Below are 65028 nucleotides of genomic sequence, written 5' to 3'. Positions count from 1 at the left end.
ACAGCAAACACTGAATATTTTATGTAGGTAAACCTTGTCCATGTTGTATTTTTTAATTCTGTTCATGTTGTTGTTTATAGAAACCTCCAAATTACAACACCACCGCTTTCTGAAAAGCCCCGCCCACTCACATGATGCCCCGCCCCCTCGACTGATGGATTTCACCTTTAAGAACTAGTTTGATGAACATGTCTTCTACTCTGATGTGATAAATTGTTGTTTCTTGTTTTAAATACTATGTTCTCACTGAGTCACTGCTTATAAATATTCCTTAACGTCATTATTGTCGTGTTCTGCAGCCGCTGTTTTCATGTCAAATGCTTGTTAACTGTTAAACATGGTCTCAGTTTAAAGACATATTTTGGTTTTTAGTTTGCAGATATTTTATATTAAATGTGGCCACAGATTAAATCCTGAGATGAATGTCTGTAATTTTTTTTTTTCCTGAGACAAAAGTCACATACATTAACACTTCATTCATGCACTCATTACATCAGGGATAACTTACATTGAACCAATTGTCACTACAGAATAAACCCCAAAGCACTAATTAATGCACATCTCACAGCACATTATCTCTATTTACCAATGAAATACAATATGAATAAAAAGAGCAATTTGACCAGCTTTAAAATAATTTAACTACATAACATAGCGCATCAAATCCTACAATGTAATGTGTTTATTGAAAGAATAGATGTAGTTGAGGGTTAAATTGTTAAATCAACCATTATGTAATAATATAACATATTAGGAGGGAAAAGAGTGAAAAACTGACTTGAAAGACAAGATTAATAAACTGTAAATAATTATCAGTTAACTAATAATGTTCAATGTAACTAATCAATAACATAATCTATAGTTCATAAAGAAGCTATTAACAGGTAATATGGTAATAACCATTAATAATGACCAGTTAAATAACACAATAATACGCATGGAGTAAAATGATTTATTAGTAATTGGTTGATAAAAAAATTTCATTAGTAAAATAATAAGCATTAAGTAACTGTTAACAGAGGTCTCCTTTTTACTTTTAAGAAGGGATAACATTTTCCTGAATGGTACTGTTATATTAGTGCGTTTTTGATAATGTTAATAAACATTTATGTGTTATAGTTCACAAAGGTAAGGAATTTAATTAAGAGATCAAGAGATTACTCTTGTATTTTATTCTTTTATTTTAGTTTTTATTTCTTTTCTGTACAGCACTTTGGTCCACTGTGGTTGTTTCAAAGTGCTTTACAAATGAAGTTGGATTGGATTGGAAGAGATAACTAAAATTTTAAAAGATGTTTATTTTCAATGCTAATAGTTGTGATTTTAGACTTTAGACTGGCGCACATGTGTGGTCAAATTAAAGAACGTGTGGAATGTACATATGGTAAAAAGTTTTCACATAAAATTTTAGCATTTCTGGAACTTAGTTACCCACTAAAACATTATATTACTCTCCATGCATCACTGACAGAGAAAAAACATTGGCAAATGTGTTCAGGATAATTATTAGTTGGTAATTGTGTAGCACATTCATTATTCATTAAAAATGCTATTATTTGATTGAGAGGACACTTTTGTTCAATTCAAAAATTCAATTCAAAACATTACAAAATTATTACAAACAGTTATTGAAATTAACAATTGATCAACAAAATATTTTTTTTAATAAAACACCCCTGAAGCAGTCCTCAGCTTATAAATGGGGGCCCTTTAATAGGTAATGATTAAGTTATGTAGATTAACTTGAACAATTACTTGACTAGTTACAGCTACTTTATGTTCCCCTTGGTCACTGTGATAATATATAATATCATCAGTGTGTTCAAGGTGATGATAGCAGACGTGTTCTTTTTAGTCATAGTGGAAGCTCTGAGGTGAACTGGTATAATTACCTCCGCCAAGGAGGTTATGTTTTTGCCAGGGTTTGTTTGTTTGTTTGTTTGTTTGTCTGTCTGTCTGTCTGTTTGTCTGTCCGTTAGTGTGCAACATAACTCAAAAAGTTATGGACAGATTTTGATGAAATGTTCAGGGTTTGTTGGAAATGGGATAAGGAAGAAATGATTAAATTTTGGTGGTGATCGGGGGTGGGGGGACCCACGGGGGGGGCCCGTTTCCAACAAACCCTGAAAATTTCATCAAAATCTGTCCATAACTTTTTGAGTTATGTTGCACACTAACGGACAGACAAACAAACAGACAGACAGACAAACAAGCAAACCCTGGCAAAAACATAACCTCCTTGGCGTGGGGGGGGGGCCCACGGGGGGGCACTGATCAGCCTTGGCGGAGGTCTGCGCTCTCCGAGTGCTTCTAGTTTCATGAAGTTTCATTTGTTGTTTATATTCAGCTGATCATAAAAATCTATTTGGACACTTGTACATGTTCAGTAAATGAAATCACTGAAAAACACCAGGAGAACACTTTTTCTTTAAATGCTCTAAACTGACTTCAGTGTAGGTTTGATGTAGACTAAAAACATTATCATCCATCCTCATTTAGAAAAAAAAAATACTTTGGGAGGAACAGACACAATAAAAAAAAAAGTCCAATTTTACAGCCACTGTTTTATGGATTTCAGTAAATTTGTAAAATGCAAAACTGTGTCAGTCAGGTGTTCCTAAAACTATTCCAGGTCTGTTAAAGTTAATGTTAACTCAGATTCACCTGATGACCAGCTTCACCCAGTTTTTACAACTTTATCCTGGCATCATATGACTCCTCCTGCTCCTCCTCAGTGATCCACATCTGACTTTATTAGCTGATCTCATAGCTCAGTTCAACATCTGCGGTGTCGTTCTACTCTCAGACATGGATTCGAGGTACGGAGATACGGTAGTGGTTCACTCCACGGTGCTAGGAGATCAGACGATTGTCACCGTCAGACGACAGTCAGTGGCAGGAGCTGCGGTAAGAAAAGAGTCAAGCTGTGTTTCAATCCACTGCTGATGAATGACTGCATCTGTGTTTGATATGATAATAGTAGTTATCAGGTTCATACGACAGCGAATTAGGGCTACATAAGAAAAAAAACAAAACAAAACGCTTGTCACTACGAGAATAAAGTCATTATTTAACGAGAATAAAGTCGTACTTTTATGAGATTAAACTCGTAATACTTTGAAAATTCGACAGTTTCCGGTTTTACAGCAAAGGCAACAAGCAAAGCAGCAGCTAGTGATGGGACTTTTGGCTCTTTGAATGGAGCTGTTCACTGAAAAGAGCCGTTCAAAAGACTGGCTCTTTTATGTTTTTTGCATTATTTTGAAACACCAATGTTTTAATGACTAAATAGGCTACATGTGATGATTGACATTACATTTGAACCCTTTCATGCTTAGTGGTCACTACAGTGGACAGTTACTCCACAGCTTTAATCTTGTATATTCATGGGTTTTGTTGTTTTAGTCCCATATCAACCAACACAGTGGACACTTATGCATCATCTCATAAACTGCAATTCATACCATTATTGTAACTTTGCTGTTCTTGATTGGTTCTTGAGTGGAAATCAATTGTTAATATTTATTTGTTGCATATTATCTCCATGAAGTGAGTAATAACTAGTATTAGAATATGTTAAGATGTGAGAAAACATCAGATTAGCTGCATTAAACATGGTTTCATTTTATTGTTTTCTTATCACTTTATGATATTGGGTTTTAAATACATGTTTCTTTGCTTCAAGAATAAAATTCATGGTGTAGCTGAGTGGAAATTTTTTGTAACTGTTACGACACTTCACAAGGTGTGGACCCAAATGCATCGAGACGAAGGGATCAGTGGTCAAAAAAAGATTTATTTTACAAAAAAAATCTCAAAATCACAAAAAGGTTAACAAAAGGAGAAGCACAACGTGCTCTAAAAAACCAAATGAACTAAAAGAGAAGTACAACGTACTCTGTATTAACTAAAGCCTGAGGAAGATAACAAAAGGGTCAAGATTCAAGGTTCAAGATACTTAACAGAGGTTGGTCTTCACAAGATCACAGAAACGACACACTGACAAGAGACAAAGGGAGCAGGGAGAATATATAAGGGAGGCAGGGATCAAAAACAGGTGTGGACAATAACGAGGGAGACACCAGGTGCAGACAATGAAGGGGAAGGGCAGACAAGACAAGACTGATAGAGTGCAGACTAAACAGGAAGGAGACTACCATCACCAAAATAAAACTGGAAGAAACAAAAACCCAGAACTAAATTAACACAAACGACGACGCATGACAGTAACTCCTTGAAAAACAGGTTGATTTTTAAAAAAAAAATTTAATCACATTGTTTTTCTGTTTTTTTTTTTTTCATGCCTAAAGAGGAATAAAAACACTCAGGAAAAAAAAATCTTGATTAAGGTTCTCATAATTCATGCATGAAAGGGTTAAAGGTGTTTAATTGGCGCAGCAGTAAATATTATCTTACTGTAAAAAAAAGAATAGTTAGTTCAAATGTGTGGGTAAATACATAACATGGGAGGTGACATTAGGCAAATGATGGAATTTGACCAAAAACATCACAGTACATTATGTGGACTAGTCTGTAGCCTAAAATGAAGAAGAAAATAAAACATTTTCTTAAGAAATAACATTTTATTCTCCTCAAAACAAGAACAATAAATGTGTGTAAGCATACAGAAAAAAATTGCACAAAACACAACAGTGATTAATCACTGCAATTACTTAAATACCTGAACTGTAGTGCAATTCTCCTCAGAACACTCTCAAACTTCTCTCTGGTTTCGACCAGTCTTCCAGCTCCGCCTCGTCCAGTATGCTCACCTCACTATTCAAACTGTTGTTTTTTTGCTAACTTCTTGCCTTCTTGCAGTGCACAAGCACTCTTTTTTTTTCTGCTTGAACATTCTCCTCCTGCCCAATGCCTCCCTAGTGACGCTAAATTGACAGGCAATCAGACACTCCCTCCTTAAAAAAAAAAAAAAAAAAAATGGCTCTTTACAAAGACTCGGTTCCCATCGTTCATTTCAAAGAACCGTTCAAAAGATTCAATTTGTTTGTGACATCACATCGCTAGCAGCAACTTTCCCTTCTGTTGGACTCCAAAACTTGGAGTAGAATCCCCACAGTTTGTTCAGAAACACCAAACCCTCTCTGTATTGTTCTCTTGTGTTACCACTGATAGCCCTACAGCTGAACACTTCATCAGTTTCTCTTCCACAAAAGAGGCAATTTGCTACAAATCAGATCGGTTCTTACAACAAATCCAAATGTGTGCAAACTCACTTCAAAGTCCTTAGACTGATGTGTTAATGGGAGGATAGACTCAGTATTTAGCCTTTGTGCCAAACCCCAAATGAAAGAAGAACTGCACTAAATGTTCCAAGTTCTACATCAATGAGTAGGCACAACTTCTATTATGACTTTATTCTCGAAATATAACAACTTTATTATCATTAATTAACGACTTCATTCTCGTTAAATAACGACTTTATTCTCGTTAAATAATGAGTTTTTTTTAAAACTACAACTTTATTCTCGTTAAATAACGACTTTATTCTCGTAGTGAAAAGTGGTTTCCTGTTTCATGTTGTCGTCGTCATCTTCTTTAAAACCACATACCACTAGTTTCTTCAACTTTCATTCATGAAAGAAATAGTGACTTTACATTTATTGTGATAATTATCCTTATTGACTGATAACTTGTTTGACTGTATTGCCCAGGCCTAGATGTGAATGCTATTTCAAAAATATGTTACTGAATAAATCCATTCCACACACATCTTTTTAACAGTCTTCATGAGTGAATAACATAACATAACATAACATAACATAACATAACATAACATAACATAACATAACATAACATAACATAACATAACATAACTGTTTTCTTCTCATTGCATCTTGTATATTTTTATGTTCTTTCCTGTTTTATGTTGTCGTCAGCTTCTTCAACTATTCATTCTGTGAATAGTTTAAAACCATATACAACTAATTTCTTTAACTTTCAACTTTCATTCATTAAAGAAATAGTGGCTTTACATTTGTGATAATTATCTTTACTGACTGATAACTTGTTTGACTGTATTACCCAGGCCTCCGTGTGAATGCTATTTCAGTGGTTGATCAGCATTAGTAGCACAGTCATATTGTAACTATTGATTTAAATTCAAGACTAAAGCTGTAATTAATCACAAATTCAGTGATAATCTATTGCATTATTTCATCTTGTTTACTCCCAGTGTGTTTGTTTGTGAAATCTGTTTTTCCGTCTGCAGGGAGCGATGATAGTGGTTGCTTTCTTGCCCTTCACTTTCGGATGCATCATCGCCACAAAGGAGATCACTTTGGCTGTTCAGTATGGACTGTTTGTCATATCACCTGTGTGTGTGAGTTTGAAATGTTCATTACATTTTAATCCAAAACCCTACATCATCACGTTGAATCAGCATCATGTGTTTAAACAGAGACAGAGCTGTTGGGATATTGACATCTGTGACTGTAAGCCACAACTCTATCAGTCTATTAATGTTTTACATAAATAATATTACACATTTTAATAAAACCCTGAACATGTTACATCCTTAACATTAATTAAATACATAAAGAAGAAGCAGAGGAAGTGGATAAAATTGAAAAGTAAAGTTCAGTGGGAATGAAACTAAGATTTCTTTCCACTCCATTTGTTAAACCAGATCTTTATGGATTCACTTTGCTCTTGATGTTTCGTATGTCAGACCTTTATTAGTGTTGTCCAGTTCAGAGGAAAGAATATAAATTAATACTTCATGTCAACACACAACTGAGTATGAAGTGAAGTGACACGCATAGGAGCAAAATAGGATTTAAGACACTTAAACAATCTACTGCAGTTATATCGCTGTATGTGGTGGAAATAGATTAAATTAGCCCATTCTGGAGACTAACTGGTACCTCATTTAAGAAATAAGTTGAAGTAAGTGAGCATGCAGGCACCACTGTAACTGACTGGACCAGGAAATGAGTTTTATAGCACTATGAAGTGAGACTTAACAAGCAGAATGTGACTGACCTGAGGAAGGCGGCTCTATGCTGGTCTGAGGATCAGGAGGGCAGCTTGAAACCAGTAATGAAGGCCAGAACACCGTGGAAGTCAATCAGGAGGCTGGCAGCAAGGACATGACCCTCTGGAAGAATGACAATTATCATTTGATTGGAATAGAAAAGGAAAAGGAGTTGACGGGTGTGGGATTTCTAGTAAAAATCAGTATTTTAATGTATATTTAAAAACATACAATTCTAAAATGAAAAGTACAAATAAGATAAAATGAAAAGCAGTTGAAAATGAGCTCATATGCAAATTGTGAGATGTCTGGAAAAATACTATATGCAACCTCATACAGCCTCCTAAACATTTAATCACAGCCTGGAGCAGGACAAGACAGGGATGAAGATTCATCAGCCTCTTTAATGCTGACAAGATCTGCCTCCTAAACACCTCCATATTCCTAATGTCCTCAGTTTGTTCTTGTGTCGTGGGGAGGGAGACTGACATCTAAATGAAGTAAAATAAATAAAAAATAAATCAAACATGAAGTCTCTCTCTCTCTAAATATATATATATATATATATATATATATATATATATATATATATATATATATATATATATATATATATATATATATATTCTCATCTGTATTTATATCTGTGATGTTGTAGAGAGGCAAGGGGTATTGTTTTTGGTTCGGTTTGTTACCTCCGCCAAGGAGGTTATGTTTTTGCCAGGGTTTGTTGCTTGGTTTCTTGGTTGCTTGGTTAGCAAGATAACTCAAAAAGTTATGGACAGATTTTTATGAAATTTTCAGGAAATGTTGTGTTGTTGGCACAATGAACAAATGATTAAATTTTGGTGGTGATCGGGGGGGACAGATCTGCCTTGGTGGAGGTCTGCGCTCTCTGAGTGCTTTTCTAGTTTGTTTCTTTATTTGTTTGCTTAACACTCTAGCAGCAAAACTATATACAAATATATACACTATATAATATACACAAATATACCAAATTGGGCTAATAGATTGCCAGTGACCCAGAAGAGATGTGATTACATTTTGGGAAAAGTAGGTCAAAGTATGAATTTTTTATGAATTTTTTCAATCGTTTTTTTCCTCCCATTTACTTACAGTGGGTGGAATTTCACACGTCTATAAAAACATCCATTTTGTTTCAATTTACTTCAGACTTGGCACATATATAGAGGCAATTGATATGCTGACATCAGCACATGCATAGACATGATGACATCAGCTGAATGGATGCCAAAGCTACAATATGTGCGAGAGGTGGGGTTAATTGTGCCAGGCACCACTTGTTTACCCTTATTGAGCTTTCATATTCTTTTTATTTTAAGCTTCAGAAAGAGAAAATACCAAGTGTGAAGTAGATCTGAGGAAGTTAAAGTCTGCATGTGCTTTTGAAGAACTTCATTAAATACAAAGACATGTCTAAATATAAATCTATAATAGTAATAATCCATAATAATCAGTAACACATCCAGCTTTTGGTTTGTTACATGTGGTCAGTCCTCATCTCAGGTGATCTCTGATGTTCAGTTCTAATCTGTTCAGCTGTTTCATATGTTAAAGTATCATCTAATGTTTATGTGACAGCTGTTTTGTCTGTGGTTTCCCACAGTGCATCATAACAGGAGCTCTGACACTCATTGCTCGTTCAAGACAGGACACCACTCTGGTCAGTAACTCATCAACACCATGACAACACTGTCAGTCAGCTGGTTCAGGACACTGACATGTCTCTGTTCCACAGATGGACAAAGTGACGATTGTCGGTGCTGTGTCAGCTCTGGCTTCCTGTGTTGCCGCCATTCTCTACATCTGCGACCTTATTAATTATATGGGTAACTGGGTGAGTCTATTTAGTTCATCTGTCTTTGAGCATGTCATCACCTTGGAAAAGTCACTTTAAAGTGTGAGTTTGTATTTTTCTTTGTGTTTCTATGCCTGTATTACATACATTGGATGGATCAGTATCTGTGAAAATGTGTCTGACAGCCTCAAACTACATAGAGACACAGAAGGGAAACAACCAACTGTTTTTATCCGAGAGCCAACACTGAGCTGAACAAACTAAAACCTTCTGCACTATGGACCCATTTATTTCAATGTACAATACAGGGACATCAGGGCAATTGCCGTTTTGCTGTTTTATGGTTATTTTACATTGTTATTTTGCATGATTTTGTTGTGTTGTGTATGTGTGGTTTTAAGTAATTATTACTGATTACTTTTTATGTTGGGTATGGTACAGTAAATTTTGTAGCATGATTATTCCTAATTATGCAATGACAATAAAGCTTCTATTCTATTCTATTCTATTGTGTGGGATATGTTGAAAGCTTCATGTTACTCTTAGACTTTTGTGATGGACCGACAATCTGAAGCTGTTAAACTTATCTCTTATAAACCACCTTTTATCATGAACTTAGAGATCGCCTGAACTTTTCTTATGGTTTTGGTTTAAAGAGACTTAGAGGCAGAAATTCACACTGTACTTAAAGCTTTGTTTTGTTGTTTTTCTCAGGACGTTGACGAAAAAGTCCCAATTTTATCTGGGTTCTCCTTCATTCTTTCTTTGTTTGAAATGATTCTGTCCCTGGCCATTTCCCCAAGATGCTGGACGATGAACCAAAACTCTGCAAATGTGAGTTAAACTCAAACAGAACCATGCATAACTCTAGATATCAGTCAAAAGAACTTTTACATGTAAGTTCATGTGGAACTGAAAGAGCTGCAACTGTGTAAATGAGACCAAGAACCAAAACTGCATAAATGTGAGTTAAGTCCTATTTGTACAGGACTGGTACTACCTATGGACCATTTATTTGTAATAATTTATGGAGGTCATTCATCTGTGATCTTAAAACCTCTATGAGAAAAATTCCACCACAAATGACCTCCCTATTAGTCCTATGGGAATCAACATGTCTGTGATTTATTCAACCCATTTCTAGGTCACACTGGCTGATGATGATGACAAAATAAAGTTTTACGTGATCTGGGTGTAAATCAGAAAGTTCATATCACAATATGGCGTAGATTTTGACTGAAAGCATAAATTTAAATCTGCCAGAAGATGATGTGGATGACCTGTAGACCAGTTATCTGTACATGATGTACCAGCCCTTCACAACAGAATCACTGAATAATATCAGCAAATTTGAAGGAAAAAAACAGGTTTAGCTCATCCTGTACATATGTACTGCATGAAACACAGAAGTAGGGAGTTAATTTTCAAATCAGTGGTCAACAGATTAAAGTACCCCTGTACAAATAGGGCTTAAGACTAAAAATAAGAAACGTGACTGTAAATATGATTCTCAGCAGAGGTGTCAAAAATATTCACTTTCATTTTTCAGGTAGAAGTATAGATACTAGGGTTTAAAAAGACTTCTGTAGAAGTGGAAGTATCAACTCCAGTGAAAGTGTAAAGGTAGTGGTTTCAAAACTACTTAAAGTATAAAAGTAAGTGTGAGGGGAAAAAAATGCCGTTAGGACAAAAGCTTAGGTGGCACCACAGAGGCCTACAGTGCACAACCCCCCCCCCCCAAAAAAAAAAAAAATTCTAAAAGGCATAATGACTATAATGTTATATTAAAATGTTAATGTTGAAAAGTGTGGGATGCACTACTCTACCTGTTTCAGCTGCATATATGCCCATTGAAAATGAACGCATTTGAGTCCAATTCAAATGTATTAAAGAACCATATATATGTACTACTGAGCATTAACGTGTTTGATGGAGCAGAAGATATAATGACTAGTTGAATATAAGTATTGGAATGGTGCAAAAAGTCAGGTGTGATGGATCGCGTACAAACCAACAGGGTGTCAGAATGGTATATGTTTATACTCCTCATCCAACCACACTCAAATTCACTCTATTCAGATGGTGCCATTTATCTGGATTTTTTTTTTTTTTTTTTTTTGAACGATGACAAGCCGGAATGAAAACGAGCCAAAATGAAATAGGAGTAACCAGGCTATTTTTAAAATGTAACAAGCAGAAAGTACATATAATACCGTGAAAAAGTGTAAAGTATAGTTAAGTATAGATAACCAAAATTATTACTTAAGTAAGGTAACAAAGTATTTGTACTTTGTCACTTGACACCTCTGATTCTCAGTCATATTCACAGCAGTTACCATATAAATGTGAATTAGCATAAAATCAAGAATTGTCATCATGTAACTGTGTTAAACTGAAAATATGAACCATAACTTTGTAAATGTGACCCTAAAACTGTAACTCTGAAAATGTGAATTACTCTAAAACCAAGACCTGTTACTCTGGAAATCTGTTCAGCTAAAATAAGAAGCGTACCTTTGTAAATGTGAGAAAGACTAAAACTATTAAACAAAACTCTGTAAATGTGCATTCAGGTTAGTTTGTAATTTTTATACCAGGTTTGTTCATATTTATTTGTCAGGCTTTCACCGCTGCTCGATTATTCGGCGCTCCAACAGTAATAACTACACAGACTCAGCCTACACACCAGACTCCACCCACTACACAACTGCCTCCACCCACTGACCTGTGGTCAACGCCCAGTGCATCATGGTCTCCACCACCTCCACCTGTGGCTCCGCCCCCTCCATATGAGGTCTGTGATGTCATGTGATCGTCCTTATCTTAGACATATTCACAGGCACTGGTCACTGTCATTATCTGATCTGTGTGTGAACATAATAGTTCCTGCCAACAGTATCTCAAAATGCATATTTAGATTTATTTGCAGAGGTTTGTTGAATATTAGCACAGACATTGAGTATGTAGTGATAATACAGGACTTCAGATGGAGCCTTGATGTTATATTTGTTTTTACTAGTGGTGAAACAGATTAATAACATGATTTCTCATCAAATTCTTGTTTTTCTGTTATGTATTTTAATTATGATCATGTTGTTGTTTACAGAAACCTCCAAATTACGACAGTATCGTCACATAAACAGCCCTGCCTCCTGCTCCTGATGCCCCGCCTCTTCTTTGTGATGGTTTTAATGTTCAAGAGTAACATGTGTTCTGTCTGTAATAGATGTTGTTCACATTCACATGCACTTGTAAATGTTCCTCAGTGTCTTACAATCAGCATCCAACATTATCCTTAAGTTTTGTATCCTATGTTTTCATTTCAGATATTTGTATTAAATATGGTTAAAGATCCAGTGTATCAGATTCACAAGCATCTAAATGTAAAAATGACATATAACGTTTGTCAGTTCAGAGTAGACTTCTTTTTCCTGTCTTACATCATGTGTCATCCAACATTAGGGTTTTTAACTGTGTCACCAGTTATCATCCTCTGAACTAAAAAGACTCCTATGGACAAAATACACTCAAAAGAGAACTTTTAGAGGGAAGAGTCAGCTGTTTGGAATCTGTAACCTTTACAAAGTTGACAATCACATACATAAATATATTAATAAATGATTTCAACGGGTTATTAAACAGTAATGTGTACTGGTGTAAAACTTTCCAAACCATACAACAAACACCAAACCAAGACCAAAGAACCAAACAAGCGCTTACTTTTGTCACCACTATGCATTTGACTCAGCACACACTCATAAGTGAAACAAAAGGAGATTGAGTCATGAATGAATGCAGTGATCACAGTCCACATGGTGGCAATAATGCATCTCTAAACTAGTTTGACATCAACCTATAAACACTAGACAGTCCCTCCAGGAATTTGCAATGTTGTGATTGCAACTATTAACGCAAATTCAACCAATCACCACGAATTCTGCACGGCGCTGCAATTTTGTCCAATCACCGTGAATTTTCCGCAAATCTGACTAATCACCTTAGCCCCCTTTCACCCACCCCTGTATACGTGACATGTACGTCATCACATTCACTTCTTTGTTAACGGTTGAGAAGATGAAGACATGTGCGATTCAAAAAACTCATATTTACCAACAAATATCACTGCCAAAGTTCGTGCAAGTCAGTTTCCAGATGTGTTACACAAAAACCGAAGTGTACTGTTCTGCACTGCCTGCAATATTGTGGTGGAACACGAACAAAAGTGGCTGCTCCACAGATACTTTTCAACTGCAAAACATGCAGGAGAACAGCTGAAACTGGAAGAGGAAAGATGAGACAAGTCCCAATGACAGAGGCTGTTGGATCCAGAACAACAGCAGGAGCTGAAACGGTCAAGGTTAGCACAGATATACTCTATAAGGCAATAGAAGAGAAGAAGAAAGAACCTGTAGAGGCATGCTTTCCTTTCTGTGTATTATGCGTGTGTGTGTGTGTGTGTGTGTGAGTGCATGAGGGAGTGCGAGCACAAGTCTGTGTGTGGAGTTAAAAAACAAGCTCACAAACGAAAATAGTCATTAAACTTGGTGTTAATATTAATGTTTACTCTTATGTGTTTGAAAGCAACCCAAGTTTGGCTGCCCTGTGTGCCTGTCTGTCTTTGTGTGTGCATGTGTGTGTGTGTCTGTGTGTTGTACAAAATAAAATAATGTAAATAATGTAGAGGGATACACTGTTTAGATAATGTAAATAATGTAGAGAGATACTCTGTTTGGAGAAGGCCCTGCACGTGTTTTTTTTTTTCCATGGAGAAGGCCCTGCACGTGCAAGCTTATGTAACTAATAGTAAACGATTTGGGATAGAAGGATTCTCTGCTGTTTGTCATATGAAGTTTAGTGACCAGCTGCAAACTTATGCATCTGATCTTAGAAGGTTTGTAACTCTTGGGCAGTGTGTCCAAGGCCACTGGCAGTACACCCAGACCAACTAGTGGCTCATCTGGCACGTGTCTGGGCATGTGACCGCACAGCTGCACTACCTAATTGAGAAGAAACAAAAGAAGTGATAAGAAGACCAAAAATGACCTAGTGTGTATGCAGCAAGTAGGATAAACAACACGGATGTGCCTGACCAAAGATGGTTTTAATGGAAGGAGCTTCCAGGGGTGATAGAAACCGTGGGAGGGTTTCTGCCAGTGGAAAAACACCCCGAACCTTCTAGAAGGATGGGAAAAAGGGTATAAAAGCTTGTGAATTCAGAACGACGTCGGCTCTTCTCCGGAGAACCGTCCCGTGTGTTTACTTTGTGTGCTTCATGAAAAAACACATGTAAGGCTCTGAAGACTGACTGGCTTGGCTCATCTTTGATACAGATGTGTCTGTATCAGATCACCACTTAGGAATAGTGTATAGTTAAGTTAAGTTTTTTAACTTCTATTAAAATAGGACTTAGTGTTCAGTTACGGTAAATTAGTGTCAGAATATAGTCTTCATCTGATTTTGACTGACGGGAAACTCCCACAACAGTGTGTACGTGTGTCTCTGTGTGTGCATGTGTGTCACTGTGTGCATGTCTGTCTGTGTGTGTATGTGTGTCTGTGTGTGTATGTGTGTCTCTGTGTGTGCATGTAACCCATCTAACCCTAACCCTAAATATACTACTATATCATTAAGGAAGCAAAAGTCACGTGTTGTGTTGTATAAATGTGAGATGGGGGTGGGATTTAATCAGTTTTCTTCTTCCCACTCCTTTTTGAGCAGTACATGTTGAATTTATTTTGTTATTACATGGCAATTGTTATTTTGTCTTGATCATCTTTATTAATGTATTTGCTCTGATATTAGTTCCTTGTACACAAAAAATGTTTAAATTTTTCTTCTGCTCAAAACAAATAAATGAATGAATGAAAAAAAGCCTGTTTTGTTTAAAATCATTGCTTCCTGGTGCTTTTTAAGGCTAAAAACTCAAAAAAGACTGTTCTAGGTAATGTGTAAATGTCCATGTTCCTGAGACTTTAATAAAAGAAGCCTCAAATCATCGCAACTTTTACTGCAATTTTTTTGGAAAAGCTGCCACAAAGTCAGGCATTTTAGGCCGCAACAATCAAAAAGAAATCCTGCAAAATCCTGGAGGGACTGACTCGAGGAAGCTGCAGGAGGGATTCAAACAGTACCATAAGTTATGACATTTTTCTGCAGTGTTTATATACCACCTCTTCTGAGCTTCAAATCTGACACTTGTGTGTTTCCACACCATAAAGTACAAACCAAGCTTGATTTATTTTTGTTCAGGTAGTTTTTCTTTCACACAATAGTATTCGGATCAAACTAGGGATGTCCCGATCCGATCTAATAATGGGTATCGGCTGCCGATAGGGCATTTTTTAGAAGATCGGATTGGATCGAATTTAGTCACGAGATCGGTCTGATCTGGGTGTCCGTCTGTACTCGGACCCAAAGCAGACGTCTGCTGGACACATCTGTGCAAAGCTGTATTCTCATTCATTTTCTGAACCCGCTTTATCCTCACTAGGGTCACGGGGGTTGCTTGGAGCCTATCCCAGCTACACAGGGGCGAAGGCGGGGTACACCCTGGACAAGTCGCCAGTTCATCGCAGCTGTATTCTGTTGTCACCATTTACATGGCTTTGTATGAACATGACAATGAAGGTTCCCTGCCACACGAAACTGTTTTTACTCTTATTTTTTAAAATATGTTCGGTCCATAGGTGTTTGTGTTCTGTAGTAAATTTGAAAATGAACCACTACCTCCTCTGTCTGCTATTGACACTGAAAAAGAAATAAGTGGAGAAATCAGGTCAATTATTAAAGCTGGTCAGTGTGACGTGTTAATACCTGAGCTCATTACTATTCATGAAGTCGCCCAGATGAGACTACGCCCACAGAATTCATCTAGCTCAGTGAGAGTTTTCATATACAGCAAGCTGGGGAGCTGTGGTGGTGGTGGTGGGGGGTGAACATGACAAATTCATGGGGCACATAGAGCAGTGGAGGGAGCCCAGTGGATACAGGTTAGAGGGTGTGAAAATTCCATGTAACTTCCACCGTACAAGAGAGGCATAGAAGCCAGTAGTCAGACGTTCAAAGCATGTTAAGGTTCATTTTTGGTTTTAGGCCAGATCGTCTCTGGTTCCTCTACTTGTTGCACAGGATAAAGCCCGCTTTGATTTTACCTAGTATTTGGCTAGTTTTTGATACAGTATTTAGTCTAGGTGAGCCCACTTCTTGACCTATTTTGTACCTGGTATTTGAGCAGAAACTCTTCCATCTCGACCCCCAGGAATCGAGCTTTTACACTGAAGCTTCCTTTCTCTGGTTCAGGGACAATATCAAACACCATATTTTTAAACCTGGAATGGAGCAGAACAGATCAGATCAGATTGGATTTGTCTTTACAGATGTATATAATATGTGTATACTCTCACTGTGTACTCAGCAGTATATGTGTGCCTATATGTGTGATGTGTATAATATGTGTGGAATAAGTGTATATGTGCATGCTCATACTATGTGCTGGACAGCAGTACTCCCTTTTCCTGCAGCCAGGTGGCGCTGTAGCTCACAGCAGCCTTCTTATTGTTGGGTTTACCTGCAGTGTGGTTGTCCAGACAGGAAGTGATATAATATCTGTAGCAGTCGAGTTACTTTAGTTACCCACTAAAACATTATACTACTTTCCTTGCATCGCCGACAGAAAAAAAAAAAAGGCAAATGTGTTCAGGATAATCATTAGTCGGTAACTGTGTGACACACATTTCATTATTCATTAAAAATGCTACTTTTTGATTGAGGGGATGCTTTTGTTCAAGTTCTAAAGGTTAACTTAAGCAATTAATTGGCCTAGTTATAGCTACCTTATGTTCCCCTTGGTGACTGTGACACTATATAATATCATCAGTGTGTTCAAAATGATGATAGCAGACGTGTTCTTTTTAGTCACAGTGGAAGCTCTGAGGTGAACTGGTGTAATTTCATGAAGTTTCATTTGTTGTTTATGTTCAGTTGATCATAAAAATCTGTTTGGAAACTTGTACATGTTCAGTAAATGAAATTACTGAAAAACACCAGGAACATACATATTTAATAAATGTTCTACATTTACTTTAGTATAGGTTTGATATAGACTAGAAACATCATCATCCTCATTAACATACTTTGTGAGGGACAGACACAATAATCAAATTTTACAGCCATTGTTTTATGGATTTCAGTAAATTCGTAAATGCAAAATTGTGTCAGTTAGGTGTTCCTAAAACTATTCCAGGTCTGTTAGAGTTAATATTAACTCAGATTCACCTGATGACCAGCTTTGTCCAGTTTTTACAACTTTATCTTGGCATCATACAACTCCTCCTCAGTGATCCACACCTGACCTGATCAGCTGATCTCATCTATGATCACTGATTAACTGTGATCTCACTTAAACATCTGCAGCTTCACTCTACTTGCAGACATGTATTCGAACTTTGATGACACGGGAGATACGGTGCTGGTTCACTCCATGGCGCTAGGCGATCAGACGATCGTCACCGTCAGACGACAGTCAGTGGCAGGAGCTGCGGTAAGATAAAAGTGAACCTGTGTTTCCATCCACTGCTGATGAATGACTGCATCTTGGTGCTTAATATGATAATGATAATGATATGATAAAGTTATCAGGTTCAGGGGTACCTCCAGGGATGTGGGACATAACACTGTGCAGGCATGGATCAATATTCTGTTTATAGTAGATTTTACAATTCATGCAAGATTGATGAGAAAGTTGCAAGCCATCTTTTACATTTTAGTATTTGTTTTAATGATAACAGTATTGGAGTTATTTTACATTGATATACAAATACAAGTAAAATCTAGTTTTAGTTTTTGGATGGAAGTAAATTTAAATTGACTGCCTTTTTCTCTTCTCTCTTATACTTCTTCCTCATCATTTGTATTGCTAGACTACGATGGCCCAGAGGTGCAACAGCCCAAAAAAGTATCCAAAAAAAAGAGATTGTGATTTATTTAAAAAGAAGCATCTGAAAAAATAAATGTACCCCTTAAATAAAAACACACTTGACCCATGAAAAAAGTATGTCCTAAAATAAAAAAAAAACCTTTAAATAAATAAATAAATAAATAAATAAATAGTACAAAGAAATAAAATAAACTTCTATGATTTTTTTTAAAAATAAAAAAATAAAAGAAACTTCTACAAAAAAGTGTCAAGCTAAAATTGAGCAACATCAAAATTCATTCAATGTTAGGTTTAAAATATGATGTCCCAAAATAAATACCATCCAAATAAAAAAGACAATTACTCATTTAAAAAATACATTTATTAAAATAAAAGAGTTTGAAAATATAAAATTACATATGCCTAAAAAAGAAAACCCCCTCACTTTTTAAATAAGGTTCATCATAAAAAGAAAGAAAGAAAAAAAATATCATCCACCTTTTAAATTAATGGGGGCGCTGTTTACCCGAAAGGTCCCTTGCTTTAAAATTAAGGAAACCACAAAAGATAAAAGTATGAGCTAAAAAATTTTAAGGCCTTCAGCTAATGTGGCTAATGCTAAGGAAGTAACCCACAGGAAGTAGAGATCAGTGCGCTAAAAATAAAATTATTTTAAAAATATTTACATTAATATAGTTTGCCAAGCGGTTAAACGATTAAATAAGGTTCCCGTATCTGCTTAAGGTTAAGGTCCACCACAGTGCACAAAAAATGATCCTTCTTTGTACAACTGTTCACCACAAGAAACCCTAGCATCCTAGGCAGCCGCCTGTGTCGCCTATACCCACTTTAACATTACATTGTTAACAACTGCGTTAACATTAGGGTCATTTTCACAGGCTTGAGCAAAATACTGGCGAAAGTTAGTATTGTTTAGTTCCATTTCTCTCACCCATTCCTCCGCTCTATCGCGTCTCCACTGTCTAGCCACAGTGAAGCTGGACAAGAAGTTGAGACTCCGGTGTTCGTTTTTCCAAATGATGGTTTTCAGAGGCATTTTCATTCATCCCTTTTTTTTAACTATGCTGTGCACTGTCACGTTCGATTTGGCTCCGCATTGAGCGTGGTCCGAAAACGCGAGTACACGCAGATATCCACAGAGTGTATATGGCTGACTCCGGCCAACTCTCTGGGGGTCTGCCCCTAGTGGCCTGACTTATCAGCGCATGGCAAAGTTTTTGGGACAGACAGACGACCAACAGACAACAATACCCTGCGGTCAGTGTGGCCGAGGGTAAAAATTACAAATTCGCTATCTCTTTACGAGTACAGTTCAATTGCAGAATGAATGAACTTGTAAAGTTAACACCACTCACGTTAGTAGCCTACCCAAGCTAACATGAACCTTTCTCTCTAAAATTTAAGAGTTTTCAAAGTAATAAATGCAGTCCTTTCAGTGGTCAACCTCACTACTCAAAAGCATAACTGACACAACCATACATACAGTAGCGAGATTTACCCTGCAATAATGCACTTACTGCTGTCTGTCCCATCGAAGAACATGACAGTGCTCGGTTTGTTTGGAACTATTCAGGCCTCCATGAACCCCGTGATCACTGGTGACATCAAAGCGTTTCATAACTGTCTTTAAATGGCTCTTTTTACAACTATATACAGAACAACAGGCAGCTGAAAGCTTAGAAAGTTTTAGGCCAAAGCAATTAACATGGCACAATCAAACATGATTCAAATGCATTGTGAAGTAGAACCTAATGTCTCCGAAAATGATTATAATGTCTGGGTGCAGTTTTATTCATTTTATGAGCTTATCTTTTGAAGACTTTCTCTGCATTCCATATTATTAATGGAAAACATAACAAAACAAATATAAAATAACCTCATCTCGAAAATATCTGTTACTGAATAAATCCATTCCACACACATCTTTTTAACAGTCTTCTTGAGTGAATAACATAACGTAACATAACATAACATAACATGTTTTCATCTCATTGCATCTTTTATATTTTTATGTTGTTTCTTGTTTTATGTTGTCATCAGCTTCTTCAACTATTCATTCTGTGAATAGTTTAAAACCACATACAACTAATTTCTTCAACTTTCAGTCATTAAAGAAATAGTGGCTTTACATTTGTGATAATTATCTTTATTGACTGATAACTTGTTTGACTGTATTACCCAGGCCTCCGTGTGAATGTTATTTCAGTGGTTGATCAGCATTAGTAGCACAGTCGTATTGTAACTATTGATTTAAATTCAAGACTAAAGCTGTAATTAATCACAAATTCAGTGATAATCTATTGCATTATTTCATCTTGTTTGTTTACTCCCAGTGTGTTTGTTTGTGAAATCTGTTTTTCCGTCTGCAGGCAATGATGATAGTGATTGCTTTGTTGCTCCTCACTTTCGGAAGCATCATCGCCACAAAGGAGAGTACTTGGGCTGTTCAGTTTGGACTGTTTGTCATATCACCTGTGTGTGTGAGTTTGAAATGTTCATTACATTTTAATCCAAAACCCTACATCATCACGTTGAATCAGCATCATGTGTTTAAACAGAGACAGAGCTGTTGGGATATTGACATCTGTGACTGTAAGCCACAACTCTATCAGTCTATTAATGTTTTACATAAATAATATAACACATTTTAATAAAACCCTGAACATGTTACGTCCTTAACATTAATTAAATACATAAAGAAGAAGCAGAGGAAGTGGATAAAATTGAAAAGTAAAGTTCAGTGAGAATGAAACTAAGATTTCTTTCCACTCCATTTGTTAAACCAGATCTTTATGGATTCACTTTGCTCTTGATGTTTCGTATGTCAGACCTTTATTAGTGTTGTCCAGTTCAGAGGAAAGAATATAAATTAATACTTCATGTCAACACACAACTGAGTATGAAGTGAAGTGACACGCATAGGAGCAAAATAGGATTTAAGACACTTAAACAATCTACTGCAGTTATATCGTTGTATATGGTGGAAATAGATTAAAGTAGCCCATTCTGGAGACTAACTGGTACCTCATTTAAGAAATAAGTTGAAGTAAGTGAGCATACAGGCACCACTGTAACTGACTGGACCAGGAAATGAGTTTTATAGCACTATGAAGTGAGACTTAACAAGCAGAATGTGACTGACCTGAGGAAGGCGGCTCTATGCTGGTCTGAGGATCAGGAGGGCAGCTTGAAACCAGTAATGAAGGCCAGAACACCGTGGAAGTCAAAATCAGTATTTTAATGTATATGTAAAAACACACAATTCTAACATGAAAAGTACAAATAGGATAAAATGAAAAGCAGCTGAAAATGAGGACATACTGTTACACCCCAGCCTAGGGGTTCACCAGGGCGAACATAATATGCTCACTTTTGTCCCCTCCTAGCTCCCAAGCACACACGTCAGCCGAAACTACAATTCACAATATTTATTATTATTACTTTTTTTTAAACAACTAAAGGAGGGTTAGGGGAGGACACGGCTAAAACAACAAACAAAATATCTTCTTGGGAGTTCAAACTAAATTACCTACTCCAAAATAAAGTCAAGAAATAAATAAAATACAGAAAACTTACCTAAACTCCCTAACCAAAAAACAGGAGAAAATGGGAAAAACAAAAGAGTCGACCTCTCCTACCAGAAAAGGATCAATTTACCAAAAATACTATTTATAACTATATACAAACTCGAATTAACACAAACACACAAAGACTGACAGTCACACACGCAGGAACACAGGGTTGGACGCTGGCAGGAAGCAAGAGAGAGCACGAAGTGAACTTCCAGGGACATTTTTAAAGGGGCCGGGCAATCACCCTCCACCAATCTGCTTCCTGCAAAACAAACAGACACAAAAGGAAACAGCACACCTACAGGACGGGGGAGAACACACACACTAAACAGAAACATATATACATAGAACACAAATAGACAAATTGTGACCCAGGGTCATAACAATATGCAAATTGTGAGGTGTCTGGAAAAACTCTCTCTCTCTCTCTCTCTCTCTCTCTCTCTCTCTCTCTCTCTCTCTCTCTCTCTCTATATATATATATATATATATATATATATATATATATATATATATATATATATATATATATGTACTCTATATAATATGCTTCAGTCATCTTCACTGTGCTCATCTGTATTTATATGTGTGATGTTCTAGACCTCAGACCTGATATGTTCAAACTCTAATTGTTCATTCTTACTGAATTTTCATATTCTTTTTATTTTAAGTTGCAGAAAGAGAAAATACCAAGTGTGAAGTAGATCTGAGGAAGTTCAAGTTTACATGTGCTTTGGAAGAACTTCATTAAATACAAAGACATGTCTAAATATAAATCTATAATAGTAATAATCCATAATGATCAGTAACACATCTAGCCTTTGGTTTGTTACATGTGGTCAGTCCTCATCTCAGGTGATCTCTGATGTTCAATTCTCATCTGTTCAGCTGTTTCACATGTTAAAGTATCATCTAATGTTTATGTGACAGCTGTTTTGTCTGTGGTTTCCCACAGTGCATCAAAACGGGAGCTCTGACACTCATTGCTCGTTCAAGACAGGACACCACTCTGGTCAGTAGCTCATCAACACCGTGACAACACTGTCAGTCAGCTGGTTCAGTTCACTGACATGTCTCTGTTCCACAGATGGACAAAGCAGTGATCGCCAGTATGATATCAGCTCTGGCTTCCTGTGTTGCCGCCATTCTCTTCATCTTTGACTATCTTAATTATGTGGGCGATTTGGTGAGTCTATTTAGTTCATCTGTCTTTGAGCAAGTCATCACCTTGGAAAAGTCACTTTAAAGTGTGAGTTTGTATTTTTCTTTGTGTTTCTATGAGTGTATTAGATACACTGGATGGATCAGTATCTGTGAAAATGTGTCTGACAGCCTCAAACTACATAGAGACACAGAAGGGAAACAACCAACTGTTTTTATTCAAGAGCCAACACTGAGCTGAACAAACTAAAACCTTCTGCACTATGGACCCATTTATTTCAGTGTGCAATACAAGGACATCAGGGCAATTGCTGTTATCCTGTTTTATAGTTATTGTTTGCTGGAGGTCAGACATATTGGTTAGTTCGTATGTCTGTCTGTTTGTTTGTCTGTCTGTTTGTTTGTTTGTTTGTTTGTTTGTTTGTTTGTTTGTTTGTTTATCTATATGTGCTCTAGCAGTCACTTTTCAAGCATTACTGATATCAAACCATGACCAAATGATTTGCCGTGTTATCTAGTCGACCTGATTACTTTTTTCCAATAGTAGGCCAAAGTACAGCTGAGAAATAGGGCAAAGTTCAAAATGGACATTTCACCATCACAATGTCATTGTATCAACTTGACACCAAAGCCAAATTGTGCATTTTTCCATTCTGCATCCGATGGTATGCATTATGATGTTAGCGTTCGCACCCCGGGGTAAATTTCAGGGGGTCAGTAAATTCAGATTTATGAAATTTCAGCTGGCTGTAATGTCGTCAATATTCATCCAATCATACCAAATGTTAACATGCTACATCTCTGTGCAAGTCCCTTCTCATATGTCAAATTTCACAACTCTAAGTTGCGTGACTTCCGGTTGCTGTAGTAACGTATGTAAAATTTGTTTATCGTTAATTACTTCCGTTCTGTTCATCGTAGCAATTTCAAACTAACACTATATTATTGGAAATTCTATTCTCTATCGATTACCTACCTCATATGTCATGTATATATACATAGATAGATAGATAGATAGATAGATAGATAGATAGATAGATAGATAGATAGATAGATAGATAGATAGATAGATAGATAGATAGATTTTGAGTTACTGGCCTCTGAAGTGACCAGGGCTCAAACGCCTAATTTGCATATTCACAAAACGGCTTCTATCTTGAAAACTAAGATGGATATCAACTAACTTGACCTCGAAACTAACTTGACCTTAAAAGCTCAAACACAAGGTCTTGATTTTCAAAGTATTCAATTTTTGACCATGACTCCCTCAATTTTGCAGAAAAATGACTAGTATCAGGTTATAAAGTGTGAAAATATCAGCCAAAGTTCTCAGTCAAAGGCCTCCGGCAAACGCACTGCCTATGACAGTTTCATTTTACATATTTATTTTTGCATGATGTTGTTGTGTATGTGTGGTTTTAAGTAATTATTACTGATTACTTCTTAAGTTGGGTATGGTACAGTAAATGTTGGTGCATGTTTTTTTCTAATTCTGCAATGACAGTAAAGTTTGTATTGTATTGTATTCTGTTCTATTGTCTGAGATATGTTGAAAGCTTCATGTTACTCTCAGACATTTGTGATGGACCGACAATCTGAAGTTGTTAAACTTATCTCTTATAAACCACCTTTTATCATGAACTTAGAGATCGCCTGAACTTTTCTTATGGTTTTGGTTTAAAGAGACTTAGAGGCAGAAATGTACACTGTACTTAAATCTTTGTTCTGTTGTTTTTCTCAGGAAGACTACCCAAATGCCGGAGATTTTTCTATATATGCCTTCGTTTTTTCTTTGTTTGAGACGTTTCTGTCCCTGGTCATTTCCGCAAGCCACTGTACGATGAACCAAAACTCTGCAAATGTGAGTTAAATACAAACAGAAGCATGCATAACTGTAGATATCAGTCAAAAGAACCTTAACATGTAAGTTCATGTGGAACTGAAAGAGCTGCAACTGTGTAAATAAGACCAAGAACCAAAACTGCATAAATGTGAGTTAAGTCCTATTTGTACAAGACTGGTACTACCTATGGACCATTTATTTGTAATAATTTATGTCATTCATCTGTGATCTTAAAACCTCTGTGAGAAAAACTCCACCACAACTGATTTCCTCGATTTGAGTAATCACACAGGCCTTGTGATAATATTAGTCCTATGGGAATCAACATGTCTGTGATTTATTCACCCATTTCCAGATCACACTGACTGATGATGATGACAAAATAAAGTCTTAAGTGATATGGGTGTAAATCAGAAAGTTCACGTCACGGTATGACATGGATGTTGACTGAAAGCATAAACTTAATTCTGCCAGAAGATGATATGGAAACTGTAAATGTGCATTCAGGTTAGTTTGCAATTTTTATACCATGTTTGTTCGTATTTATTTGTCAGGCTTTATTACTTAAGTAAGGTAACAAAGTATTTGTACTTTGTCACTTGACACCTCTGATTCTCAGTCATATTCACAGTAGTTACCATATAAATGTGAATTAGCATAAAATCAAGAATTGTCATCATGTAACTGTGTGTTAAACTGAAAATATGAACCATAACTTTGTAAATGTGACCCTAAAACTGTAACTCTGAAAATGTGAATTACTCTAAAACCAAGACCTGTTACTCTGGAAATCTGTTCAGCTAAAATAAGAAGCGTACCTTTGTAAATGTGAGAAAGACTAAAACTATTAAACAAAACTCTGTAAATGTGCATTCAGGTTAGTTTGTAATTTTTATACCAGGTTTGTTCATATTTATTTGTCAGGCTTTCACCGCTGCTCGATTATTCGGCGCTCCAACAGTAATAACTACACAGACTCAGCCTACACACCAGACTCCACCCACTACACAACTGCCTCCACCCACTGACCTGTGGTCAACGCCCAGTGCATCATGGTCTCCACCACCTCCACCTGTGGCTCCGCCCCCTCCATATGAGGTCTGTGATGTCATGTGATCGTCCTTGTCTTAGACATATTCACAGGCACTGGTCACTGTCATTATCTGATCTGTGTGTGAACATAATAGTTCCTGCCAACAGTATCTCAAAATGCATATTTAGATTTATTTGCAGAGGTTTGTTGAATATTAGCACAGACACTGAGTATGTAGTGATAATACAGGACTTCAGATGGAGCCTTGATGTTACTTTGTTTTTATTAGTGGTGAAACAGATTAATAACATGATTTCTCATCAAATACTTGTTTTTCTTTTGTGTATTTTAATTATGATCATGTTGTTGTTTACAGAAACCTCCAAATTACAACAATATCGTCACATAAAGAGCTCCACCTCCTGCTCCTGATGCCCCGCCTCCTCTTTGTGATGTTATTAATGTTCAAGAGTAACATGTGTTCTGTCTGTAATAGATGTTGTTCACATTCACATTCACTTGTAAATGTTCCTCAGTTCCTTACAATCAGCATCCAACATTATCCTTCAGTTTTGTATCCTATGTTTTCATTTCAGGTATTTGTATTAAATATGGTTAAAGATCCAGTGTATCAGATTCACAAGCATCTAAGTGTAAAAATGACAAATAACATTTGTCAGTTCAGAGTAGACTTCTTTTTCCTGTCTTACATCATGTGTCATCCAACATTAGGGTTTTCAACTGTCACCAGTTATCATCCTCTGAACTAAAAAGACTCCTATGGACAAAATACACTCAAAAGAGAACTTTTAGAGGGAAGAGTCAGCTGTTTGGAATCTGTAACCTTTACAAAGTTGACAATCACATACATAAATATATTAATAAATGATTTCAACGGGTTATTAAACAGTAATGTGTACTGGTGTAAAGCTTTCCAAACCATACAACAAACATCAAACCAAGACCAAAGAACCAAACAAGTGGTGCCAGGCAAAACAAACCCCACCCCTCACACATATTTCGTCCAATATAAGTAAATGGGAAGATTTTTTAAAAATTCATTAAAAATTTGTAATTTTGACCTGTTTTTCCCAAAATGTAATGAGATCTATTCTGGGTCACTGGCAATCTATAAGCCAAATTTGGCATTAATTCACCCAAAAGTTTTATTGCGACAGACATTTGAAATTTCACCTATTGTAAGTAAATGGGGAAAATTTTTTTTTAAAAAATTCATAAAAAACTGTAACTTTGACCTATTTTTCCCAAAATGTAATGGGATCTATTCTAGGTCACTGGCAATCTATAAGCCAAATTTGTTATGAATTCAACAAATAGTTTTGCTGCTAGATTGTGAAGAAACAAACTAGGAAAGCAATAAGTGCAGACGTCCGCCAAGGCAGATCAGTGTGTCCCCTCCCCCATCACCACCAAAATTTAATCATTTGTTTCTTGTGCCAGTATGAACATTTCCTGAGAATTTCATCAAAATCTGTCCCCCCGACCAACACCAAAATGTAATAATTTTTTCCTTGTGCCAGTATCAACATTTCCTGAAAATTTAATCAAAATCCACCCATTACTTTTTGAGTTATCTTGCTAACAGACAAACAAACAAACTCTGATGAAAACATAACCTCCACCTTCCTTGGCAGAGGTAACAAACTGAACCAAAAACAATACCCCTTGTCTCCCTTTCGGGGGGCGGGGTAACTAGTGCTTACTTTTATCACCACTACCCATTTGACTCCGTAGATGCTCATAAGTGAAACAAAAGGAGACTGAGTCGTGAATGAATGCAGTGACCACAGTCCACATGGTGGCACTAATACATCTCTAAGCTAGTTTGACATCAACCTACAAATGCTAGAGGAAGCTGCGGGAGGGATTTAAACAGCACCATAAGTTATGACATTTTTCTACAGTGTTTATATACCACCTCTTCTGAGCTTCAAATCTGACACTTCTGTGGTGTTTCCACATCATAAAGTACAAACCAAGGTTGATTATTTTTGTTCTGGTAGTTGTTTTTTTTTTCACACAATAGTATTTGGATCAGACTAATGTATGCTGTTGTCACCTTCTACATGGCTTTGTATGACCATGACATTATGTTAAGTCTTGCCATTTTTAACTCCCTCTGTCTTTCATTAGTTTTTCATTCTTTAGCACCATTAACACAAGATACTGAAGCAGAACACCTTAGTTTGACCTGAATAATGATAAATGTCGGTTCAGGTTTAAGCTCCTTTTCCAGACCGGACCACCAAAAGCTGAAAAGGACCCCTGATTATACAAAGTACCAACAGTGTAACAAACACAGGTACCTTTTATTTAGCAAATAACAACAACCTCTCATTATATAGACATGTGTCAAACAATCAATTAATCAGTCAGTAACAGCTTCAAAATATTCAGAGAATTTATTGGATATAAAAACTGGTTAAAGTTTCATGACATTTAGAGACAAAACATTAAGAAGAGAAAGAGACAGAAAATATGTACAGACCTCAGCCAATTCCAATCAGCTGAAACCAATCGATTAACTTGGATAAATCAGTGTTTCATCGTTAAACAGAATCTGAAAGTATGAGATCTGATTGTCAATAATCTGATTTGTATCATTGATCCCTTCAAAATAAAGCATTCCCTTGAAGTAGTGAGAATTAAAAAGAAATAGGATCAGAGAGAAATGCTTCACTCTGATCTTAATAGTATATAAAGTATCATGAAAATGTGGCTATATATAAGCAGGATAGTGTTTTGGCTGTCCTGAACGTGTATAAATGCATATGTATACCAACATTACAAACAGAGATAGAACAGAGAGATGACGCTCTAGTCTGTGTGAACCAGTCAGACATAAAATCAGACAATGTAGTGAGGATATGAAGCAGAGATAGGAGTAAATAAAGATACTTCAATTCATATTTGTTATATGAGATAAAGGTCTTATGAAGTATAATAGTAATGATGTAACAACAGAGATGGGAGTGTAGTGACAGGCGTTCACTCTGTGTTCTATAGTGACAGATAAAAGCAGTGACAGGAGTGTGAGGTGGAGTGTCACTTGGCTCATTTCTTGTAGAACTTCTTGTTCAGGAGGAAGATGAGCAGGTTGACATTGACTTTTGCCTTGTCAAACATCTTCATGACTGCCACGCCCTCATACTGCAGCTGGAGCAGATCCTACAAACAGGTCAGAGGTCAACATCAGAATGTTTTCTATGGCAACAACAATGAGACTTTATACCAGTGGCTCCCAACCTTTTTTGGCTCATGACCCCATTTTAACATCACAAATTTCTGGCGACCCCAGACATCCAAAATGGAGACTTATTTGCTAAAATTAATTTGTTTTTGATCATGTAATAGTTTGCTATACTATGTTGTAAATAAATGTTATTTATAGACAACATTTAGTCTATATAATGTATATTATTATGGATGGAGGCAGAAAAGCCAGGTGTAGATTACTGCACAGAGAGAATTTTATTTTCCTTGGTCAGGATATGTACAGTCAGTCCAGCTTGAATTTACAAGGCTGACAATTAATACTGAACAAACAATAACTCAAACTATGAATTTTGAAAGAGCTGCAGCATCTGAAACCGACCACAATGAACATTTGAAAGATAAACAGAACCACAGTGCTTCAGTTTCAGCTTCACAGCTTGTCATGTCTTTTGTGTTTTGGGGTTGTCTCTCTCAACTCACCATATATATTTTATCAGTAAGGTTTTTGGTTTTTTTTAAAATTTTTATCAAGTACTAGAAATTTCAGGCGACCCCACATGAGGTTGCGACCCCAAGGTTGAAAAACCCTGCTTTAGGTACTGGGAACAAACCACAACCACACGAATGAAGACTGAACGCTTGTCTTTAGTCATTATTTGACTGGACAAATTTTTGGCCTGGTTTGGCCCAGTTTTAGCTGGTATTTAGCCTTGTTTTACCTGGTATTTGGCTAGTTTTTAATACAGTATTTGATCTAGGTGAGCCCACTTCTTGACCTGTTTTGTACCTGGTATTTGAGCAGGAACTCTTCCATCTCAACCCCCAGGAATCGAGCTTTTACACTGAAGCTTCCTTTCTCTGGTCCAGGGACAATATCGAACACCACGTTTTTAAACCTGGAATGGAGCAGAACAGATCAGATCAGATTCATCTTTACAGATATATATAATACATGTACACTCTCACTGTGTACTCGGCAGCATATGTGTACCTATATGTGTGATATGTATAATATGTGTAGAATAGGTGTATATGTGCATGCTCTCACTGTGTGCTGGGCAGGTCCTGGATCTCCAGCAGTACTCCCTTCTCCTGCAGTCGAGTGGCGCTGTAGCTGACAGCTGCCTTCTTCTTGCCTTTGCTCTCAGCTGCCTTCTTATTGTTGGGTTTACCAGCAGTGAGGTTGTCCAGACAGGAAGTGATGTAATGTCTGTAGAAGTCGATCTGTTCACTGTGGAAGCTGCTCTTCAGTTGGAGACTGTTGAGAGTCTGACGGAGCTTCACCAGCTCCGCCCCTCGCCGCTGACGGTGTAACCGTTGGTGACGGATGTCCTGAAGAGCATTAAGAACTGATCAGTTACAGTCAATATGAACCAATACTGATATAATTTCATTACTCTATTTGATATGTACATATGCCATAGATCAGGGGAGTCAAACATAGGCCAAAACCAGCCCACTAAGGGTCTGTGGGATGAATTTGTGAAATGCAAAATTTACACCAAAGATATTAACAATTAAATGTGTCAAACTCATTTTCAATCAGTCACTTTTCATTTTGAAGTGGTTCAGACAAGTAAAATATTAGCACAATAACCTAGAAATGCTTCTTTTTTTTTGTTTTAGTGTGAAAAAGTAAAGATAACATGATGAAAATGTTTACATTTACAAATTATCCTTTTGCAAAAACATGTCGGTGAACAACCTGAAATTTCTTGAGCACTAAGTAATTTTAACAACATTATGCCTGTTACTTAATGTTGTGTGTATTTGTAGATCCACTGTGATCTGTAACTTGTACTGCACATATGTGGTTATGCTTGAGATCATACTGGATTGTTTGTGGCCACTGAACTAAAATGAGTTTGACATCCCTGCCATAGATCAACAGTGCGTATTCACCATGTCTTTGTCTAGGCTGCTAAAAGCCACTGTTTTCAGTTTTAAATTAAACTGTCCCAACCCTCTCTGATTTGGATTTAGTGTCGTTTAGGCAGTACAGTGGTTCAAGAGTTAGCAGTCTCACTTCACAGTAAGAAGGACCTGGGTTTAAACCTAGAGATGAATGAATCAGCAGGACCTGGTGTCAGCCTTTTTATTCAGATTTAGTCTCACCTTGGCGATCATCTGCAGGATCTGGTTTTCAGACTGAGGCGGTCTCAGGACTCCCATACCCTCTAGTCGGCGGAGGCTCCTCACAATCTTCCTCTTCTTCTCCTCCAGCCTCAGGTTGCCGTCAGCGACCAGTGACTGGTTCCTCTTCAACTTCTCAGGAGTTCGAGCGTCCTGTCGAGCACGACGCTGCATCAGCCAATCATGACACGCCTCCTGTGAAGAGAGAGAGACATGTGAGGCCATCTGTTACTGTTCAGAGTTTGACTTCCATTTAGATACTAAGTGTTGTTTCACAGCACATTGTTCCAACAAAAGACAAACATAGATTCTGAAAGTAAGTATTCAGTAGAGTTCAGTGTTTGGTTTCATATAAAAATTGTTTGAACATTGAAAATTTGTTCTTTCACCGACTCAATCCTTGTGGAAACCAGACAAAACCACAGCCCACCTGGTCATGTGAGGCAGATGCTCTCAGTATTTCTGTCAGTGAATCTCCTTGTTGAGTTCTGATGACGTCAATGATCAGCTGCTTTGTACTGAAAATAAAAATAAAAACAGAGCAGTGAAGCAGATGTTATCATGCTCAGTTCACAGCAGGTGGACCTCAACAGTAGATGTTTCAGCTGTGAAATTCATGAAAGTATATGAACAATTCATAGAGGATCTGTGACTAAAGCTGGTTTATCGTTATCTGGTTTATCACCCAGTGCGGGTGATAAGGTGAGGATCTGTGACTAAAGCTGGTTTATCGTTATCTGGTTTATCACCCAGTGCGGGTGATAAACCAGATAACGATAAACCAGCTTTAGTCACAGATCCTCTATGAATTGTTCATATACTTTCATGAATTTCACAGCTGAAACAACTGTAAGGCTTCAAAAGGCAGCAGATTACCATGTCAAGGATGTCATACTGATACTGGTCAGCTCTATCTCTCTCAAAAAAAGTAAAACCTGAACTGAAGCAGATGAGAACTCAAAGTAACAGACATGGATTGGATCTGTTGGACTACCTGAGCAAGAGTCCTTTGGCATCTGGTTTGTCTTCAGAGTCATTGAAGATGTCAAACTTGTTGGTGAGAGTCAGAGAGACCTCCATCTTACTGATCTGAGCTAGGCCAGATTCTGATCCAGGATCTGCAGACAAACTGTCCCCTAAAGCACAGAGAAAGACAGGACAATGAAGTGGGCTTTACCAAGGACCACAAACAGACACAGACTCAGGTAGACTATGCCCAGCAGTAATAGAGTTTCACAGAGTCCTGTAGAATACTTTAGTCAGATGGACACTCTGTAAAACTCAGTTATGAGTCTTAACTTTAAAAGAGTATTTCAGTCATACAAAGTCTTTCAGATTCATACAAAGTATTCTAGAGTCTTATAGACCATTAAAGTCAGTCCTACAGAGTCTTTCGGAACCTTTAAGAGTCTTTCAGTCCTCCATCATCCCAAATAGTCCTACAGAGTCCTATACCTGAGGCAGCAGCTGTAGTTCCGATCAGCTCCTGCAGGGCTGGGACAGAGCCCAGGTCTGTGAGTATGATTCTGAGGGGGTCTGACGGATCAGGACACAAAACCTCCTGATGTTCCAACAACAGCTGTACGACAGAAACAGTGAAAAAGACTGAACTTTTTTTCTCAGTGATGTGCCTTCAGTGAATTCTAATCAAACAGCAAATTAACTCTAACTCCTGTCAGTCTGATCCAGTGTTACATGAACAGAACAGGTGTGTGCCAGTTTGACAACTGACTCTCTACCACATACATGTCTAAAGGTCTTGCTTTATTTCTAATTATATACTATAACAAAAATCCCAAAAAAGCTAGAGGAATGAAATAGTCCAGTCAGCTGCATTTATGTGCACTTCTATCTAAATCTAATATCTGGTGTTTACAGATATGGTATGTGTTCATTCACCTGGTGAGTGTTGATCAGCTCGCTCACAGAAATGTAGACCACAGGTCTGTTGACAATCAGCAGCTCTGAATATTCATCTATACAGAATCTGTCTTCAGGCTCAGGGACATCACACACCGCCAACAGGAACTTCCTGTCAGGTGAACCAACATCACATGACCACCATGGGCTCAAAATCATGAAGTCTGTTAGTGTAATGATTAGATAGCATCAAATGAGGGAAGCAATTAGTAAAATACACCTAAGTCTTGATCCCCCTTTACTAGCTGTGCCAAGTAGATAAAACCTGTAAAAATTCAATAATTCTGTGTATGATGCAATGTAAGTATTAGAATGTGACAGAGGCTCCAAATTTGGCTTTTATGGCAGATATGTGACTGATAGCTGATAACTGTCTCCCACTGGCCACAGGTCAAAGGTCATACCTAAACTTGGCATGAGTCTGGCTGATGTACTGGTTCAGCACTCTGACATGGTATCCGTCTCCGTGGAAGTGTTTGTTGGCAGCAGCATGCTGGAGCATCCGGGCGATGGAGCCCAGTATGTGTCGCTGGTCCGGCTGCAGAGCAGATCCAGCAGAGCGGTCCACCACGTCGAAACCATCTGGAGCCACAACTGCTGGGTTCATGTAGCGATAGTAGATCAGGTTCCCCACGATCTTAAATACAGAGGACAGGAGAGGTGTGTTTACTGACCACTAAAACACAAACAATAAAACACTGACTAAAGTTTATTGATATAAACTGAAATTCAAGACTTCTCAACATGAAATGGAATTTTATTCTTTTCCTCAATCCTTCTCAAAAAAGCAGACATTTCAAGATTTCTTCTGTAGTAGTTGAAGTTAATACTGGACCACATTTTAAATTGGAGTTCAAAGCTTTGATTCAACAAAATTAAATAAAATTTATATTAGACTAATAACTATACTGACTTTCAAGGACATGTAATTCCTCAATCTATTCATTCATTCAAATCTGAGTCAGAGCCCCTGACTCTTGGTTTAATGCACTGGTGCAGAACCATGAGCAGCTTGATCTAAACACTGGAGCTGAATGAGTCAGAACCATTGTGGCTTGGTCTAAACTCTGGAATTCACCTTGTAGAGTTCATCCTCGCTGGCCTCAGGAAACTTTGCCTTCAGAGCATCTCTGAGCACCTTAGCAGTGTAACGCAAACCATAACTACAAATAACAACAGAATTAAATTAATACAAATGAAAAGAAAAACAACAGAAAAGAAGAAAAAAACAACAACCAAGACATCAAATAACAGTAGGAAGTGAGACAGGTGAACATGTGACGTACGGCAGTTTGTGCAGGTTGGAGGTGATGGCTTTGAGAACTCGGTCCGTCAGGTTCTTTAGATTGATGATGGCAACATCAATACGTCGTTGGACCTCAGGGTGAGAAAGGGCATCTGCAGGTGAGACCTCATATGGCAGAGAGCTGCAGGCAGGTGAGATTTACAGGTGAGTGTCAGGTGACACTACATTAGGATTAATACTCATAAAACTCTAACTAGGCTTAAATCAAAAACCAAACTAAAGGTGTAATATGTTCCAGATGTGCTGGCAGACCTCTTGGTTCCGGTCTGGCTCTCGGTCTGGTTGATCCAGGTCTTGTAAACGTCCACAGGGTCTGTCCTGATGCTGAGGCTGCGGTCCAACAGGACATCCTGCAGGGCCGGACCTAGAGTCTCCCGCAGCGCGTTGTGACCCCGTGCATGACGGTAAAAGTTCACCAACATCTTAATGACGGTGGGATTCCCAGTGACGATGTCTTGAGGCTGCTCCACCTTCAGCCTGAACAGGATCAGAGAATACCCACAGAAACAAATGATCACAGAAACAATCCGACAAACATGATGATGCCTCTGAGCTTTACTGTGCAATTGTTTAAGCCCTTGAGATTAAAACCCAGTGACATTTAAACCAGAACGACTGTGCTCCTGAATTTATATCTGTAAACCCAGTGCGTTCACCTGATCTCATATCGTAGCGCTTCCGTGAAGAGCTGCAGCAGCAGGAAGGCCTCTCTGCGGTCTGACCCATAGTTAAACAGACTGAAAACCAACATCTCCATAAAGGACGTGGAGCGACTCTGAGGCATCAGGAAGATGAGCTGAGCCAGGTACAGAGGCTGAGTCTGACACACACAGGTAAACAACCAGGTGATATAAACATTCACACTGATGCATCAAAATCAAAGTCAAACATGTCATTGTTCTGATACAATTGCTTTTCTAACACCTCAGCTTCAGTAAAATTTGACTAATTCATATTCATAGACCTTTGCCTTTTTTATGAAGAAATCTCTGATTCAATGTCTCTAAAATGTTTTCTCTCAATATGATCTTAGACCCATAGTGCAACTGGAGACAGAACAAAACAGAAGGATCCAGTTTAAGACAAGATCCAGATCTGATTTGATTGGGAGCTTTTGATTTTATTTTGATTTGGGGGAAAAAAAAAGCCAAACTAAGAAAACTAGGGTCAAATATTTTTTTAGAGGTCAAACAGATGCAGCAGAAAGGCCAATAGAAACCATTATGAAGGAGAAATTAACCTTGTTAGCCAATTTATAATTTAAAATTTACTGTAAATAAAAAAAACCCAACAAGAAATAAATCCAGTCCAACTGTTTGCATCAACTTGAATCTGATTGTGTTTATATGTTAATGCATTTCTACCTGCAGCAGGTAGAAAAGGTGCTGATAGGCCTCCAATCGGTCTCTCTTCTGTCGACTCAGAGCCTTTAGTCCTTTACTTCTCTCCACATCCATCATGTCTGACAGTTGCTCCTTGTTCTTCTTCGTCAGTTTCTTACAGTGAGACACCACTTCCTGTGTACGCAGAAAAACCAAAACTGAACAAATACAGTCCTAAACCACAGAACAATAAATACTGAATCAGAGTCCAGAATGGCAGCTGAACTGAGGTGAAAGATATGTCACTAGTCAGAAAATTGTGTATTAAAATGTATCTGACAAAAAATACCTCATGCACTAACAGACCCAGCCCCTGTCTCCCAGGTCCTAGTCTTTGTTTCCTACCTGTACAGTGGCCCGGTTGCGGACCAACAGGCCAATCTTCAGATCCATCAGGTCCAGGTCTGACTCTAGTTGCCGATTGAAGCGGATGTTCCGAACCACCTCCTCCCTCAATCGCAAAAGCTCCGCCTCCTCTCTGATGTCACCATCACCCAGGTCGAGCAGGTGAACGAACTTCCTTACCACGGAGAGTGGGGGTGTGGCTGAGTGCACTGAGACAGGTGAGACAGAGGAAGGTGAGGTGGGAGGGGCTTATTAATGTGAGAACAAACAGAAACACAAACAGCCAATCAGGGGCAGTTCCAGAACACCTACCCAGCATCCTGTACTGCTCTCGGGCTCTGTTTGCTCTGAAGAATGCTTGGATCTTTATGACAGCATCCACCTGTGGAAACATATTGTTATCATGGAGACACAGCAATCTGTTTTCTGATTGGTGGACATAAAAGACACAGGGAGACATAAGCTATACAACATGCAACAAGTTAAAAACAATGTAAAAGATTAGAAAAAAAGGTGAAAAAAAGATGCAACGTAAAAAACATGCAGTATGTTGCGACTCCTGAACTTACATGACGTCTGAAGAATTGGAGCCGGGCTCGATATCTCCTCCTCACCAACCACATCTTCACAAACGACTGGATCTGACAAACAAACAATTTATCACTGTGACGTCACACTGAAGGTTGTCATTTTTTTTCTCTTCAGGACAGAGAACAAACTATAGTCTTATGGTTACCTTGACGACAGCTCTCCAGTTCATGTAGAGGAATTGCAGTCGACGTCTGTACGCCCTCTGCTGGACAAACCTCCTCCAATGAGACTAAACACAAACAGAGTGTGTTAAAGGCTGAAAGGAGGTGGACAGTATGCAATCTCCGTCATTTTAATGTGGTCTCTTCATGATAAAGCTCAGAGTACTATATGAGCAGTGGGGGGTGGGGGTGTCTCACCTGGATGACAACAACAGCAGGTGTGTTTGTGATTAGGTATCTGCGTCGAGCCTTCAGCTGTCGTCTGACCAGGAAACCTCGGCTGAGTGCCTGTAGATGAACAATGAGGGTTTCATTGCTCTTCCAGAGGACGCTGCGGCTGTACGAGCCTGAAACACTGCGGACCACCTCCTGTTGGGGGACACCAGTCACATGACACCCCATGTATTTAGATAATGTGCTGTACTGTGTGACAGAGGTAAGAGGCCAAACCTGAAAACATCTACATGTCCACAATAATAATTAAATTTAACACTCTTTCAGACCTTTATGCTTAAAATATCAGATCAAGATTTGGTCATTGTCCTTGAAGTCTCTGTAAATACACACCTCTAACTGCTGTCCAACATGTGGATATTCTGATTATTGCTGTCTGACCTGAATCTCATGACGGTCCAAGAACACACTGTTGTGGATGAAGTTATGTGGTTTCTCCCAGCTGCCCTCAAGTCTGTTCAGCTGGAAGAAGTACGACGACCCGTCCTCGAGGCGGATTCGAACCCACGCACTCTTGTTATCTCCTGAAAACACAGAAGGAAAAAAGCAACATGAACATGGGTTAAGAAAAACAAAACAGCAGGGAAGACATCCACCCTTCTTTAGAGCCACATTATTTCATAATTTTTTAACATAAGAATTTGATATTTTTTATCAGTATTTGGATGTCTTTTCTAGTATTTCTGGAATCATAGTTTGAGTTTGATGCTGATGTTATAATGCAAATGTGTTGCACCACATTAAAATAGATGATGTTTTCACTTACGTTGAGACAGGCTGAGGGGATGAATGTGCAACAGGTTCATTCAACATTTATACTGATATTCTGAAGTTATTTCAATTGACAGCTTTGACATCATTAACAGCTAAATCTGTGTAAAACTCAGATGCTTCTGACCTTTGAGTGTCTTCTCCCTCAGCAGTGCAGTTAACGCCCTCTGATACTCTGCAGCACAGTCAGCCATGACGCTCTGCAGCGCCACCTCTGGTAGAGACAGGACACGCAGCGTCTGCTTCACTCTATTCTCCTTCACTGCCTGATTTACTGCAGCGACTGCTAGACACACTGAGAAACAGAGAGATAGACAGGTAAATGGAAAGACAGACGGACAGGTAGAGTGACAAGTGAACAAACAGACAGACAGGTGACTCACACTTCAGAGCTTTCTGAGTGTCCTGATTGGCTCTCCTGACTTGCTCCTGGATATCAGCCAACCACAGCTCCGCCCCAGGGTCCCGGCTCACCTGATTGGTCAGAGGAGGGTTAGATTCATACTGTCTTGAGGTGTAGATGTAGTGTTTTGGTTGCCAGTTTGAGTCCTACCTGGGCTCGGTGCTGCCTGGCTTGGCTCAGCAGAGTCAGGTACCTGTAGCTGTTCTCCTGCAGTACACCCTCCAGTCCAGTAGAGGGCAGCAGCAGAGCAGACAGCAGCCTCTGAGGGTCTGCCCGGACCACAGCCTCATTAATCAAAGAGACAGCCAACACCTCTGGAGGACAGGAGACAGAGGACACACTGACTACCCCCTAGACTCAACTGGTTCCAGACTGGTTTAGAGTTGTCCCATACATGTGTGAAATTGCTTCTTGTAAATAATTTATGTCAGTTTCTGGGATATTTTTTGCCTCCAAATGGCTTCACATGGGCATTTTTGTAACTCCTGTATTGCTAAATGTAAGTTTCATTTTTACACATCCAGAGTTAACGGTCACAGTAACATTTTTAGACAAAGTTAATTATTTTCAACATCATACAGTACTATATATTCCCTTATTGATATTTCATCCCAATCCAATTTGTGTATCTGTATTGTTCATACTCTGCTGTTCGTCTTGTTCCGAGTTGTTCACACAGTTGATTTCTTCCTGCAGTTGATTCCAGGTGAGCAGTTCTCTCCCAGACTGCTGTTTCAGAGCCAGCAGAACATCAAAATACCTGAACAGTGAGCATATTATCACTCTCACTATCAATTATTTAGTTCTCCTATAGTTCTCCTATAGTTTATTTTCTGGCAGACAGGTAAATGGATAGGAGGACATACTCACCTGTGCATCAGGTTGGTTTCTACATCAGCGAGTCCTGCAGACAGACTGACTAAGGAGGAGCTGAAGTCCTGTAGATGCCCCACCTCCAGCGCCTGGTTGATGAGGGCAACAGCTGACAGCATCTCCACAGCAACAAACAGCTCCTCCTGCTGCAGGTCCCCCTAGTGGAGATAGAGCCCATCACACAAAAAACAAGTTTGATGAGACGCTCAAACACTGTCTGGTATTCATGATGAACTGTTTGTGGCGACCCAATTCATACTCAGAAACTGGATCGGTACCCGCGAATCGGGTCGCCACACTGTTCAACTGTTCAGCTAAAATGACAGCCACATCCTCTCCAACACACATACATACACAAACCTACTCACACTTTTCAAAGGTCTTTCTTCTGTATATATTTCTAAGGTTGTGTTCTCTGACAGTTTCTGGTATGGTACAATCCAGAATCATCTCCTCCATCTCCATCTCAACTAGTATAATTTTTATTTAAAGACTGTTAAAAATAATAATAATAATAATAATAATTTTAAAACATCAGTAGATCATGACCTATCCCTCCTTTAACATCCTCTAATACACAGGTGTCAAACTCCGGTCCTCGAGGGCCGGTATCCTGCATGTTTTAGATATTTCCCTCTTCCAGCCACGCCTGGTTCAATTAATGATCAGCTCATCATCATGCTCTGCAGAAGCCTGATAATGATGTAATGGCTTGAGGACTGGTGTTTGACACCCCTGCTCTAATGGTTCAGTCAGCCCTAAGTGAACAGTAGGTGAGAGTTACCTGAACAGATTCATGTGTTACCTGTTCGGTCTGTCTCTGCAGTAGTTGTAGCTCTCTGTGATAGAGTGATGCAGCAGGTGGAAACACCTGTGGCAGCTGGAGGTCAGAGTTCATCAGACAGCTGACCGTCTGTCTGGGGTCACTGCGACGCAGAGCTTCATTAACACTATGGACTGCTGCCTCCACTGAAAACACAGACATGTGTTTTACTCAAATACAAATAGACCAAAACTTTTTTTTCTTGTATCCTGTTGTCTTTCTTGTTTCATCCTTTATGGCTTTATTGTGTTTGACAGTCTCTGACTGATCAGTGGTTGGTCACATCTTAACATTGTACTTACTGTTCCTTGCTCTCTGTGCTTCCTGATTGGCAGTGGTCACTCCCTCCTGCAGCTCTTGAGGTTCCAGAGGGTCAACACATCCCTGATCCTGAGGTCAGCAGCAGATACATTAGATAATAAAAGGCTTGATTGACTTATTCCACCTGGCTTATAAAACAAACTAATTCATTCCTAAAGGTATGCATCAGTGAACATGCTGCTGGTTCATAATGTAAAACATTAAATATGAGTATTTGGTTCAATCAAAAAAATTTCAGAAACCCCATATTTGCATTAAATTCTGAGTAATGACAAGGTATTTCAAAGAATTAATGTGAATGTCCTAAAACTGAATTAAAATGTAACAAGCCCCTCTTTGTGAATATTTGAATGCATGCTACTATATAAATTTCCTTTTTCCTGAGAAAGACCTGGTCCAGAGGTAACCCATCGCATACAGAATGTACTCAAGTATAACAAAAATGTACAAGTTTTAATTTCCTAAAACAGAGATGAGGGTTTTATCAGTATTTCATTCACCTTGAGATAAAGTCATTAAGTTGCAGCATACTCTGAAAGCATATGCATGTGTGTGTATTTGTTGTACCAGTGCTTTTTGGTGTCGGTCTGCAGCCAGCTGGTCCAGGTACCACGGACCATTGTCAGTACGGAGGCCTCTGAGGGCCAAACATGGCAGCTGCAGGGCTGAGAGTAGAGACAGCTCATCTGCAGAGTCTAGAGCCTCATCCACCTGCTCCACCGCCGAACGCACTGAGAAGAACCAATGTCAGTGTCACTGACCCTGTCACTACTGCTGTTCAAACTATACAGAGCTTCAGGATATATATAAATTTACTCTGCAGAGTCACATTTATTGACTCAAATGTATTAAACTGCTGCAGTGATAAAAAAAAAACAAAAAACAACCAAAACCAAACTGAAAGAAGAACACATCATTAATTATAGATGAAAAACTAAATTCGTCTGATTTTATCTGAGATTCACATCAGTTTTTATTTCAGGTCACTGGTCACTGGGGTTTTTGTTTAGTTTCTATGTTTTTGGAAACAGTGTTTTTCCAGTTTGAGTTAGTTGGCCATTTCATTTTTGTGTCATTTATACTTTTGGTTGCGAGTCATATTCTCACCGTTGACAGTATTGATGTTCCCCTGAATCTCCCTCTGGGTCAGATATTCTTCATACATGTCCTTCTCCTCAGTTCTGCCCCCCTGACACAAACATACATAGTAACTTGTCAGCTGTCACCTGATCAGTTCATTCAGACCCTCTCTGGCCAATCACAGATTTGTCTCACCTTCCTCGCTGCTTGCTGGGCCTTCTGTCTTTTAGCCTGTTTGAGAATCTCCTGGTAGACACTCATCAGTGCCTCCTGTAGGTCGTTCAGCATAGCATTAGGGTTCCTCAGAGCCTCTGCCGTGGCCCCCACATGACCTCTGTCCACTGCCTCGTTGATGGCGATCACTGCTGCATGGACTGATGGGAAATGGATAGGAGAAGGTGTTAGGGTGACATGGAAAAAGCCAGACAGCTTCTCCTGTGTGACATCAGACAACGTATGAAAAGAGGCATAAGCAAAGTCAGATAAAAGATGAAAACAACATAAAAGATGAGTGTGTAGTGACACCAACCTGCAGCCTCGTCCACTGACAGCTCATTGGTCAGAATTCCTCCGATCTTGTTAAAGGCAGGCATCTGGATTCCATATTTATCCAACTCCAGCTTCATGTTATTTATTTCCTCCTCTGAAAACACATGGGCACATATTTGACACAGCTCACATAGACAATAACTGGAAGTAACACAACAAATGAACACTTCCCAGTTTCTGCTTGTACAAACTGTGACACCTGCCATGTTTAAATCATCACATTTTTTAAATTAATTATTATGTACAGATCCTCTTAAAGCCAGATTAAATGACATATTAAAATCAAATATCATCTGATCATTTGACATTTACCTGTAAACTTGACTTTGCCATAGAGATCATGAATCTGTGGTGCCTTGCCCAGTCTGTACAGAAACAAACTGAAGAGACAAACAGAAAAACAGGTCATCAGACTTCACTTATGATTCATGTGTTGACCATAAAGTTCTGGTTTCTACATTATTTTATTAGGACCATTCTTGACATAAACTCACCACATTATTGTAATGACTTTTTTGGGCACTGCAGACTAATGTTTTTGTTCAGTTGTTTCTTTGACAGTACTCTCATATCTGTATTAGTTTTTGATTGTTTATAGTTCATCAGAGTTCACCTATTATTTGTATGTTTGAAGATACCTTTTGTTTATTTAGTTGTTCTTTACCTGAGTGCATGGATGCAGTAAATGGCTCTCGGCATGTTCTTTTTGTCATAGATATCAGTTGTTTCTGGATGAAAGATCTGTTAACATAAAAAAAATTTAGTGACTGAAATTAATCAGCAGATCAAAAATTAATGATGGTCTTCATCACTCTTACTGACAGTGGGCAGTCCAAGTGTTGTCAAGGCGACTCTCCAGTGATTGATATTATCAGTGTGACGAAACTGAAGACCCAAAGCCTGGAAGACAACATCACAGTTCAACACAGAACAGATTATTAATTATTCAGATTATAAATGACTTGATGTGAGTGAAAACAGATGTCAGTGGGCCATTGACTATGCTAACTATATATTGACTATGTAATAAAAATATTGACTGTGGGTGTGGCTTGACCCACTTGGCTGCCAGGTTGCAGCCGGACTCACCTGGTAACGCTGCTGCTCGAGGTCGTAGATCTTCTTTTGGGGGACGGCGTTGGGAGCAAAGCGATGAGCCAATTTGGCGAGGATTACACCGTTCCTGAGAGACTCCTCCAGCTCTGTGGGAGCAGGAAGCTCCTCCCCCAGACATGCCTCCATCCACCTGCACAGGTAAAACAGTGACAGGGAGGATATAAAAGCACAGCACAACACCTAATATCAAGGACAGAATCACATCAATATGATGAAATCTGTGATATTCGAGCTATGCACTTCAACATTTTTTACACATTTTACAACAGGTGATACTTTTTAGCCACATGCAACAGTCAAGGTCTGTGAAAGTTTTAACTCAGACCCAGTGAAACCCATTGAAACCCACTGACCTCTTGGCCTCCTCCAACCTGCACAGGTACTGATAGGCCACGCCCTGAATCCTCTGCTCATCCATCTGCTCTGCTGTCAGACGTTCATCTGGGAAAAAATACATTACACACATACATTTAAAGGTTTATTTAAACATAAATCCTAGCATATATATTTTTAAGATGGAACCTCTATATTTTAACACAAACCTGTATATTTTATTGATTGTATATGATTTTATTAGTATTCAGTGGGTTCCATTGTGTCGAGATCTATGTAAATATACATACTTTAATAATATTTACATTTTCACGACACTGCGAAAAAGCCATGTTGCAATTATTGTGGGAATTATTGCAATTTCAATTTGCATTTATTTGCTTGTTCGTATTTTTGAAACTTAAACATAAAAGTATAAAGCATACAGAAACAGGTTGTGGCTTCATGGTTTCCATTGGTTTTCATAATATTTATGTGCCGTCTGGGTTTCAGGGGATGAATGATAGTTTGGTGGAGATGAAAATTATTGACAAGTTTTCCATCATTACCTTTACCAAATTTGTGTAACAAAGCATGCAACACTTACTGTAGTTATTTATAGTCAACAGTACATATATACTCCTGTCCCTGTTTTCGCTTAGTTTGTGAAAGAAAACAGAATAAACAGAAAATAGCAATATTTCAGCCCAGACTGTTAAAAAGGTGAATCCCTAAAGAAGTGAAGAAAAAAAATGTTTAAAAGTTTGAGCAGATAAGAAAAAACAACATAAAAAAAAAAATCTAGATAAATCTTGCTGAAGATGATGACAAGAAGCCAAGAGAACTGGAAAAGTCAGTCACATAGTAAGGCCAAGTTTCATGTTGCATGTTTTCCTATAGTCTCCCTCTCTGCACGTCATTGAATCCAAAGTATCACCAGATAAAACAGAGGTCGACTTGATACATTTCCATTTCTACTTTATATTCAACTGCCCAGGATGAAATTATGACTTCAGTTCATAAATCACTCATTCTTTGAGTCCTTGAGTCACAGTTGGTTTATTTTAATATTAAAACCTCCTTAGTTTGAATAAAGTTGCAAAACTTTCTCATGACTTTCCAAGGACATAATTAGGTTTCCTCCTTTAAATCTGAAAGGTTTGTGTTGTCAGAATTAATTCAATCACTTTGCCAGGTTTTTAATGACCCTGGGAATCTGTTTGATGCTAAACAAATGACTCACAGTTTCTTCAACTATATCCTGATGAAGCCAGAATATAAAACCCTTTAATTTAAATATACTTTTGAACAAACCATGAGCATTTTTCCTGTGGTCTTATAAGTACTTAAAGCTCGTTTATTTTAATATCTGCGTTCATTTTAATGGTGGGTTTAATGACAAAACAAAGCTTGATTCATACAACTTAATTTTTAGACACAGTATATTTCAATATAAACCTATTTCCTTTAGTGGTAAGTCATTAATAAAGTTCTATTTTCTCGGAATATAAAGGCCATCTGTTTAACTATAGTTCCATACAAACCCTATGTTTTCATTTTTATGCTTTAAAAACCATTTAACAGATTTTTACTCACAGTTTGTTCTGTTTTGTCCTGATGGATCGGCCATGTTTTTAACTTTCCCCGTCCGAGGTTCAGTCTCATAAACAAACTACAGGTGCGTAAAAGTTCCCTTTAAAATGATTAAATTAAACCATCGAAACAAAAAATAAGGTTTAACTTCAGTGAATCCGGTGGAATTCAGTAAACTCAGTGGATCCTCTCTCTCAGTGTGTGTGTCCTTCTGACTCTGTTTCCTGTTTGAAGTTTGAACGCTCCCGCCGCTCTCTGATTGGTCGGGGCTTCAGCCACTGCTACTATTGGCTGGAGTTTTGACGCACTGCATTGTGGTCTATGAAGTTTTTTGTGGTAATATAAAGTAAACCTTTCCGTTCAGTTTTGTTTCGGTCTTATTGTGAACACGTGGAAGTTAGACTAATTTAAACTCTGAAAACGTCCAATTTAACGTCTCATCTGTTTTTATTTTTTATTTTTATTACTTTACTTGTGACTACGTTACTATGGAAACAGTCAAACAAACAGCTGACACGGGAGGGATGTAAACACCTTCACCTTCACCTGAACGACCTACAAACAGCACCTGTAAGTGTTACAGTCATATTAGAGTCTATCAGAACACAAGAGAGATAGTATATGTTTAGGATTCTATTGAAGTACAAATACTGCATGACATCAGTAGAATTTTATTTACTGTAGTTTTTTTCTTTGACTCCCTACATTTTAACATAAATATTCCTATCGCTTACATTTTCAATACATTTGGGGAGAATTATCCTTTATTTTTTATTTGCATCACTGTGCTTTGTCACAACTTAAATACTGATTTCAGCCTAAATTGATGAAATAATAACACATTGAAAAGACTATCCCTTGGCAATATGCCACTGAATTTCACACACTAGAACGAGAAACATTATGGAAAATTATGTACCAATGTAAAATATACACAATAAAAAGGCAGTAAGAGATACAACAATATCCTTAAATTATTACTGTGTTTTTTACCACTGTGCTGCTGATATTTTCATTCAAGTTGCCCCCTGTGGTCCAGGAGAACATGGCATCTGAGGAAGAGGAGGTGAAGGTGAGAAGGAGGAGGAAGAGGAGAAAGGCTGAGGTACCACCTGAGGTTCAAGCAGTGGACATTGAGGAGTTGACAACCCATGGTCATGATGCACTACAGAACGGACAGATGGATGCAGCTTTGAGCTGCTTTAAGGATGCATTGAAGGCCGCAGAGCGGGTGAGTCTATAGGGTCAAAACTAGAGCAGGGCAATGAAGTGGTAATGATAATTATCAGAATGTAAACAAAAGCATAAACATTTTTAATCTGTTAGGTAACGTCACTATTTTACATTGTCAGTTAAAACAAAACTTATGAAATGCTGTTTTACCTCATGTTGCTCTATATTTAAATTTTTTCTTCAGATTGTTTTGGATGATCTGTCTCAGGATTTTTTGAAAAGTTTGCTTGTCATGTCAAACCACAAATAACAATCTGGGTTCTTCAGCTTTCACTTAGGATCAAAAATAAACCAGGCTTTGACATTTAACATCCCTCTTAATAACAACTCTTTTTGTTTTATTTTTTTAAAATCATTAAACATTTTTGGACCTATCCCTTGTTATTTGCAAATGTTTCAGTTTCATTGGCTACTAATCAAACATAAAAATAAGATCAAAATAAACAAATAACATTATTACATTTCAAGAATTAAAGTGGACCTAGTGCTGAACCTTGGGGTACACCTCTGTACCTTGCTGCCCCTCAGTTACAGGACTCTAGGGTCCTGTCGGCCTGTTCCTTTAACCTGGGGGCAGCCTACGTGGAGGCTGGAAAACCTCACAGGGGGCTCAACTTCTTGCGGCGAGCTCAACCTGGACCAAAAGCGGACCGCCTCCCAGACCTGCAGTTCAACCTGGCCCTGGCCCACAATGCACTGGGGCAGACCCAAGAGGCTGCCACCTACTTCCTGCAGGCTGCACAGCTGTACAGGTCACAAGGAGATGGAGGCAATGAGGGCGACGCCTGCATGGAGATGAGCCGCTGCCACGCCCTGAACCAGGTCAGAACTTTTTTATTGTAGTTTTTTGTTTTTACCATTGTTGGTATGTAATTAATATAAGTTGACTGTTAACTGTTACCTGTGGTAATACCACCAGGAATGTACTTTGTTTCTATTTTTCACACACATTTTTGTTATACAATGTAAATACTGTCAAATGAGTTCATTCTAATTTGGTATAGGCCTATTTTGTTCATTGTTCTGGCTTGAAGTCAAAGGACTGGAGTGAGTATTTAAAATGTTATTATGTTAAGTTATTTGATGATGAGAATGGGGGTGGGATTAAATACGTTTTTCTTCTTCCCACTCCTTTTCGAGTATAGATGAATGATTTTGGAATTTTGAATTTGCATGTATTCTGTAAATGTAAATGAATGAACAAACAATTGAATGAATGAAATGAGAACCAGATCAGAACCAGAACCAGAAATTAAAAACAAATCAATTTATTTTCTCTGGGAACAAACAACTGCACTTTAAACCTTGAGAAATAAGAACATGCAAGAATTTTGTTACATTTATTTTTACTCATGTTTTTATGAGGGTTTTATTTAATACTTTCAGGGTTTTGTTTTGTTTGTTATGCTCATGTTAATCTAACCACTTTTGGCATGTTGATTTCCAGACTCATTCTGATTTGAAACTCTGTATAGTGATGCTGTTCAAGCTTCTACAGGTGTGTTTCTGTGTTTTTTTTCAGGACTGGACTCTGGCGGCTCAGGGTTTCTTGAGGGGTGCAGAGAGTTACAGAGTGGCGGGCATGTTGGATTCTTCAGCCACTGCCCTCAAAGAGGCAGGAAGTCACATGGTCAAATCAGATGAGTTCAGCCAAAGTGACATCATCAGCGTGTTGTCAGAGTGTTTGAGTATGACAGACAGCATCCCAGACCCAAGGACTCTGGGTAATCAACTTTATTAAGTACATGTAATCGGATTCATCGATTGATTACTGACCTGATATATCTCCCCAGGTGAGATATACCTTTCCGTGGGTGTGTCTTACTGCCGTCTCAGGTGTTTTGAGGAGGCGGTGGAGTGTTTTCAGAAGGCTGTAGGCCCAGCCTCTCAGCAGCCCCCCCTGCTGGCCAAAGTCCTACACAACCTGGGAGCTGCTCTAAACTCAGAAGGCCAATTCAGACAGGCGCTGGACTACCACAGACTGGCAGTTGGACTGTATGGTAAGATGATCAGTAACACTAATCAGATGATCATTTACATCAGAAACTAATCATTTTCATCTGATATCAGTCATACAGATCGCACATTAATCACAGAGATCATCAAATACACTGATCATATCAATCACATAGATCTGACATCAGTGGTTATATGTGTGTTATGTTACTATGTGTTACTCAACTGTATCTATGTGAATTTGTGTAGGTTCTCTGGGTTTCCGTGGCGACCAGGCACGGTGTTTCAGTAACCTGGCATTTGCCTGCAGTCAGCTGGGTGAGGAAGAAGAGGCAGCAGAGAGCTTCATCCACGCCCTGCAGGCTTTCAAAGACACCGGTAACGTCAGTACAATGAACAGTACTTGTTCATTACAGTGTGTTTTATTGATCAGTAAGGGACTGATCAATAAAAGTCAAGCAAATATACTGACAACAAAAAGAATTTCGTCCTCACCTTTCTGTTTGTTTACTTGTATGTTGATCTGTCTATTTGTTTACTGTGCGTTTACCTGTGTGTTTACCTGTCTGTTTATGTGTTTACCTGTGTGTTTACCTCTTTACCCGTGTGAGCAGCGGACCACCGGGCTCAGGTCCAGGTGTGTGAGTCATTGGCTGAATGTTACCTGAAGCAGAGGAAACAGCAGAAAGCCATTCAGCTCTACAAACAGGCTCTGACCTCTCTGTCTCACTGTCAGGTGAGACACATGGGGAGGTCAAAGGTCAGGTCAGACCATACCTCTCAATGTGTAGAACTGTGTTCACACTGATCCTCTACATACAAAGATGGTGCAGCATTCACTTCACCAGTGATTTGAAACAGTTTATTTCCTGTCTCCTAAGGGAGTCAAAAGGATTATGACCATCATGTGGATTAATGCAAGTACATGAATAAAGTCTAAATACAGTAATAATGCACAAATATTGTTTTTCTTACAGGTTACTAAACATATTTTATCATACTTAGCATTTACTTTATTTTCCTGCTCATTGTTACCTCATTTAGATCAGATTTATTTTATTTCATTAGGTCCATAGATGCGTGCTGGGGAAAATGGGTGTTGTGTGTGACTTTGGAACAAAAGAATCTCCTGAAATCTGGAAATGACATTCAGTTCTGTTGGAATGCAAGTGATGAGATATGTCCCTAGTGTCCTAAAGGGGCAGGGCAGTGGAGAAACAATAAGACACGGAAACATCTGGTTCTTGTAATCATAACGGTCATAAATTGTAGACGCTCCTCGCATTCAGCCACCTAAAATGTGTTGTAGATTTAATCAAATCACGTTAGGTTGAATTTACTAGCTTAGAAAAAAAAGATTCACATTATTTCTTATTAAATAAACACTCTTGCATTTATAAAGTCTGATCTCTGGCGATAATGAAACAGAAGATTAGCAATTTTTTATTTTGTTGTGTCTTTGTGTTTGCTTTGTCTTTGTTTTTGATGGTGTTTTCATCTTTGTTGTGGATCATGATGTTATGTTGTTTTGCTGTATTGGTCTCATTGTTGTTGGTAATGTTATTGTTTGTGATGTTATTTTGTCTTTGTTCTCCTCATATTATTATTGTCTTTGTTGTGTTGGAGAGTGTTTTGTGGTCTGTTCTTGATTGTCTCTTTTTTCTTGACATTATTGATAAGATAAAACAAGGTAAGTTAAAATAAGATAAGATAAAATAAGATGAGATAAAATAAGATGAGATAAGATAAGATGAGATGAGATGAGATACTATAAAATAAAATAAGATAAGATAAGATAAGATAAAGTTTATTGGTCCCACAGTAGATAAAGTTCACTGTCACAGCAAGTATAAAAACAGACATATAAGAAAGAAACAAGTAAAGAAAAATTAACTGAAATGAGAAAACACAACATAATAATAAAAATTACAAAGACAAAATCTCTAATATTGCAGGTAGTGAAGAAAGTGTAAGAGGTCAGAGCTGCTGTAAGTGCTGCCACTCACACAGCACCGTCTTGATTGATGCTTTTCTTGTTGTCATTGCTGTTTTTCAGGATGATTCTGCTGATGTCGGGGATCATCTGGTGGAGCGTCTGACGTCGGTGCTTCAGCAGAGTTTATCTGTCAGTCCTCGGGTCTGATCACACAACCCCATGTGCTCATTAAACACTGATCAATAACAGCGTTCTAATGAATGGAACACAATCTAAATCTGATTTTCTATCATGCAGAGGCGACACCCACCCAGACCTCACCCTACCAGACCATACCCACTCAGCCCACCTGTCAGGTAACAGCCAATCACAGACATCATCAAACACGTATGTCCCACTTGAGACTCAGTTCATATCTGCATTCTCAGACCACCCAGTCCTTGAGTGTTCAGGTCCCTGTTGGGTTCAGGTTCATCTGCGTTCGTATCTGTCAGACCATCCAGTTGATCTTTCTAAAATTATATATAAAAAAATATATCTATATACAGGGTGGGGAAGCAAAATTTACAATATTTTGAGGCAGGGATTGAAAGACAGTGTATGACCAATTAGTTTATTGAAAGTCATGAGAATTTATTTGCCACAAGAAACTTTACATAATAGAAAATGTTTTTATTCTATGTGTCCTCCTTCTTTCTCAATAACTGCCTTCACATGCTTCCTGAAACTTGTGCAAATGTTCCTCAAATATTTGGGTGACAACTTCTCCCATTCTTCTTTAATAGTATCTTCCAGACTTTCTCGTAATAGTTTTGCTCATAGTCATTCTCTTCTTTCCATTATAAACAGTCTTTATGGACACTCCAACTATTTTTGAAATCTCCTTTGGTGTGACGAGTGCATTCAGCAAATCACACACTCTTTGACGTTTGCTTTCCTGATTACTCATATGGGCAAAAGTTTCTGAAAAGGTATGGATAATAGTGTTAGGTATGATTATGACATCAATATATGTTTGGTTTCAAAACAATTGACGTAGTGCCTGCTGAGAAAAAAACAACTAAATGTTCATTGTAAATTTTGCTTCCCCACCCTGTAGTTTGCCCAGATTTATAGACACACAGCATTCCTGGAGTATCTTCAATTCCAGCTTACTGCTCCTAGTGTGTGCTATGTGCTAATGTTAATTGCTAATGCTAATGCTATATTCTGTGTCTGTATTAGGATGGGTAGATGGCAGAGACCAAATTTCCTTTTCTAGACCAAGTGTTTGGTAAATAGATGGATGCAAGGAACATGAACAGGGATTTTAAATGATCCGTAAAAGTTCAGTTCATCAGTTTCTCATTTTTATATGTGTCCGTCCATCTCATGGGGACTGGGAAACAAAGACCCAAAATCAATACATTACCAATACTGGACTGTCCACACAGGAGGCATGACATCACACAGAGTCCAAGCAGAACATCCAACCAGCAACCAGCTGAACAGAAGGGGGAGGGGCCAGGTGAGTCTCTGCTGTTCAAGGTAGAAGCAAGAATTCATATCATTAAAAATGCACAAACCTCTGGTCTGATGTGTGTGATATGGCCTGGTGGGACTGTTCTAGTTGATCCAGTTTCATCACTCTGTCACTGTTGTTCTTTCTGCTACTTTTACATTAACTGTTTATAGTTATGGCCTAATCATAATAGTTTGTCCAAGTTCACGTAAGTCTTTGCTTGCGGTTTGGTGAATAATGTTAATGATATTTCAGCTATTAGCCTCCAAAGTTCTGTAATTCATGTCAGTTTAACTCTATTTTATTTATGTACAGGGTTCCCGCGGGGTCTTAAAAAGTCTTAAAAGTCTTGAATTTACAAATCTGCATTTAATACCTTGAAAAAGTCTTTAAAAGGTATTACATTTGATATGGTAGGTCTTAAGTTACCAACTTGACAATTTATATTGGAATTAGGAACCGGTTATCGCTAAGCTTGCAGCCCCCTGGGAGAAATCACTCAGAACAATGAAAATCAAGGCGCTGGAGTAGATAAAGAAATTTTTCCCAAATTCTAGGAGTCACGAATTTTTGCCAGTATATCTGTGAAATAGGCATTAAATTCTGTAGTAGTAGTCTTAAAAAGGACTTAAAAAGTCTTGAATAACTTGTAGCAACCTGTAGGAACCCTGTATATAGCATCAGTCATAATACAGGATTATATCACAGAAGGGAAAACACAATTTTCTGTAACAATATTTGGGTCATCTTGGACTTAAGAGCTCTTCGGATCAGATGTGAGTTTAACAATAGACAAGCAAAATAAACAACCTCATCTATAGCCTAAACTATGGCATGTGCTTTAATTTAAAGTTGAAAAGCACAGATATGTAATGTTTCTCTGCAAATGTAATATTCACTGTGCTGCACGGTGAATAATGTATTCACTCATGGTGGAAAAAAACAGCGGCTCATCAAATAGCATTACACCTATAAAGCACTTTTAGTACATGTTTGTGGGATTTGGAAAATGTCTTTGCACCCAAATTGAGGACATTAGCTGGGTAGTCAGTACTTTAACGTATCCCAGCATCTAGCCTTAGTTTAGGTGCTCCTCATCGGTTTCTGAGAGACTGCAGCAGGGTGTAGAAGTCCAAGTTTAGATTAATCTTAACACCTGAGATGAAGACAGAGGGAACGTGTGGCTGTATTTACTGATGGTGAATCATCACACTGTGTGAAACAGGAACTGAAGGAGCAGTGCATTCTGGGTACAGAACAGTCAACCAGACAGCTACAGAAAGTCCTGAATATATGAACATGACAACTGGACTGCACAGGTAACACACAGGTGATGACACTGACTGATAGGGAAAGGAGACAATACCACTCCAACACCTGAACCATGTCTCTATGTTCCAGTCTGGACCAGTCCTACCAGTCCGACCAGCTGCATCACAGTGAGTCTCTGCACCTGGATCACAATTGACATGACCGACACTGTTTTTTTGTGAAAGGGGAGAAAAACTGATCATATCTGCAGGAAATCTCTCTGTTAAATCTTTCCCCTGACAGGAAACATTGTTGAAACATGTTTAGTTTAGAGAGAACTTTTCAACCTTGCAGTGAAATATTAAGCGGAGTTAACTGAAAATTTTGAGAAATAGATTAAATATCTCACTTAAGTCGTATGAAGTATATAAAGAGATATAAATAGATATACTAAGTTTTAGTAGTTTGAATTCAGCAGCAGCAGATTGTGGTGCAGGAAAAGGTCATCATGTGTTGTAAAATTGACCATAAAAACAATGTTAACCACGTGTTCTAAACTCATTGGATGATTTTACCTGTGGATGTCTCCAGGTGAGCCGTGGTCAGACAGTGGGAACCATCACACAGACAGGTGAGACCACCGTATCACCCAGACTGTTACAAAACAGGAGGTTTAATGGTGGTTGTGATTGATGCTTCTTATTTTTCAGTGAACACTCATTGGTTCAAAAGGTTGAGGCTCCACCCCCCGGTCCCCCTGACAACAGACAGACGACATCCCTTTTGGTGAGGCTGAGGTCTCGGTTCTGCTCACTGATGTAAGATGACCAGTCAAGAGAAGATCCTTCGTGATTTTACATCCTGGACTCTAGCATCAGGATCTGGATCGGACTGAGGATCTTTCTATCTAACACACACATTCTCAAATCACCCACAATCCTCTGCACCACTCTTTCAAACATTATGCTAAATATTATAACACATTTCAAACATAAAGTGATTTCAGTGTAAGTAAAATACCTTGAGATAATTGTCTATTACTGCTGCCACCACATTGAATTGAACTGAACTGAACTGAATTGAACTGAATTAAATTGAACTGAAAGTTCTTAGTTGTATATGAGCCAGAAGAAAAGGGCTGCAGTGCTTAAACAACAAAATACAGAAACACTGAGAGGCTATTTAATTCCAGATTGAGTCCAAATAAAGAGAATGTAATTTAAAAAATATTCAATCAAGTAAAAGAATCATCAGTACGTAAGAATTACACAGCAGTAAACCTTATAGTCTTTATACATCAGGAAAGAATAAACACAATGTGCAAAATGCTCACTAAACCATTAACTTGCAATAAAACACTGCCAGCGATGTGAGTTATCAACAACTGTTCAATAAAATGGTCTGAATAAATTGTGTCCATCTCATTCTTCATAAATGACGTCAGGGTTGAGCGATGTCAAACACATTTAGTTGAGTGGTTGTTCTGATATGGCTCATCAACAACTGAATCAATGATTTACTGAGTCTCTATGGATCACTTCAACCTTATCTAACATTTTTATCAATTTCTTCAATATCTCAATCCTCACTTATACACAGAGTATCTGAAACATGTAAATATCAACTATGTCCTCAGACAGACACTGTTTAACCTGCAAACAGTAGGAGTCAATGAACATCATCAGCATTAAACATATGCACAGAATGAACAGTGATACAACGCAGTGCTGTGAGTTTTTTTACAGACGTATGTGATAAATAAAGTACTGACCCAGAACTCGAAAGTAAAAAAATAACAGCAAAACCAGTCAATCCACAAACATAAACTTGCACATCACATTGTGTACTGTTTGTCCACTAGATGGTGATAACTGCCCTTGTTGTGAGCAGAAGCTCAGCTCAGATGACAAAGACAATCAGCATCAGTACCAAACTAATAAGACAAAAAAAAAAAAAAAATCTAGGTGGAGGTAATTTCTTTAATTGAAGTATTATTTTTCCTGTTTAGAAGCCTAATCTCCATTAGATAATTCGTTAAAAAAAAAAAAAAAATTACTATTAGCCCTGATTTATTAATGAATTGGTGCTCTTAGCTCTGATCCTATTATCATCACAGTGCTGCAGAAATTCCTGCTTTCTCATGTTAAAATCAGAGGTGTTTTTAATGTATATGTTTCATTCAGTGTCTGAAATAAGGTCTGTGATGAACACAAGCTTGGTTGATATGCAATGATTCATATACACACGTGGACAAAATTGTTGGTACCCCTCTGTTAAGGGGGTACCATCATTTTTGTCCAGGCCTGTTTCGTGAGTTTGTTTTTTTAAAATAATTCTGTTGAACTACAATTCAAAAGCAATGTCTGATTTTTTTTGGTTAATTTTCATAAAATTTTTATTTATAATTACTTTTGTCAGATTCAAGTTATTTCTGTGACCATTGTGGGTTTTTCTGTCATTAACAGAGGGGTACCAACAATTTTGTCCATGTGTGTATATCAGTAAGTACCCTACTGGTAAATTCTTAAAAGGTGTTGTTTAAGTGAATATTGACAATAAATGGTATCGTCCCCATCAAAACCTCCTACGCCGAAACACAAGTGTAATATGTTGCATTGTTTTTGGAAGTTCCATATATCAAATACAGATTAGAAAATAATTTTTGTTCCACTGTGAGATAGTAGTGAAAAGTCCTTATTTGTGGTGAATATGAAAATGTGACAAACCCTACATCTAACAGAAAAAGATTTGTCTAAGTTATTGACAACAAAATCACAGTTATCTCAATGACAAGTACCTTATAAATAAGGAAAAGGTTGTGTTGAGGGATTATTAGATCGAATGGAAATCACAGATAAAAGTTACAGTATTTAGAAAGCTGTTCATCTAAACATGTAGTAAAAACATACTGTATTTCCTGTAACAGTGTTCAGATCATTATTCCTGTTTACAGCAGCTTTTAATCCGAATCAGGTTTGTATTTTTGACAGAACTTTATTTATATTAATATATATTTTGCTTAACTGAATTAAAATCTCTCTGTTGTTTCAATACACACAAACCATGTCTTGACAGAGCAGGGACTTTAGTGAAAGTGCTGCTTCAAAACTCTTTAAATAGTGTCATATTAACCCAGTTGGTAGGGTGTCCACTGACCAATGACCGAAGGGTTGGGGGTTTGAATCCTGGCTCCGACTGTCCACATGTCCTTGGGCAAGATACTGCACCCTAAATTGCTTCCAGTAGCTTCTTGGCAGTGCCTGGCATGGTGGCAGCCGCCCATTGGTGTATGAGTGTGTGTGTGTGTGTGTGTGTGTGTGTGTGTATGTGTGTGTGTGTGTGTGTGTGTGTGTGTGTGTGTGTGTGTGTGTGTGTGTGTGTGTGTGTGTGTGTGTGTGTGTGTGAAGGGGTGAATGTGAGGCTTTGGGCACCATGAAGGTGTGGAAAAGCACAATTTGTAAGTGCAGTCCATTTGCCATGTATTAAGATAAAGTCAAACAACAGGAGTCAAGGAGTTCATCTACACAATTAAAACGATGAGGAAAATCCCCCTGTCCAAAATACAAAAAGAGCATGAGGAAAATATAAGAGAGAAAGAGAAAACTGGCAGAAAAGGTTAACATCAATAATCCATTGGTGAATCCACTGGTGAATATCATACACAACAAATGCAACAAGATGAAAACAACATAAAAGATCCCAGATAGCAAAATCATTATGGCTTAAATCTGGCCCAAAACTGGCATGCCATTTTGGCAAAGTTCTGGGTGGATGTATGGGCCCTAAATGGCCCAAAATAGGCAAGTCAAAATCAAACCAGAAGGAAGTCAAAATTCACCCAAAAGTAATTGTGGACTTCCAAAATATAGCCATAATCATCCCAGAAAAGCCCCAAATCCCCATAATCCAGCCAAAAAGTAGCCAAAACTGACCCAAAGAGAGGCCAAAAGGAGGCCAAAATTCACCCAAAATTTGTGTTGATCATGCTTTTGAAATGAAGTGGGTTTTCTTCTGGGTAGAAATTCACACTCTTTGTGCAGTGTTTTGGCTTTACAGAAATATGCCAAAACGCAACCACAACACATCCATATATGGAATAAGATGTTGCTGCTCTGTAGTTAATCTTTTGGCTTGCCATAAACATGCCATACCATCCCTATACTTGATCCCGTTCTTTGCCCAGTCTTTTGGTTAACCAGACATATGCCATAACTCAGCCATATATTGCTGGTGCCTCCATATCTATTATGGATAATCTTAATCATACCATAGTTGAGCCTAAAGGTTTTCATAATACCAAAAGAAAGCCAAAAATGCCAAATATATGCCATAATACTGCCAAAATATTTGCTATCTGGGATGAGACCACATGAAACAGATGGTGAAGAAATGGAGACTGGATCATGGAGAAAAAGTGTCTTAATCTTTCCAGTTCTGTTGTTGACACTGAAAACTGCTTTGCACATTTGAATGAAGCTCATGCTCATTATTTTCAGTGTATTGTTTGTCCGTCACAGGCTTTCTTTGGACTTTTTTTCTTTGGCAACATTTCAGAGTCTGGTCATTGTCACTTTCACTTATGTAAAGAATCTGAAATTTCACTAAGTCTGTTTTTACACCAGTATCCAGAAAATCATGTATGATGATCAATTTGATTATTTATTTTACACTACTGGGACATTTAAAGCTGTACTGGTTGAATTTGTCCACTAGGGTGCAGTCTGACTCCTGAACCTCCTGATCTCTCTGTATCTCCAGGTCCAGCATCCTGGTTCTGATTGACACCTGCATCATTTAACTCATTGTTCCTGCCGTTAGGACCCTGGCGAGCCGACAGTCGGTCAGCAAATCGTGATGAGGCCTCTGCATCCATCCTGCGGCGGCAGCAGGCGGCCAGGTCAGCTCTGAAGGAGGGTGTGTAGAGGCCATAGATGACAGGGTCACAGCACGTGTTCAAGTTCCCAAACACGAAGAGGGCGTGGTGGACGTACTCGGGTGTGACACGCAGCATATCCGGCTGGAACCAGTACCAGATCCCCAACAGGTAGTACGGAGTCCAGCAGACCACGAAGGACAACACGATCACCACAGTCATCTTCAGCGTCTTCATCCGAGCCTTGGGGATGATGTCGGTGCCGCTGCGACGCAGACAGGACTCACCTGCTGAGAGGGGGAGGAGCTTCAATTAGACCAGGGGTGTCACTCTCATTTCAGGTCAGGGGCCACATACAGCCCAAATTAATCGCCAGCGGGCCAGACCAGTAAAATAAATAGAATTAGAATTTATAAATAATGACAAGTCAAAAAATTTATCTTTGTTTTATTGCAAAAAAAGTAAAATTAAATGAAAAGGTTTGCATTGACAAACTATCCTAAAAATGTGAATATCCTGAAGATCCATGAACAACCAGATATCTTTTAGGAAACATAAGTGAAATTTTACCTGTATTATACGTCAGTTTTTTATTTACACATGTGCATTACAACATATAGATCACAGTGGATCTACAAAGGCACAAAACATTTAATAACTGGCACCTGGAACTGAAAAATATAGCATTAAACTTTATGATCAATACAACATCATAAGACTAATTGACACTCTTGAGTGCCATTGTCTTCTGCGTAAATTTTGGACACACAAAGAAAAAAAACAAACAACTATCTTCAGTGATATTCATTGCCTGGCTCATACTTTAGGTAAAATACATTGTAACAAGATGTTTTTCTTGCATGGAAATGTGTGTATATTTCATTGGAATATTTGCTACCTCTTTCACATGAACATTTCAGACTAAAAAGGACACAGGAGGTAAAAACACAGTAGTATAGTAGCTAATAATTGTAAAAATAATAACACTAATGTCAATTTTTGCTCCTTATGTTCTTTTTCAGCTGCAGCAGTGTAGAGGCCTTTGTAAAAATGAGCGAGTAAGTATATCATGTCCTCTGATCTACTTGTGCCTCCACAGAATTTTGTCTTGTTTTGCATGACACCCCATCAGAGTATCAGAGGTCACTAGATAAAAGTAGTCCTACGTGAATAGACCTTAACTTTTCAATAACTACCGTAACCTGACTGTACAGACAAGTGTGGTGCAGGTATTCTGTCTATTATTTTCCAGGTGTTCCTTACTTTGTAGTGTTTTTTTTTTTTTTTTCTTTTTTTTTTTAACTTTGTTGTGTTTTTTTAGGTGCTCTTTAATTTTCAGGTGCTCTTACCTTTGTTGCTCAGATGCTGGCGGTGGATATGCAGCAGGATGCGACTGTAGCAGCAGCTCATCACCAGTAGGGGCACAACATACAGTGTGATGAAGTGGAACATGTTGTAAAGTGTTTCCTGCCAGCGGTGGCTGAAGCTGCCATGAGTTGCACACTGTGTGAAGTCCACTCCTTCGGCCTGGACAGCCCGGAAAATGAACAACTGCCCAGTGAGACAAGGAAAGGGGTTCATTTTTTCATCATCACTGTATATGCAGTTTCAGGAGCTAAAAACCACTTCAGTTACTGTACTTCAAAAAGTTTAAGTTAGGTCAAAAACCATAAAGATCTGTGGCTCTTGAGAATTTTTTTTTCATCTGGAACCTTAGTTCAACACAGAACATATACACCATATTTCACTCAGAAATACAGTGTTCCCAGTACAGATCCGGTAGAGACAGTGACAAATACAGTAGCTCTGGTGTGTATTAGCATTGTTAGCATTCCTTATGGAAACCAAAGGGGGTAGTTAGCCTGAGCTAACAGTGGGGGGGTGCTGCATTAATCTGAGGCAGAACATTCCTGCAGGGATTTAACACTCACAGCTCTGAGTGAACTTTTGCCTGGATCTGTCCCTGAACGCCTCATCAATTGATCAGTTCTATGGTCATATCCCCTTTGCCCAAAGCAAGTGAGAGCTGCAATGTGTCCTTCACCTGTTTATTATAAATTAAATATTAATATAGCATGTGAAGATAAAGGAGCAATAGACTGATGGTATAATGAATACTAATGTCACATGAGAAGATAAAGGTATTATTACAGTGTATGTATATATATATATATATATATATATATATATATATATATATATGTATATATATATATATATATATATATATATATATATATATATATATATATATATATATATATATATATATATTACATTGTGATCTCTTTGTGTTAGCAACAAAACATCAACTTCATTAATTCACCAGTTAGTTACTTAAAATAATAATGGTTTCATTAATCACATGTAAAAAAAAAAACTTGTCACCACAATTATTCATGTGAATGAATTAATCTGATACCGAATGTCAATGTATATACTGATCTTACTCTCACTATTTCTTCACGCAAGAAAGAGTTACTTCAGTCTGAAATCCTACCATTGAGTGAGTCTGGAAAAACCGATGTGGATATGTTCGGTCCATCTGTGGTATGGTCATTACCTCTGCCTGGAGGTATTGTGATAACTTTGCTTTGTGTGTTTGTGAGTGTGCGTGCATGCGTGCGTGTTTGCGTGTTTGTTTGTTAGCAAGATAACTTAAAAAGTTATGGATGGATTTTCATGAATCATGCCAGTATTTTCATGAAATACTGGCACAAGGAAGAAGTGATTAAATTTTGTTGGTGATCGGGGGGGGGGCAGATCTATCTTGGCGGAGGTCTGCGCTCTCGGAATGCTTTTCTTGTTTTGTTGAGTATTTGCTTGTTTTGTTCAGAATCTGGTTTGACAACATTAGATCATACAGAACACCCTAAGGAACATTGGGGGAAAAAATGATAGGTGGAAAAAAAAAGATGAACTTTTGCGAGATTTCACAAGAGTTCTTGCAAAAGTTCGTCTTTTTTTTTTTTTTTTTACCCATGTCCCTTAGGGGGCTCCGTAAGTCAAACTGAACACCTTCATTCTACTTGAACTGAATTTTTCTGTCCATTCCTGTGGGTCTGTTACCTGTCTGTCCAACTCCTCCCCTTGTCTCCCTGTCTAACCCCTCCCCCTCTGATAGGCTCCACCCCTCATGTCCATAACTCCTCCCCCTGCCATAGGCCTCACCCCCTCCTGGTCTTACCTGAGGTGATGCCAGCAGCAGACTCAGGCTCCAGGCTGTCAACAGCATTCGGCGGTTCCTGTGGTGTGCACTCAGAGCATCGAGCGGCCGAAGGATGGCATGATGGCGGTCAAGGCTGATGACAACCAGGACGAAGGCGGAGGCCTGCATGGCGAAGAGCTTCAGAAAGCACAGCAGCTTACACAGTGCATCACCTCCATACCACTGTACAGTCACGTTCCACACTGCATCCAGAGGCATCGCCACAAACGTCACCATAAGGTCAGCCGCCGCCAAGCTGAGCATCAGTGGCCGTAGGTGGGACGCCAGCCGTCGGCCCCGCCCACACCACACACTGACCAATAGAGCCAGGTTACTGCAGGCAGCAAAGAGGAAAAGCACAAAGGTGGCGCCAACACGGAACTGAGCGGCCCGGGTGAAGCTGGGAGCATCCCAGTCCAACAGTGGAGGATACTGGGAGGTGTTGGGAAGGGGTGTGGCTACTGATTGTGTGGGTGGAGCCAGCGATGACAGCCTCAGGACTGACCAGTTACCTGACATCCTGTAGGGAACAGGAAATGTGTCGGTAATCTCACCTGTCGCATCACAAACACATCAAACACATTTCACATCTAACTGACAACATTAAAACACATAAAAAACACATTAATGAGCATTAATCCATAATTATTCTTTAGTTAAGAGTGTAGGTTTGCACAGTCCAACAGAGGCTAGGCATGTACACATGAGCTGACCTGTGGTTGTGCTGTTTTTCCACCGAAATACTGTGGTCATGGGTCATTATGACATTGTTTATATCTTACCATTAGCTAATGTCAACAAATGAACAGGCTAATTCCCTGCGCAATAGAGAGCTGAAGTCTTGTTCTTTCTTGATTGGCATCATCTACATATATGTTTGTGAATTTCAATGATCATCTTAGAAGCCAAAAAGTGTCATTATGTGATAACCAACACACTTCACTAACACCAAAGCAGCCACTGCCTTGGTATATTTTATCAGTTCTGAATTTCTCAATTCAAGTCTGAACAGATTAAGGAGACAGTTATGATGACATCACATCTGCGATTTTCAAGTGTGGAGTTTTTATATTTATGTATTTTCACAGTCTCAGCAGTATTGGAAACCAAAAAATGGTTCCAGAACTGGTGGAACTTTTTGAAACGTAACTGTATGAGTTGATGATAAACTACAAACATATTTAGGACATAATGTAAATCAGGCACAGGGATAAGCAGCTTATATCAAACAGCTGGAGGAAATTTGAAGAAATAGTACTTCTTCTCTACTCTTGTTCTTGGTTTTGGGACAGTACGTTAATTCAGAGCAGTGCCCTCTGGTGGATTGAAACACTCATTCCAGTATAATGGACGCAAGGAAGTATAAATGCATGTTCACACCATTTGAAACACATGTATGTTTCCTTACGTACATGGAGCATAAATGAGCTTTAAGCCTGTTTTTCCATCATACGTTCTAGACACCTCTGTCCTTACTCTGTGGACCTCTCTGATTACCACCATGACCCTGTTGGAGGTCTCTGGCCTCATGTTGAACCTGTAGTGTCACCAGCTCAGCTCTGATTGGACGTCCACTACCCACCTGTCTGTTCATCCCTTTGCGTTTATCTACAACCTAACAATCCATCAGCTCTTACTGGGAATAGACTTCCTGTCTCAGTTTGAGATAAGGGTCTGGTTAAAGCACAAAGCACCTGATGGATGACCTGAGGTGTTACCATGGAGACGAGCTAACGAGGTACAGAAAGGGACATGATGAGAAACACATCCTCCAGGTGTTAGTCCAAGCCCTCTGTCCATCTGATCATTCAGTTTTCATTTCAGTTTCTACATTAGATGTGTACATGTCACTTTATCCATATTAAAAAATTGAAGAAAAAAAAAGCTCAAGAAGATTAACAGGTTTACTTCCACATCTCTCAAATCAACCAAATTAATAAAATAAATAGAAATAACCAAAGAAATTACAAAATGAGCAAAACAATCAATGAAATCAACACAATGATCAATAAAATGACCAAAGATGAATGTGCTGATTATGTTCATGCATTCCAGGTGGAAGTGGGCGATCTGCAGAGCTGTGGAGATGGCATCATTGGATCTGTTTATACATGTTGTACCTTTTGTAACATTAGCAGACATTTACAAATCAGCAAACACCTGTGTTAACAGACTATAGGGGAACTATTTATATGCTTATATCTTTATCTGTGTGTATCAATTTTCCCATACTCAGAATAGATGCCACAGGAAGGATCACATTTTACATGGAAACTGTGAGGATGACTTATTAATAATGCATTGTGGGATATTTTAAGTCGACATAATGCAATATTCATCCTTGTAGTTTCATTGTGAATTGTGAGCGGTTTTAGCCATAGATTATGAAACGAACACACAAACAGAGATCCGTTTACAGAGTGTAGGTATTTATAGTACGTCTGTGTGAGACTGTGTGTTCAGATTGAGTTTCCTCCGTGAGTCACAGTGCGACAGATCCTTCTGGAAACCACGCACACACTCTGTTTTACATTACATACTGTCAGTCAATGCATTGCTGGTGTGATGTTGTTGGTTTCACCTCCTGAAGGTAAATACTTCTGTTAAAGTTTGAGATTTGTTCCCACATGTGCCTCAGTAGTAGAGTCTTTGTTGTTTTATACTGCGCTTCATATTCTGATATAAAATGCAAGGGAACGGGTACCTGAGTATTCTTTTGGGGTTTCTACTTTGAATATTTCCTCATTTGTATTATATATGAGTATGCAGTCACATACTCAGTGCACTCATCTATATCTCACTGTGACTTCAGAGCAGAAGTGAAGCACATGTTTTATGCTGCATGACTGCATACACACTGAATGTAAAGATGCCAACAAATCTGTACTGGCCATGTGGATTTAACCCATAAAGATCAAGTGCTACTTTTGTGGCAGTTCCCAAATAAATTTTTCTGTCTATTGAACCTTTGTAAAGCAATTTATTACCATTTATTATATATTATCTTCTATACTTTGCATTTTTCACTGTAAATCATGTGTTTCGTTATATTTAAATTCAGTAAATCAAATAAAGGTTGCCAGTGGAGGTTTGGGTCTTTATGGGTTAAAATGTTTCAACAAAGAAATAAATAAATAAATGTGATGTCTGAGAGTCCCTGCAGCACCAAGTGGAGAGCTGAGTATCACCTTATACATATACATTATCTCTGTGCAATATAGGGATCATCACCATCTACTAATGGATTGTATCTATGGTGTTCCAACATCACTAATTTGACATAACTGTAAATAAATCTGTCGACATAATGGGTCAAAACCCAGAACCACTATGTATGATTTACCCCGTGTCCATAAAAATTGCTACTACAACCTGGCAAATTCTGTCTTTACTCCTAAACATTCAGGATTATTATGTGAGAAAATGTTGTCTGTGTGAATATTATATCTTGCTAAAACACTTGTTAAATTTGAGTTGCAATATTCTAAAAGTGGTGAAAAGGGTGAAAGCTGTTTTTGTGTTTGGTATGAACTTAATTCTACTGTCAGCAGTGCAGTGAACATGAGGATTAAAGTCTAAAATTACAGAAAGAGCAGAACCTGAACCTCAATTAAGCAAAACAAGCTGAGGCTTCTGGGTATTGTAGTATTTAGAGTAAGAAATTATAGGTGTGAAACTGTTGCAGTATGTCTACAGTTTTGATTGTACAAAATGCAAAATAGTAAAAACAAAACTTATAAATGAACTGATATGTAAGAACTTGTAGAAACTGATACAAACACTGTAAAGTGATTCCTAAACCAAACCAAACCAAACTGAAACAGAAGTATTAAACAGCCAGATGTTGAATGCACTGATTGAATCTGAGATATACCAGTGAATATCAAGAAGTATCTACTCTAAGAAGAGATAGTATAAGACTTGTATTTTCTGTCTGCCTGCAGGGTTTGTATCCCTCCTGGAATCATGTCATTCACTGTAAGAGTGTTTTTACCTGATCAGCAGCTTTCTGTCCTCAGCTCCGACTCCTGTGTTCTACCGCCCATGTTTTCATTTCCAGTCCAAAACTGGAATAATCCAAAAGAACCAAAACAAGTTAAAAGAACTTTTAAAACCCAGAGGAACCAGAAGAACCATAATAACCTCAATCACTTTGCAGAACCTGAGGAATGACTCTGATCTGATGCAGTGTTCAGGTTCAATGTGAAAGACTGAAAACACCTTGAAATGAACTGCAGTGGCAGCAGGAGGAGGGGGCTGTGTGTGTGCGTTACAGTATATGTGTGTGTGTGCGTTCAGTGTGTGTGTGTGTGTATGTGTGTGTGTGTTTGTGTGCATGGGGTGGTGCCTCTGCTGCTGATCCAGCCTCAGCATCATGCTGGGAAAATCCTGCACTGCTTTAAAGTAAAACCTGATCTGCATTAAAACATCATACTAACCAGCTAGATGATCCAAGATTGTAGATGTCGCCTCTAAGATCAAACACACCACCTGAATTATTAACTATATAAACACCCTTAAGGGAACATATAAATCAACTCCATAACTCTAATCATTCTCCAT

At 38.3% G+C, this 65028-nt stretch overlaps 5 protein-coding genes and 1 long non-coding RNA gene across 7 annotated transcripts; 4 read left to right on the top strand and 2 right to left on the bottom strand.

The window, feature by feature from the left end:
• Positions 1-9598: 9598 nt before the first annotated feature.
• LOC115435229 (extensin-like) lies at positions 9599-11983 on the top strand. The gene is made up of 3 exons (XM_030157509.1): positions 9599-9647; positions 11434-11607; positions 11920-11983. Exons 1-3 carry the CDS (start codon positions 9627-9629, stop codon positions 11950-11952), a joined length of 228 nt encoding a protein of 75 aa, XP_030013369.1. The 5' UTR covers positions 9599-9626; the 3' UTR covers positions 11953-11983.
• Positions 11984-24293: 12310 nt separating this feature from the next.
• LOC115435190 (extensin-like) lies at positions 24294-25823 on the top strand. Its single transcript, XM_030157452.1, has 3 exons — positions 24294-24342; positions 25249-25422; positions 25734-25823. Exons 1-3 carry the CDS (start codon positions 24322-24324, stop codon positions 25764-25766), a joined length of 228 nt encoding a protein of 75 aa, XP_030013312.1. The 5' UTR covers positions 24294-24321; the 3' UTR covers positions 25767-25823.
• A 1942-nt stretch (positions 25824-27765) lies between these two features.
• On the bottom strand, positions 27766-44692 carry iqgap3 (IQ motif containing GTPase activating protein 3). 2 transcript variants are annotated; one of them, XM_030159281.1, is made up of 37 exons: positions 44511-44692; positions 42956-43043; positions 42576-42732; positions 42309-42386; positions 42151-42227; positions 41799-41866; positions 41467-41580; positions 41133-41311; positions 40965-41046; positions 40425-40588; positions 39839-39926; positions 39519-39682; positions 38711-38871; positions 38485-38600; positions 37991-38154; positions 37821-37911; positions 37565-37732; positions 37048-37190; positions 36631-36801; positions 36417-36500; positions 36250-36321; positions 35993-36062; positions 35681-35889; positions 35318-35470; positions 34610-34773; positions 34206-34430; positions 33934-34074; positions 33726-33810; positions 33052-33284; positions 32627-32759; positions 32183-32306; positions 31722-31863; positions 31158-31245; positions 30710-30922; positions 29643-29926; positions 29382-29490; positions 27766-28546 (listed from the first exon to the last, which is right to left on the bottom strand). In XM_030159281.1, exons 1-37 carry the CDS (start codon positions 44542-44544, stop codon positions 28433-28435), a joined length of 4950 nt encoding a protein of 1649 aa, XP_030015141.1. In that variant the 5' UTR covers positions 44545-44692; the 3' UTR covers positions 27766-28432. The 2 variants fall into 2 exon arrangements, with proteins under 2 accessions (XP_030015141.1, XP_030015142.1); XM_030159282.1 differs by having other exon boundaries at positions 36631-36720.
• Positions 44693-45552: 860 nt separating this feature from the next.
• ttc24 (tetratricopeptide repeat domain 24) lies at positions 45553-51664 on the top strand. The gene is made up of 10 exons (XM_030158386.1): positions 45553-45738; positions 46269-46562; positions 47263-47464; positions 47534-47740; positions 47946-48074; positions 48311-48432; positions 49753-49833; positions 49930-49988; positions 51066-51159; positions 51590-51664. Exons 1-10 carry the CDS (start codon positions 45553-45555, stop codon positions 51662-51664), a joined length of 1449 nt encoding a protein of 482 aa, XP_030014246.1.
• Positions 51665-52489: 825 nt separating this feature from the next.
• LOC115435230 (uncharacterized) lies at positions 52490-53182 on the top strand. Its single transcript, XR_003937675.1, has 3 exons — positions 52490-52572; positions 52976-53015; positions 53095-53182. It is a non-coding gene; the product is annotated as an uncharacterized LOC115435230 (long non-coding RNA).
• A 3580-nt stretch (positions 53183-56762) lies between these two features.
• On the bottom strand, positions 56763-64650 carry LOC115435693 (gonadotropin-releasing hormone II receptor-like). Its single transcript, XM_030158279.1, has 4 exons — positions 64460-64650; positions 60445-60985; positions 58607-58808; positions 56763-57547 (listed from the first exon to the last, which is right to left on the bottom strand). Exons 2-4 carry the CDS (start codon positions 60982-60984, stop codon positions 57066-57068), a joined length of 1224 nt encoding a protein of 407 aa, XP_030014139.1. The 5' UTR covers position 60985; positions 64460-64650; the 3' UTR covers positions 56763-57065.
• Positions 64651-65028: the final 378 nt, after the last annotated feature.

This window comes from Sphaeramia orbicularis, chromosome 16, assembly GCF_902148855.1.
Source record: "Sphaeramia orbicularis chromosome 16, fSphaOr1.1, whole genome shotgun sequence".
NCBI classification, from domain to species: domain Eukaryota; kingdom Metazoa; phylum Chordata; class Actinopteri; order Kurtiformes; family Apogonidae; genus Sphaeramia; species Sphaeramia orbicularis.
The sequence above is the reverse complement of the archived record's forward strand: the minus strand, read 5'-3'. Positions and strand labels throughout refer to the sequence as shown.

What these genes read in the sequence shown, in the direction of transcription:
- LOC115435229 (XM_030157509.1), top strand. Translation starts at nt 9,627, where the DNA reads ATGAACCAAAACTCTGCAAAT. An exon ending in TGAACCAAAACTCTGCAAAT is followed by an intron (nt 9,648 to 11,433) that starts GTGAGTTAAACT and finishes TTTATTTGTCAG; the next exon opens with GCTTTCACCGCTGCTCGATT. An exon ending in CTCCGCCCCCTCCATATGAG is followed by an intron (nt 11,608 to 11,919) that starts GTCTGTGATGTC and finishes TGTTGTTTACAG; the next exon opens with AAACCTCCAAATTACGACAG.
- ttc24 (XM_030158386.1), top strand. Translation starts at nt 45,553, where the DNA reads ATGGCATCTGAGGAAGAGGAGGTGAAGGTGAGAAGGAGGAGGAAGAGG. An exon ending in GCTGCCACGCCCTGAACCAG is followed by an intron (nt 46,563 to 47,262) that starts GTCAGAACTTTT and finishes GTTTTTTTTCAG; the next exon opens with GACTGGACTCTGGCGGCTCA. An exon ending in ACTGGCAGTTGGACTGTATG is followed by an intron (nt 47,741 to 47,945) that starts GTAAGATGATCA and finishes GAATTTGTGTAG; the next exon opens with GTTCTCTGGGTTTCCGTGGC.
- LOC115435190 (XM_030157452.1), top strand. Translation starts at nt 24,322, where the DNA reads ATGAACCAAAACTCTGCAAAT. An exon ending in TGAACCAAAACTCTGCAAAT is followed by an intron (nt 24,343 to 25,248) that starts GTGAGTTAAATA and finishes TTTATTTGTCAG; the next exon opens with GCTTTCACCGCTGCTCGATT. An exon ending in CTCCGCCCCCTCCATATGAG is followed by an intron (nt 25,423 to 25,733) that starts GTCTGTGATGTC and finishes TGTTGTTTACAG; the next exon opens with AAACCTCCAAATTACAACAA.
- LOC115435693 (XM_030158279.1), bottom strand. Translation starts at nt 60,984, where the DNA reads ATGTCAGGTAACTGGTCAGTCCTGAGGCTGTCATCGCTGGCTCCACCC. An exon ending in TGCTGCTGGCATCACCTCAG is followed by an intron (nt 58,809 to 60,444) that starts GTAAGACCAGGA and finishes CTCACTGGGCAG; the next exon opens with TTGTTCATTTTCCGGGCTGT. An exon ending in CCAGCATCTGAGCAACAAAG is followed by an intron (nt 57,548 to 58,606) that starts GTAAGAGCACCT and finishes TCCCCCTCTCAG; the next exon opens with CAGGTGAGTCCTGTCTGCGT.
- iqgap3 (XM_030159281.1), bottom strand. Translation starts at nt 44,544, where the DNA reads ATGGCCGATCCATCAGGACAAAACAGAACAAACT. An exon ending in GAGGGAGAAGACACTCAAAG is followed by an intron (nt 37,191 to 37,564) that starts GTCAGAAGCATC and finishes CTGTGTTTTCAG; the next exon opens with GAGATAACAAGAGTGCGTGG. An exon ending in TCCAATTCTTCAGACGTCAT is followed by an intron (nt 36,063 to 36,249) that starts GTAAGTTCAGGA and finishes ATGTTTCCACAG; the next exon opens with GTGGATGCTGTCATAAAGAT.